The following is a 70,000-nucleotide window of genomic DNA, read 5'->3' as shown; positions in this document are numbered from 1 at the left end:
AAGGAAGGAAGAAAGAATTGATTGATGGCAAAAACCAGGATAAAATGGTCCTGCTGGCAGCCAACCACGTTCCTCCCCTCCTTGGGGAGACCCCGAGTAGCCTCACCCACCTGCCCGCCGTTGACCACCGCATGGAAAGCCGAGCAGTTGAAGATCGTCATGGTCAGGTACTTGATGAGTTCCGGGACGGAGTGGAGGGCGGAAGGGATTCCTGGAAAGAAAGAAAGGGGAAAGTTTGGCCCACCTGAAATTCCTCACGGGCCAAAGGGAAGGGAGACCAAGCGGCGATTCGGCATCTCAGGAATTGTTCTGCTTTATGGCGGTCGTTAAATGAGTCACACTGTCGTAAGTCCGCCAATGTGTTGGAGAAGGACGGCAAGAAAGATACGAATGCGCAGGAAGGAAATAGTGCACAGGGAGTCCTCGACTGAACGACCGTTTAGTGACCATTCCAATTCAACAGCACTAAAAAAAATGCGACTTATGACCAGCTTGGCAACTGGCTCGTACTTAGGATGGGGGGTGGGTGGGTGGGGGTGGGGTCACGTGATCCCCTTTGGACAAGCAAAGTCGAGAAGGAAGCCAGATTCACGTAACAACCAGGTGACTAACTTCACAAGTGCAGTGATTCACTTTACGACCGTGGTGAGAAAAGTCGTAAAATGGGCCAAAATTCACTTTTTTTTTCTCACTTAGCAAGAGAAATTGTGGATTCAGTTGTGGCCGGAAACCCAGGACTGCCCGTATTTCTTTAGCGCCCGTTCGAAGGTGCCACGACACTGAAAAAAGGGACTTACGACACTTAGTATCCTCAGAGAATCCTCACAGTTACGGTACTGGCATGTACCCTGTGTGGCATGATTGCCGTCTCCCGGATCATACTGTGGGAAGTCAGCCCCGCCCCCAGAGAACGTGAAATTATTATTATTAATTTTTATTTAATATTGCTAATAATTTTACTTAATATTATTAATATGTTGTCAATATTATTAAATATTAAAAGGGCAGAAAAATATGTTTCCTCAAAGGATCTTAAAAGAGGCAGGAAAGCGTGCCCAGTTTTTTCTGAACAGCCCCAAGTCTCCCTTCCCCCAAGCAGAAACCAGATCTGTAGAAATGCAGATGTGATCATCCATTCAGGAAGGTTGGAGGCCTCCAGCTAGAAGATTAAGAAGACAAAGGCACCTAAAAATCTACATAAAGGTAAAGGTTCCCCCACACGTGCGTGCTAGTCGTTTCCGACTCTAGGGGCCGGTGCTCATCTCCGTTTCAAAGCCGAAGAGCCGGCGCTTGTCCGAGGACGTCTCCGTGGTCATGTGGCCGGCATGACTAGACGCCAAAGGCGCACGGAACGCTGTTACCTTCCCACCGTAGTGGTCCCTATTTTTCTACTTGCATTTTTTACGTGCTTTCGAACTGCTAGGTTGGCAGAAGCTGGGACGCGTAACAGGCGCTCGCTCTGCTATGCGGCACTCGGGATTCGACCCGCCCAACTGCCGACCTTCTGATTGACAAGCTCAGCGTCCTAACCCACTGAGCCACCACGTCCCTGTAAAAATCTACATACCCCACCCAAACTCTAAGACAGGACATAATAGGATGCCAAAGGGGCACACTCAGACTCAGGTCCAAGTACATGAAACAGGAAATACGAAGCCTCAAACAGGAACAGGAAACAACTCCAAGCAAAAGGCTCCAGAGGGTATAAAAACCCACTCCCTACATGTGCTCACTCTCTCTTTTTTCAACCAGAGCCATCTTCCTATCCGGCTCTCCTCTTCAATAAACTGCAACCATCTTCCTAAAGCAGTCGCCATGTTGTTTATTCCCGGCTTGGACCGAAACCCCGATGGAGACTTTTCTTTCAACTATACGATCCCCATTTCCCGCCTGCCCAGCCAGCCTCTGACAAGCACAGTCAAGGGGGAAGCCTGCTTCGCTTAACGACGGGCTGATTCTCTTCATCGCTGCAGTGTTTTGGTTTAACAACCGGGGTGGGGGTGGGGGAAAGAAAAGTCACAAAAGGGCAGAAAAGTCACTGAATCCATTTTCCGGTGCTGCTGCAACTTCAAACGGTCAACTAAAGGGGACGGACGTAAGTCGAGGACTGCCTGCCTTCCACAGAGCGGAAAGGGCACCACCAGGAAAGGGGGAAGCCAAGCCGAGCGCCCACGAGCGGGATATACCTGAGGCCTCTTTGCTCAGGAAGCCTTTGGCGAAGATCTCGGCCACCCAGGCCTGCAGCTCGCCGTCTCCCTGCACGGCTGAATCGCTCTCGTAGTAGAGTCCGACGATGCCCGAGACAAAGCTGCGGGGAGGGAGGAGGGGAAAGGGGTCTGTCCCGGCAAAGGGGGCTTAGCCCCGGCTCCTTTCCCACACCCAAGCAGGAGGAAAGGTTAGGGTGGGGGGCTCCCTGGGGGCTCTCTGAGCTGGGTGGTTTCCTTGCAAACATTGCATGACCAAACTAGGGAACATCAACAGTGCTAGAAGGGAGTGTGGGAAGAGGAGGAGGAGGAGGAGGAGGAGGAGGAGGAGGAGGAGGAGGAGGACGACGACGACTGTGGGGTCTTGAGTGCTCTCTCACCTGGGTGGCTTTCTTGCAGATGTTTCGTGACCCAACTAGGGAACGTCATCAGTGCTAGAAAAGGAGGAGGAGGTGGAAGAGGTGGAGGAGGAGGAGGAGGAGGAGGAGGAGGAGGACTAATGGATCCTTGGTGGTCTCTGAGCTGGGTGGTTTCCTTGCAGATGTTTTATGACCCAACTAGAGCCTTGGTGGAGCAGTGGGCTAACGCCTCCTTAAGCAACACCAGCTGCCTGCCATTAGTGCAGGTTCGAGTCCCACCAGGCTCAAGGTTGACTCAGCCTTCCATCCTTCCGAGGTAGGTAAAATGAGGACCCAGATTGTTGGGGGCGATAAGCTGACTTTGTAATAATGCCGCTTGGGGTGTGTGTGCGAAAGCCCTACTAAGCAGGCATATACATAGGATGAAGGCTACTGCTAAGCACATTGATTTGTGCTTCTTAGATTGTAAGCCACCCTGAGTCTTCGGAGAAGGGCAGGATATAAATGGGATTAAAAAAAAAACCTAAGTAACATCATCAGTGCTAGAAGGGAATGGGGGGGAGTTGTGGAGTAGAGCAGAAGCAGAGGGTGGGGGGGTGGGGGTGGGGGGGCAGGAGGAGGACTGTGTATTGTGCTCTCTGAGATTAGTTGTTTTCCTGCAGTTGTTTCATATGTAAAAAGAGAGCAAACTCACTCTCTACTGATGACGTTCCCTAGTTGGGTCATGGAATATCTGCAAGAAAACCACCAAGGACCCTACAAGTCTTCTTCCTCTTCCTCCTCCTCCTCTTCCTCCTCCTCCTCCTCCTCCTCTCCACAAGCCACCCTTTCTTCTAGCGCTGATGACGTCCCCTAGTTGGGCAATGAAACGTCTGCAAGGAAACCACCCAGCTCAGAGACCGCCAAGGACTCCTCATTTCAACCTTCAGCTACGATATCTTCCCTTCTATCCAAGTTTATTATGACCCCATGAATTAGAACAGGGGTCTTCAAACTTGGCCCTTTGATGGCTGGTGGACTTCAACTCCCAGAATTCCTCAGCCAGCGTGAGAGAATGGTGACCCTCTTATGACTTGTGCACTTCAACTCCCAGAATTCCTCAGCCAGCGTGAGGGAACGATGACCCCTTTATGACTTGTGAGCTTCAACTCCCAGAATTCCTCAGCCAGCGTGGTCCACAAGCCATCAAAGGGCCGAGTTTGAAGACCCCCGCTTGCCTCATGCTGGCTGAGGAATTCTGGGAGTTGAAGTCCACAAGTCATCAAAGGAACATACTTCCCTCACGCTGGCTGAGGAATTCTGGGAGTTGAAGTCCACAAGTCATCAAAGGAACATACTTCCCTCACGCTGGCTGAGGAATTCTGGGAGTTGAAGTCCACAAGTCATCAAATGGTCACACTTCCCTCACGCTGGCTGAGGAATTCTGGGAGCTGAAGTCCACAAGTCATCAAAGGGTCATAGTTCCCTCACGCTGGCTGAGGAATTCTGGGAGCTGTAGTCCACAAGCCATCAAAGGGCCGAGTTTGAAGACCGCCCTGAATTAGACAAAGCCGAGCCTCCAGACGCAGCTATGGGGCTGAAATCCCTGGCTCCAAACCTCTTGCGCGAGACTTGAATCCACCACCCTTGTGGACCCCATTAATCAGGCTAAATTGCAATGGTGGAGGATCCCGGCTGTTTTGTAGCCCCTTCTCAGCAGCCTGTTCCCCACGGCTGTTCCCCAATTCAGGATGACCTGAAGGTGGAGAAGGTTGGAGGGCCCTACTCAACCCTCTGGCCAAGCTCTTTCACCTCTTGATGGCGTCCCAGATCTTCAGGCCATCGTCTCTGTAGTAATATTGGAGGAGGCCATCCACCCCCCGGGCTTCAATGTCATCCGGAAGGCAAAGCTGGGTGTAGGTCAGTTCATCTAGCCCTCTTTGGAGAAGCACCTCTAATCCCTGGCGCCCGGTGGCAGTGGCCTGTGAGAAGAAGGCAGAGTAACAGAGTTGGGAGGGACCCTGGAGGTCTTCTAGTCCAACCCCCTGCTCTGTGAGTGCAGACTAGGATCGTGTTGGCTTTTTTGGCTGCTGCCACACCTGGCTGGCTCATATTTCAGGATGATCACATTTTTTTTATTACATTTTGATATTTCCTATCAAAGAAGAAAGCCAAAAGTTTTCCCAGGTGGGTCAGGAAAAGGAAAATTAAGCTCTATCATCCAAACTCTGCTCTTTAAGAAAGCAGAAGTTAAGGAAACAGAAAAAGAGTGGGGTGTGTGTGTGTGTGTAGGCTTCGTGGTGGCCACCATCTTGACTTTTCTGACCTACTGCCTGTGGACCAGCTTTTGGAGGGTCTGGTCAAAAGAGACAGGTGATGTTCCCACAGACAGGCTGTCAATTTCCTCCCTTTCACCTCCCTTGCAGCTACTACAGGCAATTCTCATTTTTTTTACTGACCAACAGCATTAGTGAAAAGGGTGACTTATGACCGGTCCTCACACTTACGACCGTCAGAGTGCCCATCCACCCTGTTAATTTGTTTAACAGCCATGGCACAAGAAAGGGGTGAGTGCAACTGAGTGCAACTCACCGAACAACCGGCTCGCTTATCAAGGAGGACTTGCCGATGTTGGGTTACCCGGGTTCAACTAAATCCCTTTTTCCATCAAGCCCATCATGCTGAGCCCAGATGCCCCCCTGGATGCCCAGTTTTACCTTATCAAAGGTGCCTCCTCGGTTGATGAGAAACACCCTCGCCAACAGACTGGCGTGGATGGAATAACGCAAGTGGGGGATCAGGAGCTGGAGCAGGGAACGAGGAAGAAACCATGGTTACTCGAGCTAACCACCATCGGGGGGGCTGCTCTCCCACCCTTTGAACGCCCCCCCAACACCACCCAGCGCACCTTGTACAAAGGGTGACACATGGGGAGGTTCCTCAAGGTGGCCACCGAGAAGACGTCGGCGATCATGTGGCAGCGGAGCAGGTGGGCGATGACCTCGTGGGTGTGGAACTCGGCATTTCGCACCCAGGTCTTGGCTAAGGTCCACAGCCACTCCTCGTCGGTGGGCAGGAAGATGGGACTTTGAGGACCAGGATGCTGGCTGAGCTAAGAGGGAGACACGAAGGGAGAGGTTGGGAACCCCTGAGGGACAAAGCAGTGGTCGTAAATTGAGGACTGTGCCGTTGTAGCTTTGAACTAGGTTTAAGGAATAGAATAGAGCTGGAAGGGACCTTGGAGGTCTTCTAGTCCAGCCCCCCGCTTAAGCAGGAGAACCTACACTAGGGGAATTCAAACTTGGCCCTTTTACGACTTGTGGACTTCAACTCCCAGAATTCCTCAGTCAGCGTGAGGGAACTGTGACCCTTTGATGACTCGTGGACTTCAACTCCCAGAATTCCTCAGCCAGCGTGAGGGAATGGTGACCCTTGGATGACTTGTGGAGTTCAACCCCCCAGAATTCCTCAGCCAGCGTGAGGGAACGGTGACCCTTTGATGACTTGTGGACTTCAACTCCCAGAATTCCTCAGCCAGCGTGAGGGAACGGTGACCCTTTGATGACTTGTGGACTTCAACTCCCAGAATTCCTCAGCCAGCGTGAGGGAAGTATGACCCTTTGATGACGTGTGGACTTCAACTCCCAGAATCCCTCAGCCAGCATGGGGGAACTATGGCCCTTTTATGCCTTGTGGACTTCAACTCCCAGAGGAGGAATTCTGGGAGTTGAAGTCCACCGGTCATCAAAGGGCCACATTTGAAAAGCCCTGTCTTAAAGCACGCTGGCTGAGGAATTCTGGGAGTTGAAGTCCACGGGTCATCTAAGGGCCACGTTGGAAGAGGCCGGCCTTTACCTGGTGGGTTCTTCACAAATGATGGACTTACCTGGATAGCCAGAGGGAGAATTTCTCCGCTGGGCTTTTGGTGGAGCAAACAGATAGGAGCAGCGATATATTGCTGCTGGTTGTTTAATAAAGTAGTGGGGATGTTCTCCAGGACCTTGTAGTCCGCCAAGTAGATGGTCCCTTTCTATAAAAAAAATAAAAAATAAAAAAAATTAGCAGTATTCCAGTGTTTGAGGGGCTTCCCCAAAGAGGAGGGGGTCAGCTTATTCTCCAGAGCACCAGAGGGCAGGACGAGAAACAACGGATGGAAACTCATCAAGGAGAGAAGCAACCTGGAATTGAGGAGAAACTTCCTAATAGTGAGGACAATGAACCAGTGGAACAACCTGCCACCAGAAATCCTGGGTGCTCCACTCCTGGAGGTTTTTAAGAAGAGGCCGGACAGTCACTTGTCTGTGACAGTATAGGTTCTCCTGCTTGAGCAGGGGGCTGGACTAGAAGACCTCCAAGGTCCCTTCCAGCTTCTATTCTATTCTATTCTATTCTATTCTATTCTATTCTATTCTATTCTATTCCTTATTTCTAATTCTATTCTATTCTATTCTATTCTATTCTATTCTATTCTATTCTATTCTATTCTATTCTATTCTATTCTATTCTATTCTATTCTATTCTAATTCGTTCCGTTCCATTCCATTCCATTCTATTCTATTCTATTCCTTATTTCTAATTCTATTCTATTCTATTCTATTCTATTCTATTCCTTATTTCTATTCTATTCTATTCTATTCTATTCTATTCTATTCTATTCTATTCTATTCTATTCTATTCTATTCCTTATTTCTAATTCTATTCTATTCTATTCTATTCTATTCTATTCTATTCTATTCTATTCTATTCTATTCTATTCCTTATTTCTAATTCTAATCTATTCTATTCTATTCTATTCTATTCTATTCTATTCCTTATTTCTATTCTATTCTATTCTATTCCTTATTTCTATTCTATTCTATTCTATTCTATTCTATTCTATTCTATTCTATTCTATTCTATTCTATTCCTTATTTCTATTCTATTCTATTCTATTCTATTCTATTCTATTCTATTCTATTCTATTCTATTCTATTCTATTCCTTATTTCTAATTCTATTCTATTCTATTCTATTCTATTCTATTCTATTCTATTCTATTCTATTCCTTATTTCTAATTCTAATCTATTCTATTCTATTCTATTCTATTCTATTCTATTCCTTATTTCTATTCTATTCTATTCTATTCCTTATTTCTATTCTATTCTATTCTATTCTATTCTATTCTATTCTATTCTATTCCTTATTTCTATTCTATTCTATTCTATTCTATTCTATTCTATTCTATTCTATTCTATTCTATTCTATTCCTTATTTCTAATTCTATTCTATTCTATTCTATTCTATTCTATTCTATTCTATTCTATTCTATTCTATTCCTTATTTCTAATTCTAATCTATTCTATTCTATTCTATTCTATTCTATTCTATTCCTTATTTCTATTCTATTCTATTCTATTCTATTCTATTCTATTCTATTCTATTCTATTCTATTCTATTCTATTCTATTCTATTCTATTCTATTCCTTATTTCTAATTCTATTCTATTCTATTCTATTCTATTCTATTCTATTCTATTCTATTCTATTCTATTCTATTCTATTCCTTATTTCTAATTCTATTCTATTCTATTCTATTCTATTCTATTCTATTCTATTCTATTCTATTCCTTATTTCTAATTCTATTCTATTCTATTCTATTCTATTCTATTCTATTCTATTCTATTCTATTCTATTCTATTCCTTATTTCTATTCTATTCTATTCTATTCTATTCTATTCCTTATTTCTATTCTATTCTATTCTATTCCTTATTTCTATTCTATTCTATTCTATTCTATTCTATTCTATTCTATTCTATTCTATTCTATTCTATTCTATTCTATTCTATTCCTTATTTCTATTCTATTCTATTCTATTCTATTCTATTCTATTCTATTCTATTCTATTCTATTCTATTCCTTATTTCTAATTCTATTCTATTCTATTCTATTCTATTCTATTCTATTCTATTCTATTCTATTCCTTATTTCTAATTCTAATCTATTCTATTCTATTCTATTCTATTCTATTCTATTCTATTCTATTCTATTCTATTCTATTCTATTCTATTCTATTCTATTCTATTCTATTCCTTATTTCTATTCTATTCTATTCTATTCTATTCTATTCTATTCTATTCTATTCTATTCTATTCTATTCTATTCTATTCTATTCTATTCCTTATTTCTAATTCTATTCTATTCTATTCTATTCTATTCTATTCTATTCTATTCTATTCTATTCTATTCTATTCTATTCTATTCTATTCCTTATTTCTAATTCTATTCTATTCTATTCTATTCTATTCTATTCTATTCTATTCTATTCCTTATTTCTATTCTATTCTATTCTATTCCTTATTTCTATTCTATTCTATTCTATTCTATTCTATTCTATTCTATTCTATTCTATTCTATTCTATTCCTTATTTCTATTCTATTCTATTCTATTCTATTCTATTCTATTCTATTCTATTCTATTCTATTCTATTCTATTCCTTATTTCTAATTCTATTCTATTCTATTCTATTCTATTCTATTCTATTCTATTCTATTCTATTCCTTATTTCTAATTCTAATCTATTCTATTCTATTCTATTCTATTCTATTCTATTCCTTATTTCTATTCTATTCTATTCTATTCTATTCTATTCTATTCTATTCTATTCTATTCTATTCTATTCTATTCTATTCTATTCTATTCTATTCCTTATTTCTAATTCTATTCTATTCTATTCTATTCTATTCTATTCTATTCTATTCTATTCTATTCTATTCTATTCTATTCCTTATTTCTAATTCTATTCTATTCTATTCTATTCTATTCTATTCTATTCTATTCTATTCTATTCTATTCCTTATTTCTAATTCTATTCTATTCTATTCTATTCTATTCTATTCTATTCTATTCTATTCTATTCTATTCTATTCCTTATTTCTATTCTATTCTATTCTATTCTATTCTATTCCTTATTTCTATTCTATTCTATTCTATTCCTTATTTCTATTCTATTCTATTCTATTCTATTCTATTCTATTCTATTCTATTCTATTCTATTCCTTATTTCTATTCTATTCTATTCTATTCTATTCTATTCTATTCTATTCTATTCTATTCTATTCTATTCTATTCTATTCTATTCTATTCCTTATTTCTAATTCTATTCTATTCTATTCTATTCTATTCTATTCTATTCTATTCTATTCTATTCTATTCCTTATTTCTAATTCTAATCTATTCTATTCTATTCTATTCTATTCTATTCTATTCTATTCTATTCTATTCTATTCTATTCCTTATTTCTATTCTATTCTATTCTATTCTATTCTATTCTATTCTATTCTATTCTATTCTATTCTATTCTATTCTATTCCTTATTTCTAATTCTATTCTATTCTATTCTATTCTATTCTATTCTATTCTATTCTATTCTATTCTATTCTATTCTATTCTATTCCTTATTTCTAATTCTATTCTATTCTATTCTATTCTATTCTATTCTATTCTATTCTATTCTATTCTATTCTATTCTATTCTATTCTATTCTATTATTATTCTATTCTATTCTATTCGCAATTGGAGCAGGCTGTTCATGAAATCTCTCAGCTGGAACGGTAACAAATGGATTGATGGAGATTCTCTGTCATCCAGGTCATGGTCTTCCCAAAGCTGCTTTTTTCAGGAGGTAAATGTAAGAATGTCATTTTTATTTCCTTGATATAATAAGAATGGTATTAGTTTAAACAGGAGATAGCAAACGCTAAGGGCAAAAGAGAGGAAATATTTAATGTAGTTGCTGAGATACTTGTGTGTCATCGTAGCATCGCTTAACTTGGCCGCCACGTTGCTTTTTTAAATACTTAACTGTAAAACTAGAAAATCAATAAAATATGTTTTAAAAAAGCAATCACCTTCAGTTCTTCCTGCAGGGTTGTCGTTTCTCCCAAAGTCCCTGCCACCATTTCCTGGGTCACGGGGAAGTTTTCCGGGATAGCCGTGCACTTCCGGATTTTGATGGGGTTGATCCCGTTCAGAAACTGGTACCCAAAGAAAGCATCGTCCTTCCAGTGCTTAAAGACAAACTCTGGGTGGGGGGGAGAAGGGAGCCCAGGATGATGAAGGGTGTAGTACAACACGGCTAAATCCCCAACCAGATGGGTCTCCTCCAATGGAGCTCTTTCCACAGAATTAATTGGAACTGGCCATTCTCAAACTGGGCAGTAGGTGGGTGGGCTTCAGCACCCAGAATGCCCCAGCCAGCCATGCTTTAAGGCAGGGGCCCCCAACGCCCAGTTTGTGGACCAGCATGCAAAACCACTTTCTCCCCGGAACCGGTCCCTGGTGCCCCAAAGCTTGGGGGGGGGCAGGGTAATGCTTTAAGGTGTGGACTAACTCCCAGAATTCCCCAGCCAGGTATGCTTTAAGATGGTGGACTTCCACTCCCAGAATGCCCCAGCCTGCATATTTTCAGATGTGCAGACTTCACGCCTTTTGCCAGAGACAAGCTATGCCTGGTTTGAGCAAAGTTGTGCTACCGGTTCTGGGGAATGGAGTTGTGGGAGGTGTGAGTGTGTCGTTGTGAAATGAAGAGAAGTCCTTGGCCCACCACTGACCTGAGACCGGCGTGTGGTAGAACCAGAAGATTTTGCAGATGTCCTCCAGCCTCTCCCAGGAGTAAGGTTTGTAGAGGTAGTTATTCAATGCGCTGACAAGGGAGCAGGAGAAAAAGGAGGTTTGGAAGAAGCTCACAAGGGGTGGAAGGAGGGAGCAGGGCCCCTGGGGGCTCAGTCGGGAGACGTTTGTTGGTGGGTGGGTGGGTGGGTGGGTGGGTGGATGGATGGATGGATGGATGGATGGATGGATGGGTGGATGGGTGGATGGATGGATGGATGGATGGGTGGATGGGTGGATGGGTGGGTGGGTGGGTGGGTGGATGGATGGATGGATGGATGGATGGGTGGGTGGGTGGATGGGTGGATGGATGGATGGATGGGTGGGTGGGTGGGTGGGTGGGTGGGTGGATGGATGGATGGATGGATGGATGGGTGGATGGATGGATGGATGGATGGATGGATGGGTGGGTGGGTGGGTGGGTGGGTGGAAGGATGGGTGGGTGGGTGGATGGATGGGTGGGTGGGTGGGTGGGTGGATGGATGGATGGGTGGGTGGATGGATGGATGGATGGATGGATGGGTGGATGGATGGATGGGTGGGTGGGTGGGTGGAAGGAAGGAAGGAAGGAAGGATGGATGGATGGATGGATGGATGGATGGATGCGTGGGTGGGTGGGTGGGTGGAGGGAGGGAGGGAAGATGGAGGGGTGGATGGGTGGGTGGATCAGCGGAAGGAAGAAGGGATGGAGGGATGAAAGATAGGTGGATGGATGGGTGGGGGAATGGGTGGATGGATGGATGGGTGAAAGAATGGAGAGAGGGAAGGAAGGTGGATGGATGGATGGGTGGATGGAGGGATGAAGGGAGGGATGAATGGATGGATAAATTATCTATCTATCTATCTATCTATCTATCTATCTATCTATCTATCTTCTATCATCTATGTATCTATCTATATCTACTATCTATCTATCCATCCATCCATCCATCATCTATTCATCATGTATCTTCTATGAAACTATTTATATCAATCTATCATCTATCTCTATCTCTGTCTCTCTCTCTCTCTCTCTCTCTCTCTCTCCTTATCTATATCTCTATATCCATCCATCCTATTTATCCACTGATTTTCTCTCTCTCTCTCTCTTTCCATCTCTCTGATCTCTCGAGGGCCACAAGGAGGCTTCAATTCCTGGGGACCACATGGAGAAGAAACCCTGACGCGCTGGGCTTTTGCCTTCTCCAGGAGGCTGTTCCCCTCTCTCCAACCACCCCTGGCATCTCTTAGTGGTCTCCCCTCCAGCAGGCCTGACTCTGCGTGGCTTCCCAGCCCAGGGGACCCTTGCTGGGGGACTTGCTAGTAAAAACCTAACCCCCAACACTTACACAATCGTCAGGCCTTTGTAAAAGGCCGCTGACTTAGGGAAGGAGTACATAACGTTGTGATCAATCGTGACAATTGCGTCGATGTCGGCACACCAAGGTATATCGGGCAGGTATTCCTTCCACCTGTGTGCAGAAAAAGTGTCCCTGTTTTTGTATAAACTCCCAGAGTCCCCACCTCTTCAAATTGCCAACAAAATTGATAACGCACAGTTTGGTACATAAAGTTTGCAAGAACAATTGAGAAAGAATGAAGCGCTCTGTGCTTACTCCGGCAACCCTTTGGGGCAGTAAACAGTGATCCACTACTACACCATCTTGACCCAGTGGCTTAGGGTGATGGGACTTGTAGTCCCAGAACTTGGGACGGCACCATTTCTTACCTGAGCAGGGGGTTGGACTAGATGACCTCCAAGGTCCCTCCCATCATCATCATCATCATCATCATCATCATCATCATCATTTAAGAAAGGCAATATTATCTATATTCCTCTTGATCGGGAACAAGATCTTCGTAGATCTTCCTCTAAACTACAACTCCCAGCATCCTTTCTAATCGGCAGTTGTATGGCAGCCGGGAGTCGTAGGCATTAGAATCATAGAGAGGAAGAATCGGAAGGGACCTTGGAAATCATCTAGTCACGTTTTCACAACCTGGGCCTCTTTCAGATGGGGTTGGGGGACTTCAGCTCCCAGAATGCCCCAGACAGCAATACTGGCTGGGGCATTCTGGGAGTTGAAGTCCACCCAGCTTATAAGTGGCCCTAGTCGAGAATCTCTTTGCCTCAGTGGGACCAAACAGGGATGCTGGAGTTTAAAAACGTCGACTCTGAAGAGTCCACCGTTTTAAAATTAGACTTAAAAATTAGACTCAAAAGGGAGAGGAAACTTAAATATTAAATATCATGAATGTGTTTGATTTATGGATTAACCCAGGCAATATACATAATGGTTTTGATTTATTAACGGGGATATTGTATTATTAAGTAGATGATTTAATATGGTGGGAAATAGATAACTTTTAGGAAATAGAACAAGATTATATTCAAATAGATAAAATGTGTATTTTGGATATTCTAGTTAGTTATGAAGTGGGATAAGGGGAATCTTGGTTACCCAAAGTCTGAAGATTATAAATATCAAAGATTAAATTGTAATATTGACGAGAAACTAAAATCGAGTAAAAATTAACAGCAGGATGTGGATTGTTTATGAAGATTGAATGCAGTTAAGATAGGTATAAGCTAAAAAAGTTATTGATAAATGTAATAATGATGTTTTTATTGTTGATACAATTAGAAATGTACTAACTTGAACACGAGACAGTAAACGTTAAGGGAAAAAGAGAAGAACTATTTGATGTCATAACCTGACTTTGTTATTGAGTTATTGTTCAACCAACCCAGTTGCCGTGTTGCTTTTCAAATAGTCAAATGCAAAATTGGAAAATTAATAAAATATTATTTTTTAAAAAGAGTCCACCGGTTTTCTTCCAGACTCACCCATATTTGCGCTGTCGCAGCTGCAGCTCTTCCCGACGATGCATCTGCTGAATGGTGGGAGTGTCGTCCGAAGGTGTGTGAGCTGTGGGGTTGAAAAAGGAAGGGAATCAGGAAAAAAGACCCCACCTCGGTTGGCCTCCTTTGCCAGCCCACCCCTCCCGGCTCCTGCAATTCCCGCGGAGTTTTTTCTTTAAAAAACGTTTTATTGATTTTCTCATTTTACATTTAAGTATCTCAAAAGCAACGTGGCGGCTGAGTTAGCCGATAATTCAACGACGTACAAGTGTCTTTCGTGCAAGTCTCAAACTACCGCATTAAATATTTTCCCCTCTTCTCACAGCTGACTGCCTCACCTTTAAACTAATACAATTCTTATTAAGGTAAAGGTAAAGGTAAAGGTTCCCCCGCACAAGCGTGCTAGTCGTTTCCGACTCTAGGGGCCGGTACTCATCTCCGTTTCAAAGCCGAAGAGCCAGCGCTTGTCCGAGGATGTCTCCGTGGTCACGTGGCCGGCATGACTAGACGCCAAAGGCGCACGGAACGCTGTTACCTTCCCAGCGGAGTGGTCCCTATTTTTTCTACTTCCATTTTTACGTGCTTTCGAACTGCTAGGCTGGCAGAAGCTGGGACGAGTAACAGGCGCTCACTCTGTTACGCGGCGCTCAGTATTCGACCCGCCAAACTGCCGACCTTCTGATCGACAAGCTCAGCGTCCTAACCCACTGAGCCACCGCGTCCCTTACAATTCTTATTATATCAATGGAATAAACGTAACATAAAATAAAAAAAAAATAAAAATTCCCGCGGAGTTTTCTTCAGCAGGATTTGTCGAAAAGAAAAGGGAAGGGTGGAGGGGAATTCCAGCACCGGGACGGCTTCCCCTTGGGAAGGAATACGTCGGCACCTGTGCCAGGGTGGAGGCGTTGCTGGTTTTCTTCCTAACCATCTTCCGAGGAGTCGACAAAGAGGTTGGTCTTTTCCCTGATGAGGGAAGAGCGGGTGAAGGCTGGAGACGGAAGGACGTAGCTCGGGGTTGAATTGTGGGGCCCTTGGTGCTCTCTGAGCTGGGTGGTTTTCTGGCAGATGTTTCATGACCCAACTGGGGAACGTCATCAGTGCTAGAAGGGAAGGGAGATTGTGGAGACAGCAGGAGGAGGAGGAGGAGGAAGAGGAGGAGGAGGAGGAGGAGGAGGAGGAGGAGGAAGAGGAGGAGGAGGAGGAGGACTGTGGGGTCCTTGGGGCTCTCTGAGCTAGGCAGTTTCCTTGCAGATGTTTCATGACCCAACTAGGGAACATCATCAGTGCTACAAAGGCAGTAGGGTTTGCAGAGACGAGGAGGAGGAGGAGGAGGAGGAAGAGTAGGAGGAGGAGGAGGAGGAAATAACTGTGGGGTCCTTGGTGTTCTCTGAGCTGGGTGCTTTTCTTGAAGACGTTTCATGACCCAACTAGGGAACTTCATCTGTGCTGATGATCATCATCCCCATATACCGCATATAACCTGAGAACCAGCCCCCGTCGCTTCTAGCACTGATGATCTTCCGTAGTTGAGTCAACCTGTGGCAAGAAAGGTTGTAAAATGGGACAACACTCACTTAAGGACTGTCTCACTTAGCAACAGATACCTCGGGCTACACAGTGGTCGTAAGTCCAGTGCTACCTGCCTTTGGAGTCTGGGAGCGCCAAAGACCCACTAATCTTGCCTTGCAGGTCTCCTCCTCCAACCTGGCGTAGCTACTCACCCGTTCCTTCGCTGACGGAGACGGTGCAGTAACCCTCGATCCACTGGTAGCAGGGGAAGCGGAAGAGCTCTCCATGAGGACTGGTCACCTGGACAAAGCTGCAGTACCAGCTGCTCTGGGGGAAGTAGGAATAGGGCTCCTTCTGCAGGCGGATCAGCAAGATGGGTCCCAGGTCCCGATCGCACGGAATGTCCACCTCGGCCACCTGTCGGGGAAGCGAGGAGAAAGAGTCGGGGTCCCCAGAGGAGGAGAAATGGGGTGGTGTTGCAGGTGGCCCATGGTGCCCTGCCAGGTGTTCAGTCCGCCTTGTGGACTTCAACTCCCAGAATTCCCCAGCCAGCCTCTTCGCTTCTCCTTTCCCCAGTTCCCTTTGCTCTTCCTCCTCTTCCTCCTCCTCCTCCTCTCCTCTACCTCCTCCTCCCCAGCCCCTCCCGTCCCTGCCCCTCCCCCTCCTCCCCTTCCTCCTTTTCCCCTTCCCTTCTCCATCCCTCAACCTCTTCCATCCCTTCTCTTCCTCCCCCTCCCCTCCCCCACTTCCTCCCTCTTCTCCTCCCCCTCCTCCATTTCCATCCCTGTTTGCCCTCTCCCTGTTTCTCCTCCATTTCCATCCCCCCTCCTCCTCCTCTTCCTCCTCCTCTTCCTCCCCCTCTTCCTCCTCCTCCCCCTCCTTTCCCATCTAGCACTGATGAGGTTCCCTAGTTGGGTCATGAAACGTATGCAAGAAAACAAGCCAGCTCAGAGAGCGCCAAGGACCCCTCCCTTCAACCCTGAGCTACGAATGTCCTCCTTCTGATAATTCTCCTTACACCATGGCCTGGTCACCCTCCAACTAGGAGAGCTAATTGGCCTAACACAAGGGCTAGATCACCCTCAAACGGCCAGGCAATGTGGTCTCAGGAAGTTCTTCCAGACAAGGAGTCCCCAGTTGGCTTCGGGTGGATCCATCGGGGGAGGAACCTCAGGATCAGAGCTGGGGACCCAAAATCGGATGGCCCTTCAACTGGAGATCAGCGTCAAGTCATAAGCTGGGACACGCAGGTTTTTCTGGCTTATTGATGGATGGATGGGTTTGCCCATCAGAAGCTCCCGGCCGTGGGTGGTTCAGAAGTCAAAGAATAAAAGCAGGATGACTACTAGCCTGTCACAGCGAGGCTGAGATGTTTAAGACTATTAACCCAATTTAATCAGGCATGTTGGATTCTCCTAACTGGCACAGCCAGGTCTTCAGGGTCAGAATTCCTCAGCCAGGCACAGAAGCGACTGGGCAGCCATTTGTCTGGAATGGTCTAGGCTAGGGTCTCCTGCTTGAGCGGGGGGCTGGACTAGAAGACCTCCAAGGTCCCTTCCATCTCTCCTCCTCCTCCTCCCCTCTCCTCCTCTTTTTAAAGAAGAAACTGCACAGCCACTTATCTAGAATGGTATAGGGTAGGGTTCTTCAAATGTGGCCCTTTGATGACTTGTGGACTTCAACTCCCAAAATTCCTCAGCCAGCATGCCTGACTGAGGAATTCTGGGACTTGAAGTCCACAAGCAGGGGTCTTCAAACGTGGCCCTTTGATGACTTATGGACTTCAACTCCCAGAATTCCTCAGCAAGCATGCCTGACTGAGGAATTCTGGGAGTTGAAGTCCACAAGCAGGGGCCTTCAAACCTGGCCCTTTGATGACTTGTGGACTTCAACTCCCAGAATTCCTCAGCCAGCGTGCCTGTCTGAGGAATTCTGGGAGTTGAAGTCCACAAGTCATCAAAGGGCCACGTTGGAAGACCCCTGAACCAGAGCCATCTAAAGTTCTGCTTTAAGTAGAGATAGCTCTTGTCCCGTTCAGCCTCTGGAAAGCCTGCATCATCCTAAAATAAACTACATGTCCCATCCTCCTTAACTGTGGCTGGAGGGAAACTCTTTTTGAGATCTTGTCCAGATGTTGGAGCAGGGCCCAGAAATCCATTTTCGGCTCATTTTGAACTCCAGGTTTGCCAATGTTTTTTTTTCCAATTAGGCACACACCTACACAAAGACACACACAGAGAGACACAGCCCCTGTGTGCTGAAAAGGTTGGCCCCTTCCTCTTTCTGGAATCAAGCCTGGGGGGGGGGTCTTTGCTGCCAAGGGATTGTGTTGGTGCGTGTTGATGGGACAGCCTGTGATTCTCATTCCCTTTCAATAAAAGCTTGGGTCAGCTGCCACTTTGGACAATCCCTCATTTGAATCCTTTAATTAGTTAAAAGCCTGATGATTGACAGGCCGGAGAAAGGTTTTTCAGCTCTGAATTGCCAAAATATAAATCATGTCCATGGGGGGGGGGAATTCTAAAATAATAATAATAATACTGTTGGAAGGGACCTTGGAGGTCATCTAGTCCAACCCCCTGCTCAGGCAGGAAACCCCTATACCATTTCAGACAAATGACTGTCCAGTCTCTTCTTGAAAACTTCCAGTGTTGGAGCATTCACAGCTTCTGGAGGCAAGGAGTTCCACGGGTTAATTGTCCTGTCAGGAAGTTTCTCCTTAGTTCCAGGTTGCTTCTCTCCTTGATGAGTTTCCATCTGTTGCTTCTTGTCCTGCCTTCGGGCGCTTTGGAGAATAGCTTGACTGCCTTTTCTTTGGGGCAGCCCCTGAGATACAGGAAGGCTGCTATCATGTCCCCCCTCGTCCTTCTCTTCGTTAAACTAGACATCCCCAATTGCAGCAACCATCTCTTGTATGTTTTATCCTCAAGTCCCCTGATCCTCTTTGTTGCTCTTCTTTGCAGTCTTTCCAGACTCTCAACATCTTTTGAGGGGCTCCTACAAATTTGAGGGGCTCCTAAAAAGAAGAAGGGGGGGTCAACCTATTTTCCAAAGCACCCAAAGGCAGGACAAGAAGGAACGGGTGGAAACGAATCAAGGAGAGAAGCAACCTGGAACTAAGGAGAAACTTCCTGACAGGGAGAACAATGAACCAGTGGAACAACCTGCCACCAGAAGTTGTGGGTGCTCCAACACTGGAGTTTTTTGAGAAAAGATTGGAAAACCATTTGTCTGAAATGGTATAGGGCAGGGGTAGGCAACCTCGGCTCTTTTATGACTCGTGGACTTCAACTCCCAGAATTCTGGCTCAGAAATTCTGGGAGTCGAAGTCCACAAGTCATAAAAGAGCCGAGGTTGCCTACCCCTGGTATAGGGGGTTGTCTAGGGAATAAACAACCTCCAAGGTCCCTTCCAATTCTGTTATTCTGTTATTCTGTCTCTCTCTGGACCAAAATCCACTCCAGGAGCTAAGGTACCATCTCCCAACTTCCTTCTCAATGGAACTCGAACCCAAATCTTACCGATCCGTCAGAGCAGGGCATCCCAACCTGGTTCAGAAACTTCCTGGGGCTTTCTCCGTTGGCGCCCACCAAGGTGACGGAGATCAGATCTAAAGTCCCAGTTGAAAGACCTTGGCCCGTAGTCACTTCAACCTTGTAGATCAGCGCCTGGTTCTGAGAAGATCCGTCCTGGTCCATCCTGCTGCTGGTGGGATGGAGGAGAAGGAGGAAAGAACCACGTTCTCTCAAGCTTGAGGAGGGATTGAGGAGGAGAAGAGAACTCCTTCGGAACTGGCTCTTCTCCCCTTTTGAGTTACACCCAGATGCCTCCAAGCCAACTCAGAAGAAGGGCCGTCCTCCTCCTCTTCCTCCTCCTCCTCCTCCTCCTCCTCCTCCTCCTCCTCCTCCTCCTCTGCAGTTTCTCCTCCTCCCCTCTTCTTCTTCTTCCACAAACCTTGGCCCACTAGCCTAACTGTGGTCCTTCCTTTCATCCTTAGAGGAAAACCCTCTGCATGGCGGAAAGAAAACAACTTGAGGTCTCCATTGGTGGGTCAGGACATCACGGCTTGAGCAGAAGACATTCAAACTGATCCACCCACGAAAACCTACGGGGTCGAAGCCAAAGAAATAGATGGATAGGCGAGGAAAGGAATGCAAGCGGTCCTCAAGTTACAACGATCTGCTTAGTGACCGCTCCAAGTGACCACGGCACTGAAAACGTCACTCACACTTATATAATGACCCTTGCAGCATCCTCAGGGTCACGAGATCAAAAGGCGGTGAATTCTTCCTCCTTCCCACGTTGAGCAAATACAATTCTCGCGGCAGTTAATCCGTGTAACATTCAACGTGCCCATTTCCTACGGTCATACCTAACGCAAATAATTCTGGCTTCAAATCTATGGGGTTGGGTTTTTTTAGTCGTTTTCTTTAACCGTATATGTATTTTTTTGACCCAAAATCTTTTGGCTTTCGGGCACGTCCACCAAAGATGACAGCCTGGCTGGGCCTGGTTTACTGTCTACGTTTGCAGCAATTGCTTGGCACGTTTTCAAACATTTTTCACCAGCCTCGCAGGTTATACCAGTGGAGGAAGGGATAAGGAAGAAAATTTCAGAGGGTGCAGGAATGGGCAGACTGAGGTTCAAAATGAAAGAGGAAGAAGATGGCGAAGGCTTTATACAACACGGCACTCATTTTATCGATGGCTAGAAAAACACGAGGCAGAGAGAAAGGAGTTTAACGTGTATTCGTAAGCCAAACCTTGGAACCCAGACAATACGTTGCTGATAAAATATTCAGGATCTGTGAATGTTAAAAAAAATGAATAAAATATTGAACGACGACAACAACCAAAAATCACAGGCTCGGCAACGGGTTCAAATTTAACGACGGTTGCAGCTTCCCCGGGGGGTCCCGCGATCCACTTTTGTGACCGTCGGACCGGGAGATTCACGTAACGACCGTGTTGCTAACTCTACAGCGGCGATGATTCACTTAATGAAACTCACCTAGCAACTGCCTCACCCTAGCCACGGAAATGTGGGTTGTAAGTCAAGGACTACCTGTGTCCATCACTAAAAAAATAAAAATAAATCTGAGAGGGTGGAAATTTCGGGGAGGTTAAAAAAAAAGGGATGTCAAATCCCATTCAGCTTTGGCTGGTGGAGACGCTTCTTCTGCAACCTGGTAGTTCTCAGCCCTGTTTTGTTCTGTGTTTTGTTTTGTTCTGTTCTTTGTTTTGTTCTGCTTTGCTTTGCTTTGCTTTGCTTTAATTTGCTTTGTTGATTGATTGTATTTGCATGGCTGCCCATCACATCCAGAAAGGGACTCTGGGTGGGGGACCATGCTCGGTTTAAAAAAAAGCAATAAATACATTTTTAAAAAAACACCAGTCACAATTTTTTTAAAAAAATAACTCCAGAAAGACACAAAATAGATCAGGATGATACTAGCCACAGGAAGGGAGGCATCGCAAAATCTGCCTGGTGTCTTGGGGCCACCCAGGCCTGATAACACAGGAATTGAACTGAATCGAATCAAATCCAATTCATTTCAATTCAATTCAATTCAAGTCTATTCTATTCTGTAATTCTATTCCATTCCATATTTTCTATTCTATTCTCTTCTCTTCTCTTCTATTCTATATTCCAATATCTATTCTATTCTATTCTATTTTATATTCCAATATCTATTCTATTCTATTCTATTCTATTCTATTCTGTTTTCTTTATTCTATTCTATTCTATTCTATTCTGTTCTGTTGTGTTCTATTCTCTATTCTATTCTATTCTATTCTATTCTATTCCATATTTTCTCTTCTATTCTCTTCTATTCTATTCCATATTTTCTATTCTATTCTATATTCTATTCTATTTTCTATTCTATTCTATATTCTATACAATTCTATTCTATTCTATTCTATTCTATTCTATTCTATTCTATTCTATTCTATTCTATTCTATTCTATTCTATTCTATTCTATTCCATTCCATTCTATTCTATTGCAATATCTATTCTATTCTATTCTATTCTATTCTATTCTATTCTATTCTATTCTATTCTATTCTATTCTATTATTTTCTATTCTATATTCTATATTCTATTCCAGGGGTCAGCAACCTGAAACAGTGAAAGAGCCACTCGGAACCGGTTCCCTCACAAAAGGAAAAACTGGGAGCCGCAAAAACTGTGTGCACATGCGCATACATGCATGCATGCGCAGAACAGGGTTTGACTGAAGAGTGGAGCCAAGGCGAGATGTGCACCTGCCCTGCATATTTGAATTGATTGGTTGAACTTTTTTAGTCCCACTTATTTATTTTTGTTGGACTGCACATGGCAGAGGACTGGGAGCCGCATGAGACGGCTGAAAGAGCCGCATGCGGCTCCGGTGCCGCGGGTTGCAGACCTGTGTTCTATTCTATTCTATTCCTATTCTGTATTTTATTATTCTATTCTATTCTCTTAGCAACTGTCTTGCTTAGCAGCAAATACTTTGGGCTCACCTGTGCTTAAGTCAAGGACTCTGCATTGACTTCTGATAGTTTTGCAGGGTGTGTAAATACATCCTAATATTATTGGGGGACACTGTTCCTGTTAGAAGATAATAGACGATAATATAGTTTTATCTTATCTCAAGCTGCAAAGTGTGCAAGAGCTCTCGAAGAGAGTTGACTTAAAATTTATACCGGTGAAAGGAATAAATGATTAGGACGAATAAGCTGAGGATTTTTTTAAAAAATGTCCTGTAGGAAAATGACATTTTAAGCCATGACTGTTGTCCTATATAGTTGTATCTTTTATGGAGCCAGCCAACTGTTGTGTAGAGACTCAGAAGACCTTTGCACATAATAAAACATGCGGGAAATCTAATTTCTGCCCCTCTTCAAATGGATTTGCTTCCTGTAGAACGATTTCACGAGTTCTGTAAATGCAAATTGGACTGGACCTGGATTTTCATATGTATTGTACATCTTTGTAAGTGTGCCTTGATTCGTTTTAAAATTCAGATGTTTGTTTTTTCCTGTCCTCAATTTTTCACTGTTTTTGTGTGTGTGTGTGTGGTTGACCCCTTTGAGAATTCCTTTCCGAGTTCTTCAGTCACACCCTTGACAAGTTGATAGTCCTCATGGAGGAAAAGGGTTTTGGTTCATTTTCACCCAAGCCGGTAACCTTCCCATCACACAAGCTTCGTGGGGTTCTACGTGTGGTGGGGTCAAAACATAGCTTGTTTCACCCTGATTCCGGATTATCTTTAAAGTTTCTTCCTTGAAAAGCTGGGGTTTTTTTTATTTTTAGGAGTCGGACTCGAACTCAAGCTAGACAAATTCTTTAAAAAAAACTCACTCTCTTTCGGCGAGCCGCCGACCACCATTCGAGACATATAGCTTGTTCAGGAGAGACGCCAGTAAACAACCTTTAATTCTTCATTTATTGTGGTTTCCATCATCCTGTTTGGCTGGTTTATAGTTTGAGGCATGGGGCAAACCCCGGAAACGAGTTAGCTGGGCCTCGTGAAGCTGGAAAATTAACTTAAGATCATACATGAATTGTGCTGTGCAAATGCAACTGCAGATTCTTAAAAGGGCAGAAATAAATTATGCAGTAACGGAAATGCAGACGTTGAACCACAGATGAACCAAAAATTTTGGTGGCGAAGCAAGGCAGTGGCTAAGCGAGTTTGGCCCCATTTTGCGATCTTTCTTGCCACACTTGTTACGTGAGTCACTGCTGTTGTTAAGTTGGCAACACAACTCTTCAGCGAATCCGGCTTCCCTCGTTGACTTGGCTTGTGACAAGGTCGCAAAAGGGGGATCACGCGATCTCCCGGGGGGGGGGGAAGAGAACGCTGCAACCGTCCTAGTTACATGCCAGTTTCCAAGCGTTTGAATTTGAAATACAGGCAAGTCGTATTTTTTACACAATGCCCAGTGGATTAGTTTAGCAACTCGGTCATGTCTAGCTTTGTAATCAGTTTGCGCGATTTTGCTGCACTCACACATTAAATGTGAAACAGTTTCAGCTCTGTCGTTGCAAAGTCGGCAATTTGGGTTGTCAGTAGATTTTTGTCTCTTCGCTTTCACGGCGTCAGTTTGTAGTGCTTGTTCTTGAGCAGCCAGTATTAAGCCTTCCGTTTCTTTCTTGATGGTTCCCATCTTAAGCCATGCCCATGTCAGGTTGTTATCACATTTTCCTTCAACGTTTTTTAAATGCTGTCCATGCAAAGCTTTGGTTCTCCATCTATTTAATCTGTCACCCAGCCGTTTTTCCTTATATTCTGCCTTTCTTTCTGTTATTTTTATAATGCTCTCCGTTTTCACAGCCTGCAGCAATTTTTCTGTACTTTAATTTACATAGTCATTCAAACATTCAAAGTATTATTATTATTATTATATTATTATTATATTATTATTATTATTATTATTATTATTATTATTATTATTATTATTATTATTATTATTATTAATTATATGTCCCTTTTGTCAGTGTTGTTGTAACTTCCAATAGTCACTAAATGACTATTGTAGGGCGAGGACTACCTCTATAAGAGTAGCTGGGATGTTCCGTGGAAAAGATTTAAAAAAAAAATGTCAAGAAATCGGAGGAAGAAAGCGTGTCAGAGCTGTTCGTGGCCTTATGTTTTAAAAATAAACAAAAGGAGGATATAAATAACTGAAATGAAAAGCAATAAATGAATAACATGCCGGTGGTCACAGTGTGAACGAAACCCCCCCCCCCTTTTTCATGGACGTTACAAAAAGGAGATTCCCCTCTCCGGTCGTAGCTAACATATTTAAATTTTTGACTCATTGATGACTACTAATACTCATTTATTAAATTTATATATCGGCCAACTCCCAGCAGCTCTGAAAATAATACTAATACTAATACTAATAATAATAATATAGAGAAAGTCATAGAAAATGATAAAGTTAAACTGCTCTGGGACTTCGGAATTCAAACAGACGAGCACCTGCCACATAACACCCCGGACTTAACAATTGTCAATAAGAAACACAAAAAAAGTCTGGATAGCGGACGTGGCAGTGCCTGGAGACAGCAGAATAGACGAGAAAGAACTGGAGAAGATAACAAAATACAAAGACCTACAAATAGAGACAGAAAGACTGTGGAAAAGGCAAGCAAGGGTAGTACCAATAGTCATAGGCGCCTTGGGTGCAATCCCAAAGCAACTGGAGCACCACTTGGACACCATCATCGGCATTGACAAATTCGCCATCAGTCAATTGCAAAAGGCGGCCTTACTAGGAACTGCTTCCATCCTGCGATGAGATCTGTAAGACCATCAAACATCCATATCTGCCTATCCCGGGTCTTTGGTAAGGACTTGACAGGTAGACAAAGATGCCAAATCCAGTCTGAACATATAATAATAATAATAATAATAATAATAATAATAATAATAATAATAATAATAATAATAATAACGATGATGATGTTAGATGGGACCTTGGAGGTCATCTAGTCCAGGGCTTCTCAACCAGTTGTACAGGTACCACCTGTGGTACACTGGCACCTGGCAGGTGGTACGCAACCCTCCTAGAAATGTGGTAGCCTGAGCGAGAGACGGCTGGAGCTGCAGGGCTGTCAGGGCTCAGCGGAAGCGCCAGGATCAGCGCCAGGCTCCAGCTGGAGCTCGGCGCTGATTCTGGTCCTTCTGCTGGGCCCAGAAGTGCTGATCAACTGGAGAGTTGCAGCATCTCCAGGGTCTTGTGATTTACACAAGACTAAGGGAACTGTTGTAAGTCGAGGACTACCTGTACTTCATCACTTTTTTCCTTTTTTTTTTTTTTGGACATCAAGGTTTTGACACCTTGCTAGGCGACTGGTGGTACTGGGATGTTGCCATATCCTAAAATATGTTGCCATATCCAGCTGGCTCAGGAATTCTGGGAGTTGAAGTCCATGAGTCATAAAAGAGCCGAGGTTGCCTACCCCTGCCCTAGACCATTTCAGGCAAATGGCTGTCCAGTCTCTTCTTAGTATTCTTAAATTGGGCAGCCCCGAAACGGAGCAAACGAAGTTAAAATGGATCCAACGCTTGCAAAGATTCTAGTCCTCGTGAGCACTTGGCTTCAGTTCCAATCCCAGCGTAACCAGTGGCCCTTGCCCAGGCTAAACCCACCGAAAAGGCATACTGCTGTTTTGTTAAAGGATCCTTTTATTTTCCTAAAGGAAAGGAACACACAGGAACCTTCGCCTGAATCTGCGCTCCCTTCCATGGTTATTTTATTATTATTTATTACATTTATTTTGCCATCCGTCTCGGCGACGCTTGGGAGTTCTCTCAGCTGCAATGCCGGCTAGAGAAGACTTGCTAACCGGGTTTACGTGGGTGCAAGGCTGGGCTTGAGCGAGGACCCACATCAACAGGGAACCCACGGTGCAAATTTTGGCACAAGGCCCATGCATATATCCTCAATCCTCTAATATAAATTAAAAACTAAATGCAAGGGTGTGTTTCGTTTCCTCAACTCTCTGCGGAGGCAGATAAACGGTACTGGGGTGATTAATCAGCTTTGCAAAACAATTCTGAATGGTAATTTAATGAGTCACCTTACTTATGCAAAGGATGCACGTCCCCGTAAAGGCAGAGCTGCTCAAGCTCGTCAGCTTTAAGAGGGGTGGACTTCAACTCCCAGAATTCCTCAGCCAACACAGCGATCTCAGCCACTTTAAGAGGGGTGGATTTCAACAACTCCCAGAATTCCCCAGCCAGCATGGAGGTCAGCAAGCTCAGCAACTTGAAAATGGGGAAGACGTGAACTCCCAGAATTCCCCAGCCAATATGGAGGCCAGCAACCACAGCAACTATAAGAGGGGTGGACTTCAACTCCCACAATTCCTCAGCCAACATGGGCTCAGCAACTTTAAGACTGGTTGTGGGGGGGGGGACTTTACCTCCCAGAACTCCCCAACCTGATCCCTGATGGAGGTCAGCAACCTCAGCAACTTTACGAGGGGTGGACGTCAGCTCCCAGAATTCCTTAGCCAGCCATGCTGGCTGGGAAATTCCTGGAGTTGGAAGTTTATCCTCAAAGTTGCCACAATTGAGGAACACTAATCTATGGAGAGGGATGCGGTGGCTCAGTGGGTTAGGATGCTGAGCTTGTCGATCAGAAGGTCGGCAGTTTGGCGGGTCGAATCCCGAGTGCCGCGTAACAGAGTGAGCGCCTGTTACTGGTCCCAGCTTCTGCCAACCTAGCAGTTCGAAAGCATGTAAAAATGCAAGTAGAAAAATAGGGACCATTCTGGTGGGAAGGTAACAGCGTTCCGTGCGCCTTTGGCATCCAGTCATGCCAGCCACATGACCACGGAGACGTCCTCGGACAAGCGCCGGCTCTTCGGCTTTGAAACGGAGATGAGCACCGGCCCCTAGAGTTGGAAACGACTAGCACACATGTGCGGGCCTTTACCTTTTACTAATCTATGGAGTCTCTACCCTGGATTTCTAAATTCTTCACACCCAAACCAACTTCAAGAATATACGCCCGCTGTCTTAACGCTACCCAGAACTCTTGGTGCAGTTTTGGGGTGCAACTTGATCGCGCCCTGAGGGTGCAAAGTCTCAATTCAGGCCTGGTCTCCCCACCCACCCCCACTTCTTGCAGCACCGCCAGCCTCCTTCTTCTTGCTCCTCATATCTTGCTGGCAATGTGCGCGCAGAGCGCATCCCGGACCTTCTCGGACCGTGCGGCGGGTTTAATGCGCGTATCGGGGCGCTGCAGGGGCTGTTCGAAGGTGGCGGCCAGCTGCCTGGCCTCAGCTTCCCACTTCTCCTCGTAGGCCTCCCCTTTCTCCTCACAGATGTTGTGCAGGACGCAACAGGCCGAGATGAGGCGGGGAAGGTTCTCCACCGCGCAATCGTTGCGCCCGGTCAGGCAGCGCCACCGGCCCTTCAGACGGCTGAAGGCTTCTTCCAAAGGCTCCTGGCATCGGCTCAGTGCGGCGTTGAAGGATTCCTTGACCTCATCCAGATCTTCTGTGTAGGGCACCATCAACCACGGAAGGAGAGGGTAGGCCGCCCCCCCGAGGATGACGCGAGGGACCGAGACGCCGTTGATCTCCACGGGAGCAGGAGGGAAGAGGGTGCCTTCCTGCCCTTTGGTGAACAAGGTGGACCTGTTGAAGATCTTGGCCTCGTGCGTCTTGCCGGGCCACCCCGCGCTCAGATGGGTGAACTTCCCTCGATGGTCCACCAAAGCTTGCAAGGCCATGGAGTAGTAGCCCTTGGTGTTGACGTACTCCGACGCCTGGTGGGGAGGACACAAGATGGGCATGTGCGTGGTGCCCACCACGCCCAGACAATTGGGGAAACCCCTCGCCTCAAAGCCCCCGATGCTGTCCGCCAGGCTGTTCCCCACGTTCACCGTGGAACGCATCAACACCCTCTGGATGGCTCCGCAGACCTCCAGCACCACCGAGCCGGCGGTGGACCTGCCTACGCCAAACTGGTTGCCTACGTCGCGGTAACAGACGGAGGTGGCCAGCTTCCAGATGGCGATGGCCACCCGCTTCTCCACACTCAGCGGGATCCGCATCCGGGTCTTCTGGCGCTGCAAGGCCGGGGACAGCTGGGCGCAGAGATCCAAGAAGGTGGCCTTGCGCATCCTGAAGTTCTGTAGCCACTTGCTATCGTCCCAGGTCTCCAGGACCGTCCGGTCCCACCACTCGGTGCTGCGCGGCCGAGCCCAGAAGCGTCTCTCGACCGAACGCAGGCGTCCCCCGCGCCTGAAGCCGGCACTGCAGGTCTGTCTGGATGGGAAGACCTCGTCCTCTTCGGCGTCCTCCTCTTCTTCCCCTTCCTCCTCCTCCTCCTCTTCCTCCTCGTCTTCCTTCTCCTCCCCCAGCTCGTCTACTCCGTCCTCCTCTCCTCCTCGCCGCTGTAGGGAGTGCAGGAAGGCCCACCGGCGGCGGGAGGCGGCGGCCGAAGAGGCTTCCCCACGGGCTCGTAAGTACTCCATCATCAGCGTGCCGGATTGCACCACGTACAAAAGGGCAGCGTCCATGCTGGACATCGAGAGAAGAGAAACAGCGCTTTAAAAAAACGGTCCTCGGCTCCTGGACCTTCTAGGACCGTCCCTGGCTTTCGTAGGAAGACACGGCCCCCCCTCCCCTCCCCTGATTAAAATTTTTTCTTTAATACGAACAAAAGAGGTAGGAGCGAGTATTTCTCCTAAAGGGAGAAATGGAGAAAAACAAAGGCAGAACGCAGCCCCAGTCCTTGGGCTAGAGAAAACCAGCCTGGGGCGAAAAGGCCCATCGTTAGGAGATTTTGAATGGCTATTTAGAAAGACTGGGCCAATCTCTTCATAAAAAAAAAAAAAAAACCAACTTCAGCCCCCCCACAGCTGATGGGCTTAAGAATTTACATTTCCCTCCCCCAAATTCTAAGGGCAGGACATGACCTTTAGGATATAATTTATTTATTTATTTATTTATTTATTTATTTAGATTTATATACCGCCCTTTCCCGAAGGACTCAGGGCGGTTTACAGGGCATTTAAAAGGAAGTCAATACAAACGTTAAAACAAATTAAAAAAGATTAAATAGAACCCTGAGAAAATTAAAACCCAGTTAAAATTAAGATTAATATATATATATATATATATATATATATAATAGGATGAGCCCAATACCATTAAATAATTATTTAATGTTTTTTAACTTTTGTATAAGATTAATATATATATATATATATATATATATATATATAATAGGATGAGCCCAATACCATTAAATAATTATTTAATGTTTTTTAACTTTTGTATTTTGTAATTTTGATATTTATTGCCCTGTACACCGCCCTGAGTCCTTCGGGAGAAGGGCGGTATAAAAATTTAATAAATATAAATATAAATATCCCAATCAGGTGTAAAAAAAACAACCAACCCACTCTCAACTCCATTTGGTCAGCGGTCCCAGAACTGCCTGCTGTTGTCATGACACCTTCTTTCCCAAGCAGCTAGCCTCCATTTTATTTCCAGTGCTTTACTCCCGGCTTGGACCCGGGCCTGATTTTTCTTTCAACATTTTCGCCGAGGTCTTTTTCAACCGCTCCACCTAGGTTGCAGAGGGGGAGTTATTTTATCTTCTGATTTATTTATTTTATTTTTTAAATTATGTATATCCCATCTTTATTACTTGTATCCACCGCTCAAGGCGGCGAACGTAATTAACAGTCCTTCCTCTTCCTATCTAACCCACCACAACAACCCTGTGAGGTGGGTAGGGCTGAGAGGGAGGGACAAGAGCAAAGTCACTCAACCGGCTTTCGTGGCTAAAGCGAGACTAGAATTCATCGTCTCCTGGTAACTGGCTCAAGGTCACCCAACTGGCTTCCTTGCCTAAGGCAGGACTAGAACTCACTGTCTCCTGGTGATTGGCTCAAAGTCACCCTCCTAGTTTTCATGCCTAGGACGGAACTAGAACTCACCGTCTCCTTGTGATTGGCTCAAAGTCACCCTCCTAGTTTTCATGCCTAGGACGGAACTAGAACTCACCATCTCCTGGCGATTGGCTCAAAGTCACCCTCCTAGTTTTCATGCCTAGCACGGAACTAGAACTCACCATCTCCTGGTGATTGGCTCAAAGTCACCCTCCTAGTTTTCATGTCTAGGGCGGAACTAGAACTCACCATCTCCTGGTGATTGGCTCAAGGTCGCCCTCCTAGTTTTCATGCCTAGGGCGGAACTAGAACTCACTGTCTCCTGGTGATTGGCTCAAGGTCACCCTCCTAGTTTTCATGCCTAGGGCGGAACTAGAACTCACCTTCTCCTGGTGATTGGCTCAAGGTCGCCCTCCTAGTTTTCATGCCTAGGGCGGAACTATTTTTTTTTATTTTTATTACATTTATATCCCGCCCTTCTCCGAAGACTCAGGGTGGCTTACAAGCTTAGCAGTAGCCTTCATTCTATGTATCTGCCTGCTTATTAGGGCTTTCACACACACCCCAAGCGGCATTATTACAAAGTCAGCTTAATTGCCCCCAACAATCTGGGTTCTCATTTTACCTACCTGGGAAGGATGGAAGGCTGAGTCAACCTTGAGCCTGGTGGGATGCGAAGCTGCACTAATTGCAGGCAGCTGGTGTTACTTAAGGAGGCATTAGCCCACTGCTCCACCAAGGCTCATGCCTAGGGCGGAACTAGAACTCACCGTCTCCTGGTGATTGGCCCAAAGTCACCCTCCTAGTTTTCCTGCCTAGGACGGAACTAGAACTCACTGTCTCCTGGTGATTGGCCCAAAGTCACCCTCCTAGTTTTCCTGCCTAGGACGGAACTAGAACTCACTGTCTCCTGGTGATTGGCCCAAAGTCACCCTCCTAGTTTTCCTGTCTAGGGCAGAACTAGAACTCACCGTCTCCTGGTGACTGGCCGAAAGTCACCCACCTAGTTTACATGCCTAAGGCAGGACTAGAATTTACCATCTCCTGGTGATTGGCCCAAAGTCCCCCAGCCAGCTTTTGTGCTTCAGGTGGAACTAGAACTCCCCATCGCCCAGTTTCTAACCTGGTGTGAATTAACCACTAGATCAGACCGGCTCCCAAATACTAATCCACCGTCGCCATCTCCTCCTTGCATTTTTTTTTCCATTCCTCAGGGTTCTGCCAAGGTTGCAAACGTAGCCAGCATAATACAAACCTTTGGGGGGTTGCCACCGCCGCGTGGATGGAGGTTCCAGGACCTGGGAGAAAAAAGGAGAGAAGCGGAATAAAATAAAATAAAATAAATCTGAATTATTTCGCATAGAGGAGGAAAAACAAAGAAAACAAAAGCAACAGAGTCGAGCCTGGGAATTCAAGGGTTAACCCGACCCGGGAAAAGGGAGGGGTCGGAAAAGCTGGAGCGAGGCGGAAAGACTCCGCCCACTTCTCCTAAGCGACGGGCCTGGGCCCGCCCACCCGGAGAACCTCCCCTCTTGTTCCCTGAACTGGCCCGAGCGAGGAAAGCCCGGGAAATGCAAATGAGCAGCGACGCCATTGGCTGGGCGGCGTCTCCGCCTCCTTTTCGACGGCGGGGAGGGGGCAATGAATGGCGGTGAAGCCACAGCCTAGTCGCGGTTCAATGGTGTGATGGTCAGCCCTCTGGACTCTGAATTTAGCGAACCGAGTTCGAATCCCCGTGGGACCTTTTATTTATTATTATTATTATTATTATTATTATTATTATTATTATTATTATTATTATTATTATTATTATTATTATTATTATTATTATTATTATTATCGACACAAAATTCTTTATTATGGCCAGATCTCCTTTTTACGGCAAGAGTGTTTTTTAAATGTATGCAAAGATTACAACAATCATTTGCAGAAACCAGAAACTGCATGAAGATTTAGACTGAGGAAGAGCATGGATTTATTTATTTATTTATTTATTTATTTATTTATTTATTTATTTATTTATTTATATACAGCCCTTCTCCCGAAGGACTCAGGGCGGTGTACAGGGCAACAAAAATAAGAATACAGGATACAAGATTTAAAGTTAAATGATTGTGCCCAAAGTAGTAGGTTAGTTAAAATAATGTTAAAACCCCAAACCCAGGATAACCTACCTGCATGTGGATATTCAGAAGGGACACTGGGCAGACATTTAAAAGGGCTCTCTGCAAACTTTGATCTTAACGGATATTTTTAAGTTGCCTTTTTACAAGTAATAGCCGTTTTTTTCCAAGCCCGGGTGACTTGAAGGTGGGTGGACTTCAACTCCCAGAATTCCCTAGCTATCCCTCTTGGCTGGGGAACTCTGGGAGTTGAAGTCCACCCACCTTCAAGTTGCCCTGGTTGAAAAACAATGGTTTGCAGCAGTGTCTCTCAACCCTGGCAGCTTTTAAGAGGGTTGGACTTCATCTCCCAGAATTCCCTAGCTATCCCTCTTGGCTGGGGAACTCTGGGAGTTGAAGTCCACCCACCTTCAAGTTGCCCTGGTTGAAAAACAATGGTTTGCAGCAGTGTCTCTCAACCCTGGCAGCTTTTAAGAGGGTTGGACTTCATCTCCCAGAATTCCCTAGCTAGCCCTGTTGGCTGGGGAACTCTGGGAGTTGAAGTCCACCCATCTTCAAGCTGCCAAGGTTGAAAAACCATTTTTGGTGGTGTTTTTTTACAGTTTTAATTATTCTACAATTTCCAAAGCAAGCCAGCTCTGGAGCAATGCCCGCCCACCTCTTTGGGCAGATTCTGCCTTTCTTCCTAGCTGATGAGTCATGCCTTTTCTCCCCTCGGGAAAGGTGGCCACCAGGCGATCACGGCATGCTTCACGAGCCACCCAGCGACGAGAGGGCGGCACGCTCACAAGAGCAGGTGGACCTGGAGGAAATTCCAGGGAAAGACGGGAATGTTTTCACACGGCAAACGGGGTGAGTGTCTCATTCTCACAGGCAAGAAGAGTTGGGCTGGATCTGATGGGATCCCAGCCAATTGGCCTGGAGCAGGATCCAGGATCCCTTTGAAAGCCTAAAGCAAGAGTCTTCAAACTTGGCCCTTTGATGACTTGTGGACTTCAACTCCCAGAATTCCTCAGCCAGGCAGGAATTCTGGCAGTTGAAGTCCCCAAGTTACAAAGGGTTCATAGTTCCCTCACGCTGGCTGAGGAATTCTGGGAGTTGAAGTCCACAAGTCATCAAAGGGCCACGTTTGAAGACCCCTGGTCTAAAAGCTTCATTTTTGTGTTTTACAGATAGTCCTCGAGTTACAACTGTTTCTTTCGCCACCCTTCGAAGTTGTAACGGCACTGAAAAAGCAACTTTTGACCAGTCCTCGCACTTACGACCAGTGCAGCATTTACCCCAACCCCTGGTCACATGATCAAAATTCACGCCCTTGGCAATCCGGGTCATGTGACCTTCCCAGCCGGCTTCTGACAAGCACAGTCAAGGAGGACTCTGGATTTGCTTAATGACCGTGACAATGGCAGTGATTCATTTAACAACCGTGGCAAAAAAATAGGGTCGTAAAATGAAGTGGGACTCATTTAACCTTGCTTAAGCAATAGGAATTCTGCTCATAATCGTGATCCAGGATTCCCTGTATTTTGAAAATGGATTCCCCACCCACCCAGCCACCCCTCTCCTCCTCCGATGTGACTTTTCCAGATATGGCTGATCAATCCTGGAATTCCTGCAAGAGAGGTGGGCTGGCCAACAAACGGGACCCTCCCCTTAAAGCTTAGTTCAGCCTATCAGACGGCTGAGGGATGCGGGTTCGAGAATTCCCATTCAGGATGTCCAGCCACACAACTGGAGACCACCAGTTTGAGGAAGACCCCCTTAGATTCATTCTGTACCCAAGTCTAAATTAGAATAAAACAGCCGCAAATTCCTGAAGAAAATGTGAGAATGTGGGTTTGTTTTTTTTCTTGGCCGTTGTTAGAACGGATTGCATTTTTATCCGCGACGGTTCAAAAACAAAATCTGCTTTCCTTGCGCAAAAACACAACAGTTAATATATTTTTTTTGGTAAATTTTTGATTAATTCCCCCCCCATACAATTCAGTACTATTTATTCCACAAAACGTGTTGTCTGAGTTTATCATTCACTAATACAAATTTGATTCCTAATCCTTTATTCTTTTCTCCGGCGATTGATAAAATAAGTGCCAAGTTTGAAAGTATTCTGTTTCTGCTTTTTCTTTCAACCTCATAGTGAGTCTGTCCATTTCCGCACATTCTAGTCTTTTTTTAAAAAAATATTTCTTTCTCCGATGATATTTCTTCATTTTTTTCCAATATTGTGCGACGTTGACAATGTCAACTTCTTATAAAGAAAATTTACGGTACATGTTTTATAGGTGGCACTTGCCACCAGCAAGGTTAGCAAAAATGTTTTAAAAAATATGTCAGATAGATGTTGGAAATGTAAACATAAGTCAGGTATTTATCATCGTGTATGGTGGACGTGAGTTAAAGCAAAGGGGTACTAGACAAAAATACATACCTGGCTAGAAAAGATGTTGCAAAAGCATGTAGATTTTAAACCTGAACTTTTTTTTTAATAGGTATAATGCCAGAAATTAAGATTGCCGGAAGAAATATCAACCACCTAAGATATGCAGATGATACCACTCTAATGGCAGAAAGTGAAGAAGAACTAAAGAGCCTCGTGTTCCGGGTGAAGAAGGAGAGTACAAAACTTGGGTTGAAACTCAACATTAAGAAAACCAAGATCATGGCATCTGGCCTTCTCAATTCCTGGCAAATAGATGGGGAAGAAATGGAGGTAGTGACAGATTTTATTTTCCTGGGCTCCAAGATCACCGCAGATGGGGATTGCAGCCAAGAAATTAAAAGACGCTTGCTCCTCGGGAGGAAAGCCACGGCAAATCTAGACAGCACACTAAAAAGCAGAGACATCACCCTGTCAACAAAAGTGCGTATAGTCAAGGCTATGGTCTTCCCAGTTGCAATGTATGGCAGTGAAAGTTGGACCATAAGAAAGGCCGAGCGCCAAAGAATTGAGGCCTTTGAACTGTGGTGCTGGAGAAGACTCCTGCGAGTCCCTTGGACTGCAAGGCCATCAAACCGGTCAGTCCTAGAGGAGATTCACCCTGACTGCTCTTTAGAAGGCCAGATCCTGAAGCTCAAACTCAAACACTTTGGCCATCTAATGAGAAGGAAGGACTCGCTGGAGAAGAGCCTAATGCTGGGAAAGATTGAGGGCAAGAGAAGAAGGGGACGACAGAGAAGGAGGTGGCTGGATGGAGTCACTGAAGCAGTAAGTGTGAGCTTAAACGGACTCCAGAAGATGGTAGAGGACAGGAAAGCCTGGAGGAACGTTGTCCATGGGGTCGCGAGGGGTCGGACACGAGACTTCGCAGCTAACAACAACAATGCCAGAAAAGATTGATAAAGTCTATACCTGATTTTACATGTGATAACAGCGGCAAGAATCATATTCAAACAGTTAAACTTCTTAAAGGTGGCCCCCAAAACCAAAAAACCCCCACCTCCTCTTGTGACTTCTAGCCCCCCCCCATGAAAAATGGTTTTTTAACTCTAGGCTCCAGGAGTTGGAAAAGGCCCAGAGGTCATCTATCCCACCCACGTTCAGTTTAGGCTTTGCTGAAATGTTTTGCTTCTGTTTCAGGGCCTCCACTGAAGGAGAATTGGCTTCACTAAGCCTTTTATGAGTTGGCTGGTTTTGAATTATTTATTTCAAAATAATCCAAGTGAGTCACAGAAAGGATGACCGATGAACAGAACAGAAGCCGGAAGGGACCTTGGAGGTCTTCTAGTCCAGCCCCCTGCTCAAGCAGGAGAACCTACGCCATCTCAGACAGGTGATTGTCTAGCCTCTTCTTAAAAACCTCCAGTGATGGAGCGCCCACAATTTCTGGAGGCAGGTTGTTCCACTGGTTAATTGTCCTCACTGTCAGGAGGTTTCTCCTCAATTCCAGGTTGCTTCTCTTTTTGATCGGTTTCCAACTGTTGTTTCTCGTCCTGTCCTCTGGTGCTTTGGAGAATAACGTGACCCCCCCTCTTCTTTGTGGCAGGCCCCCAAATCGTGGGAATGCTGCTATCGTGTCTCGCCTATTTCTTCTTTTCTTTAGACTAGCCAGACCCAAATTCTGCAGCCGTCCTTCATACACTTTAGTCTCCAGGCCTTGGATCCTCTTAGTTGCTCTTCTCTGAATTTTTTTCCCCCAAACACCCAACATCTTTTTTGTGATGTGGTGGCCAAAATTGGCTGCAGTGTTCCAGGTGTGGCCTCAGTAGGGCTTTATAAAGCGATGCTAATAGTTCCCGTGATCTGGACTCTGTGCCTCTGTTTATGCAATCCAGGACTGTGTTGGCTTTTTTTTTGGCTGCTGCCGCCCACGGCTGGCTCAGGGTCAGGGTCCCTCTCACCGTTGCTGTTTCTGAGCCTGGTCTCGCCCAGTCTGTACCGACGCCTTCGATTTTTTCCTGCCTAAATGTAAAACTTTGCTTTTCTCTATTGCTTACTTCTAATTCTATTCTATTCTATTCTATTCTATTCTATTCTATTCTATTCTATTCTATTCTATTCTATTCTATTCTATTCTATTCTATTCTATTCTATTCCTTATTTCTATTCCTTATTTCTAATTCTATTCTATTCTATTCTATTCTATTCTATTCTATTCTATTCTATTCTATTCTATTCTATTCTATTAATTCTATTCTATTCTACTCTATTCTATTCTATTCCTTATTTCTAATTCTATTCTATTCCTTATTTCTAATTCTATTCTGTTCTATTCCTTATTTCTTATTCTATTCTATTCTATTCTATTCTATTCTATTCTATTCTATTCTATTCTATTCTATTCTATTCTATTCTATTCTATTAATTCTATTCTATTCTATTCTATTCCTTATTTCTAATTCTATTCTATTCCTTATTTCTAATTCTATTCTGTTCTATTCCTTATTTCTTATTCTATTCTATTCTATTCTATTCTATTCTATTCTATTCTATTCTATCCCTTATTTCTAATTCTATTCTATTCTATTCTATTCTATTCTATTCTATTCTATTCTATTCTATTCCTTATTTCTAATCCTTATTTTTAATTCTATTCTATTCTGTTCTGTTCTGTTCTGTTCTATTATTTCTAATTCTATTCTATTCTATTCTATTCTATTCTATTCTATTCTATTCTATTCTATTCTATTCTATTCTATTCTATTCTATTCTATTCTATTCTATTCTATTCCATTCTATTCTATTCCTTATTTCTATTCTATTCTATTCTATTCTATTCTATTCTATTCTATTCTATTCTATTCTATTCTATTCTATTCTATTCTATTCTATTCTATTCTATTCTATTCTATTCTACCTGGGGAACTCTGGGAGTTGAAGTCCACAACTCTTAAAGTGGCCAAGGTTGAGAAAGACACCTCTTCTTGTGAGGCACGTTATACAATCCTAACATGCTTCCTTCAGGCCAGCGCAGGTTTGCTGCAACCCAGCAAGTGTCACAACCGCGCTCAGCTCACCCAGCTGCCTGTAACGGTGAGACAATTGCACAACCTGTGTTGTCGCTAGGACCTTTCTTGATAAGTGAGCGTGGGATCACTTCCGGCCTCGCAACCCATTTGCATCAGGAATTTATCACCGCCTCCTCTGCAAGACTCGTGCTGTTTTTTACCTCACAGGGTTGGAGAAGCACCCCATGCTAGCTCTTCCTTCACAGGAAGTCCTCGACGTATGACCGTTCACTTGACGACCGTTTGAAGATACATCAGTCTTGGAAAAAAGTGACTGGTCCTCACACCTACGGCTGTCGCAGCATCCCCAGAATGCCGTCATCAAAACTCAGCGGCCTGTGTTTACGACGGTCGTCAACCTCCCAGGCTCACGTGATCGCCATTTGCTACCTTCCTGGACGGCTTCCGACAATGGGGATTTGCTTAATGGGCTGTAGGATTCAATTAATGACAACAGCGATCCACTTAATGACCATGGCAAAAAAGGTCATAAATCACTTAAGAACTGCCCTGCTTAGCGACAGAAATTCAACCTTCCCGGCCAGCTGAACAAAGTCAGTGGAAGGAGACAGTTTGTGATTTGATTAGTGTCCAAGGCAAAAACAGCCATAAAATTGTGCTCCTAGGTCAAGGACACCCAATACAGAATGTTTTTTCACCTAATTGCACTTCAGGCTGGTGTGCCATTAAAAGAAAACACACTTAACCCTTAAATAGACATTAAATCAGGTATGATTCTTTTAAGTGCCTCGCTTAGCAATAAAAACTTTTTTGCCCTGCCGTTGTAAGTTTGAACGGCCGCTAAACCAACGGTCATATGTCAAGGACTGTCTGAACAGAATCTTCTTCGCCCTAATTGCATTTCAGGTTGGTACGCCATTTGCTTAACGACCGTGGCGAAAACAGTCATTAAAAACAGCTGCAACCCATTTAATAACCAATACCATTCTCGGTACGTGTCCTTCTGTCTCTCACTTGAAAATCTCCTGTGTATCCCCATTAATTTCTCCCCCTCTGCACTTAAACGTGAGCCAGCTGTGTGCGGCGGCAGCCAAAAAAAGCTAATATAATCCTTGGCTGTAGAAACAGCGGCACGGAATCAAAATCACACCAAATATTAATCCCGCTCTATAAAGCCTTTAGTAAGGCCACACCTGGAATCTCGCATCCAGCTTGGGCCACCCCGTTACAAAAGAGATGTTGAAACTTTGGGAAAAGTTGGAAGAAGAGCAACTAAGATGATTACAGGCCTGGAGAGCAAAACAAATGGCTATTGTATTTAATATTTTTTTTTAATTTTTATATATTGTATTTTATTGTATTGCCCTGTACACCGCCCTGAGTCCTTCGGGAGAAGGGCGGTATAAAAATTAAATTAATTAAATAAAATAAATAAATAAATATGAAGAAAAGGTTGCAGGATATGGGAATGGCCAGTCCAGAGAAAAGAAGGAAATTATTTTTTTTTTGGGGGGGGGGAACAGTATTTGAGGGGCTGCCCCAAAGAAGAGGGGAGTCAACTTATTTTTCAACTTATTTTCTTTCTGTTGAAATAAAAATCTTCATCTGGGTCCAGTCCGAGCCGGGAATAATCAAAATGGAGGCTGCTTTAGAAAGAAGGTTGCAATTTATTGAAGAGGAGAGCCAGCCAGAAAGATGGCTCTGGGGAAAAAAAGTGACCACATGTAGCAGGGAGTGGTGGGTTTTTATACTTCCTTGGGCTTTTCTTTGGAGTTGTACCTGTGGTATGGACTTTTGACCTGAGTCTTGAGTGTGACTTTCTGGCATTCTGATGGCGGTGGGTTAATCCTATTGTGTCCCAAAGGTCGTATCCTGCTTCCCTGGGGCTGTGGCTGATGACTCTGTCCTGTGTTGGATTTTTTTGGTGTGAGGGATTGTTGATTCTAGGGATCTTTGTCTTTCTAATCCCACCAGCTTCCTGGCTCCAATCTTTCTGACAAGATGATCACACCTGCATTTCTGCAGACCCGGTTTCTGTTTGGGGCAGAGAGAGTCAGGGGTGGTGTGGTTGGTTTCTGCCTTTAAAATCCTTTGGGGAAATATAATATTCTGCCTTTTTAATATTCCCCAAAATATTTCTTTCTCTGGATTCTTCCCACAGCACCAGAAGGCAGGACAAGTAACAATGGATGGAAACTCATCAAGGAGAGAAGCAACCTGGAATTAAGGAGAAACTTCCTGACAGGGAGGACAATTAACCCGTGGAACAGCTTGCCACTAGAAATCGTGGGCACTTCATCACCGGAGGTTTTTAAGAAAAGACTGGGATGATTTGTCTGGAATGGTCTAGGTCAGACATGTCAAACACAAGGCCCGGGGGCCGGATCCGGCCCGCAAAGTGGTTTCATGCGGCCCGCGAAGCCATCCTGGAAACAGTGAGGGAACGGCCCCCACTGCCTTGGCCCTGGCCCAGAGACCCTCCTCCTGCCAGAGACCCTCAGATCCGTCCCACTCCTGCCCAGGCCCCCATAGGCACCCTTGATGCGAACGATGTAGAGCTGGCCACGCCCACCCAGTAGGCCATATGCACTCTAGCCATGCCCACCCAGTAGGCCACGCCCACCCTGGCCACACCCACCCGGCCCCCTGAGGGCAACCGCAATGCTGATGCGGCCCTCAATGAAATTGAGTTTGACACCCCTGGTCTAGGTCTTCTAGGATCTCCTGCTTGAGCACGGGCGTTGTAAGATATGATTACATATTTGTCTGAAATGGTCTAAGGTCTCCTGCTTGTGCAGGAGGTTGGAATAATAATAATAATAACAACAACAACAATAAAATAAAATAAAATAAAATAATAAAATAAAATAAAATAAAATAAAATAATAAAATAAATAAAATAAAATAAAATAAAATAAAATAAAATAAAATAAAATAAAATAAATAAAATAAAATAAATAAAATAATAAAATAAAATAAAATAAAATAATAAAATAAAATAAAATAAAATAAAATATAATATAAAATAAAATAAAATAAAATAAAATAAAATAAAATAAAATAATAAAAATAAAGTTGGAAGGGACCTTGGAGGTCTTCAAGTCCAACCCCCTGCTCAAGCAGGAGACCCCTAGACCAGGGGTCTTCAAACTTGGCCCTTTTAAAACTTGTGGGCTTCAACTCCCAGAATTCCTCAGTAGGCCATTTTGTTGAAACCGCGGGCTTGGATCCAGACCCAGGCGTCTTCAAACTTGGCCCTTTGATGACTTGTGGACTCCTCAGCCAGTGTGAGGGAACCAGAATTCCTCAGCAAGCGTGAGGGAACGATGACCCTTTTATGACTTGCCTGGCTGAGGAATTCTGGGAGTTGAAGCCCACAAGTCATCAAAAGGGCCAAGTTTGAAAACCCCAGCTTGTGGACTTCAACTCCCAGAATTCCTCAGACAGGCAGGCTGGCTGAGGAATTCTGGGAGTTGAAGTCCACAAGTCATCAAAGGGCCAAGTTTGAAGACCCCTGGTCTAGGATCTCCTGCTTGAGCAAGGGGTTGGACTAGGTGACCTCCAAGGTCCCTTCCAGCTCTCTTCTGATTGAGATACACACACACACACACCCTGCACACCAATCAGCACAGAATGCCCAATTTTAATTCCAGGTCTTGTTTTCGAGGAGGTCCCAGGCTTGGCCCGGGCTATCCAGATCCTGCCCTCAGGCTCATTGTAGGCGTGACTGCCATTTACTGCCTGAGCATCCAGCCCTTGAAGCCACTGGTACACCCGGGAGAAGCTTCTGAGGTAAAATATGCCAGCCATTCTGAGCAGCTCCCAAATGGAAGGAGAACTGAGTCACAGGAGTCAGCCTGGAGAGAATTTAACCCCGTCCTCACCACCATTTCCTGTCCTGTCCCAAAAGAAACTCTGCCGGCTTGACCAGTTGGACAACGACTACGACGACGGACGATGGGCTGAGGGAAGGGACCAGCCTTGTGTCTAAGATGCTATCAATTTATGACAAAAAATGGGGGAAACCGGGGTTTCCGTTGTAAAGCAAGGAGGTGGTTGAGTTGTGCCCGGTTTTGTGAGCTTTTTTTTTTTTGCCTCGGCTCTTCGGCCAATCCCTGCAGTCGTTAAGCGGATCCAGCTTCCCCCGTTGTCGGATTATCACAAACGGTGATCCCCGGACCACAGGATGCTGCAAACCAGGATAGATCGAGGCCGGTTGCCAAACACCCAGATTTTGACCCCCTGATTGCCGCAGCGGTGGTAAGTGTGAGGACTGGTCTATAAGTCGCCTTTTTCGTTGACGTTGTACCTTCAAATGGCCGCTAAGCGAGGGATTCCAAGTCGAGGACGGCCTGCCCAAAGGGGGTGCAGAGCAACAGAAAAGGGAAACCTAAGGTGGATCTTCCCAAGAGTGAGGACAATTAACCAGTGGAACAGCTTGCCACTAGAGGTGGATGCTCCAATGCTGGAGGTTTTTAAGAAGAGACTGGACAGCCACTTATCTGAAATGGGATAGGTTCTCCTGCTTGAGCAGGGGGCTGGACTAGAAGACCTCCAAGGTCCCTTCCAGTTCTATTCTATTCTATTCTATTCTATTCTATTCTATTCTATTCTATTCTATTCTATTCTATTCTATTCTATTCTATTCTATTCTATTCTAATTTTTATTCTATTCCATATTTTCTATTCTGTTCTGTTCCATTCCATCCTATTCCATTCCATCCTTTCTATTCTATTCTTATTCTGTTCTGTTCTGTTCTGTTCTCTTCCATCCTGTCCCGTCCCATCCCATCCCATCCCATCCCATCCCATCCCATTCCATTCCATATTTTCTGTTCTGTTCTGCTCTGTTCTGTTGTTCCGTTCCGTCCCGTCCTGTCCTGTCCCATCCCATTCCATATTTTCTATTCTATTCTATTCTATTCTATTCTATTCTATTCTATTCTATTCTATTCTATTCTATTCTATTCTATTCTATTCTACTCTACTCTACTCTACTCTACTCTACTCTACTCTACTCTACTCTACTCTACTCTACTCTACTTGATTCCATTCCATATGTTCTGTTCTGTTCTGTTGTGTTCTGTTCTACTCCATTCCACTCCACTCCATTCTAATTATTTATAGGGATTTTTTTGGGAAGGAAAGAGAGCAGGCTGAGGTTTTCACGTCAACATTTCCAGTCACGGTGCAATAACACGAGACTCGTGACTCGGACGTGCCCACGAAGCTCCTTCTTTCCTTGATATTACTTAATTAAAGAAATTAAATCACCGGACACTCAGCAGAACAGGCTGAGCCTGGCATCCGCGGACAATTAAATAAGATTATTTATGATTTGCCATGAACAAAGAAAAGGGCAACAATGCTTTGCGCCAGAAGTGAGCCAGCGAAGAGCACTTGCTCAAATCCACCTCAGCCAGCAATTAGTTCTCGACTTGCTACCGTTTGTTTAAATGATCGCTCCAAGTTACAACGGCACGGAAAAAAAGTGACTTCTGTCCGTTTTTTTCACACCTTACGATCCTTGCAGGTCAGGTGATCAAGATTCAGAGGCTTGGCAACTGGCATGTACTTAACGACGGTTGCAGCGTCCCGCAGTTAGGTCATCCCCTTTTTGGGACCTTCCAAGAAGCAAAGTCAATGGGGGAAAGCCGGTTTCACTTAACAACCGCTTAACAACGGTGGCAAGGGAGGTCGTAAAATGGGGCCAGACTCTCTTAACAATGGTCTTGCTTCGCAGTGGAAATTTGGGGCCCCATTGTGGTCATGAGGCGAGAATTATCCGCATCTGGAATTTCCCATTTCATTTGTCTGAAATCGTGTAGGACCTCCTGCTTGAGCAAGGGGCTGGACTAGAAGACCTCTAAGGCCCCTTCCAGCTCTGTTATTCTGCTATTTTGTCTTCCTTCCTTCCTTCCTTCCTTCCTTCCTTCCTTCCTTCCTTCCTTCCTTCCTTCCTTCCTTCCTTCCTTCCCTCCTTCCTGATTGGACAGCCACTTGTCTGAAAGGATTAAGGTTCTCCTGTTTGAGCAAGGGGCTGGACTAGAAGACCTCCAAGGTCCCTCCCAGCTGTATTCTGACTCAGAGTCAGAACAAAATAATGCTTCCCACCTCATTCCTATTTAGCTTCACATCAGTTGTCCACATCTATTTTTTTAGCTGTAAATTGGGCAAAAAGAATACGGTTATTGGGGGTGGGGGAAAATAAATAAATAAATCTAAGCCTGTTCGTCTTTATTGGGTAAATCTTACTCGTATTTAACCGACATCATCTGGAAGCTAGGACATCCCAGAAGATCGAAAGAATAATAGCGGGGGGGGGGGGGGAAATCAAGCTACCCAGACAGCTGATTTTTTTAAAATTTAAGCTTTTATCGGAATAAGCGAAAGGGACTTTAAAACGGAACAGTGAAGGCGGATGGAATCTTCCTGACGGGCCTTTATTGCGGGGGACATTTTGATTTTAATCGTTTCTCGTTTGCAAACTCAAAGGACCCCTGCGCACAGTGAAGCTGGGGATGTGAGAACGATGGGCATTGTAGTCCCATTCCAAAGGGCACCGCGCTGAAAAAGAGGAGAGGCAATGCTTAGCAGATAGGAGCAATTTAACACACACACACACACACACACACACACACACACGTTGAATCCTTAAAACGGGGAAGAAAAGAGATGGGCAAAAGTTTTAAGCAGCACATTTAAGTGCCGCTTCTATCCCATTTGCCTGGACAGAGGTATCAATCAATCAATCAATCAATCAATTAAAAAGGCACAATGAATATCGATGGATTCTTTGCAGCGCGAGGCTCCCAGCCAGGTCTCAGAGTGGCTTGTGATCAACGGGGGAAACAAATAAACCAGGATTAAAACAACCACCGAAAGACAAGGAAGAACATCGACATTTGCAAGGTTGATGGGCTTTTTCGTTTTTTAACCTGGTTGGTGAAAGTGGTAGATTCTAAGAGTACATAATACATAAATAATAAAATAAAATAAAATAGAAAACAAAATAATCAGAATAGAATAGAATAGAATAGAATAGAATAGAATAGAATAGAATAGAATAGAATAGAATAGAATAGAATAGAATAGAATAGAATAGAGCTGGAAGGGACCTTGGAGGTCTTCTAGTCCAGCCCCCTGCTCAAGCAGGATGACCTATACCATCTCAGACAGGTGGTTGTCTAGTGCCGTGGTGGCGAACCTATGGCACGCGTGCCACAGTTGGCACGCACAGCCCTCTCTGTGGGCACGCGCGCCATCGTCCCAGTCAACTGGGTTTTATAAAACCTTTTCACTTTAGGCCTCCGCCGCCATGTGCAAAAAACCCCAAAACGGTTTGATCAATCAATCAATTTCAACTTCTCGCCGGAAAAAAAAAAGCTCTCGCCAAGCTGAAATTGATTGATTGAACTTTTGAGTCCCACCCAGTCTGCCATTACCACCGCAGCCATGCCCACCCAATGGGCCAGGGCCCACCCGGCACCCGACGATACATAAGTGGGTTTTGGGTTGCTGTTTGGGCACTTGGTCTCTAAAAGGTTCACCATCACTGCTCCAGTCTCTTCTTTAAAACCTCCAGGGATGGAGCGCGCATGATTTCTGGTGGCAAGCTCTTCCACTGGTTAATTGTCCTCAGTGTCAGGAAATTTCTCCTCAATTCCAGGTTGCTTCTCTCCTTGGTCAGTTTCTAACCATTCTTTCTTGTCCTGCCCTCCGGTGCGTTGGAGAATAAATAATAATAATATAATAATAATAATAAACTTGGAAGGGACCTTGGAGGTCATCTAGTCCAACCCCCTGCTCAGGCAGGAAACCCTATACCATTTCAGGCAAATGGCTGTCCAGTCTCTTCTTAAAAACCTCCAGTGTTGGAGCATTCACCACCTCTGGAGGCAGGTTGTTCCACTGATTAATTATTCTAACTGTCAGAAAAATTCTTCTTAGTTCTAGGTTGCTTCTCTCCTTGACTAGTTTCCATCCGTTGCTTCTTGTCCTGCTTTCAGATGCCTTGGAGAATAGCTTGACTCCCTCTTCTTTGGGGCAGCCCCTGAGATACTGGAATGCTGCTATCATGTCACCCCCTAGTTCTTCTCTTCATTAAATTAGATATATCCAATTCCCTATATGTTTTAGCCTCCAGCCCCCTAATCATCTTTGTTGCTCTGTACCCTCTGACCCCCCTCTTCTTTGTGGCAGCCCCTCCAATACTGGAACGCTGCTATCGTGTCTCCCCTATTTCTTCTTTTCTTTAGACTAGCCAGACCCCAAGTCCCGCAGCCGTTCTTCGTACGTTTTAGCCTCCAGGCCTTGGATCCTCTGAGTTGCTCTTCTCTGATTTATTTTTTCCCCCAAACTCTCAACATCTTTTATGTGATATGGTGACCAAAACTGGCTGCAATATTCCAGGTGTGGCCTCACTAGGGCTTTATCAAGCGGTACTAGTACCAGGCTACTGGGCCAAGGTTTGTGGAAGACGAAGAAGAGGGGAGGAGGAGAAACTGGAGAGGAGGAGGAGCAGGAGGAGGAGGAGGAGGAGGAGGACGGCACTTCTTCTGAGTTGGCTTGGAGGCATCTGGGTGTAACTCAAAAGGAGAGAAGAGCCGGTTCCGAAGGAGTTCTCTTCTCCTCCTCAATCCCTCCTGAAGCTTGAGAGAACGTGGTTCTTTCCTCCTTCTCCTCCATCCCACCAGCAGCAGGATGGACCAGGACGGATCTTCTCAGAACCGGGCGCTGATCTACAAGGCTCAAGTGACTACGGGCCAAGGTCTTTTAACTGGGACTTTAGATCTGATCTCCATCACCTTGGTGGGCGCCAACGGAGAAAGCCCCAAGAGGTTTCTGGACAAGATTGGGATGACCTGCTCCGAAGGATCGGTAAGATTTGGGTTCGAGTTCCATTGAGAAGGAAGTTGGGAGATGGTACCTTAGCTCCTGGAGTGCATTTTGGTCCAGAGAGAGACAGAATAACAAAATAACAGAATTGGAAGGGACCTTGGAGGTTGTTTATTCCCTAGACAACCCCCTATACCATTTCAGACAAATGGTTTTCCAATCTTTTCTCAAAAAACTCCAGTGTTGGAGCACCCACAACTTCTGGTGGCAGGTTGTTCCACTGGTTAATTGTTCTCCCTGTCAGGAAGTTTCTCCTTAGTTCCAGGTTGCTTCTCTCCTTGATTCGTTTCCACCCGTTCCTTCTTGTCCTGACTTTGGGTGCTTTGGAGAATAAGTTGAAACCTCCACCCCTCTTCTTTGTAGGAGTCCCTCAAAAGATGTTGAGACTCTGGAAAGTGTGCAGAGAAGAGCAACAAAGAGGATCAGGGGACTGGAGGCTAAAACATATAAGGAACGGTTGCTGGAATTGGATATATCTAATTTAATGAAGAGAAGAACTAGGGGGTGACCTGATAGCGGTCTTCCAATATCTCAGGGGCTGCCCCAAAGAAGAGGGAGTCAAGCTATTCTCCCAAGCGCCCGAAGGCAGGAGAAGAAGCAACGGATGGAAACTCATCAAGGAGAGAAACAACCTAGAACTAAGGAGAAACTTCCTGACAGTTAGAACCAATTAATCAGTGGAACAACCTGACTCCAGAAGCGGTGAGTGCTCCAACACTGGAAGTTTTTAAGAAGAGACTGGACAGCCGTTTGTCCGAAATGTTATAGGGTTTCCTGCCTGAGCAGGGGATTGGACTAGATGACCTCCAAGGTCCCTTCCAACTTGTTATTGTTATTGTTCATTATTGTTATTGTTTGGTTGTTATCGTTATTGTTGTTATTGTTATTGCTATGTTGTTGTTGTTATGTTCCCTAGTTGGGTCATGAAAGGTCTGCAAGAAGACCACCAAGCTCAGAGAACACCATCAACCCCTCAGTTCTCCTCCTCCTTCTCCTCCTCCCAACATATTTCTGATACATTATTTACACTCTTAAGGGATCCATTTGGAGAGCCTATCCCACGGGTAGGCAACCTCGGCTCTTTTATGACTCATGGACTTCAACTCCCAGAATTCCTGAGCCAACATGAGGGAAACTTTGGCCCCTTTGTGACTCGTGGACTTCAACTCCCAGAATTCCTGAGCCACCATGAGGGAAACTTTGGCCCCTTCATAACTCGTAGACTTCAACTCCCAGAATTCCTGAGCCAGCATGGGGGAACTATGGCTCCCTTGATGACTTGTGGACTTCAACTCCCAGAATTCCTCAGCCAACATGGGGGAACTGTGGCTCCCTTCATGACTCATGAACTTCAACTCCCAGAATTCCTGAGCCAACATGGCTCAGTCTGGAAACCTCTCCCTTTCCCCTCAGCATAGCTGACTCAGGTAATTCTGGGAGTTGAAGTCCATGAGTCGTAAAAGAGCCGAGGTTGCCTACCCCTGGCCTATCCCAATTGGCCTTAGCTATAAATTTGTTTCATGGCGTGTCAGGAGATTTTCCTTTAACAAAAGTAGAATCCCCCCCCTCTCCATGGACATGATTTATATTTTGGCAATTCAGAGCTGAAAAACCTTTCTCCGGCCTGTCAATCATCAGGCTTTTAACTAATTAAAGGATTCAAATGAGGGATTGTCCAAAGTGGCAGCTGACCCAAGCTTTTATTGAAAGGGAATGAGAATCAAAGGCTGTCCCATCAACACGCACCAACACAATCCCTTGGCAGCAAAGACACCCCCCCCAGGCTTGATTCCGGAAAGAGGAAGGGGCCAACCTTTTCAGCACACAGGGGCTGTGTCTCTCTGGGTGTGTCTTTGTGTAGGTGTGTGCCTAATTGGGGGAAAAAAAAACATTGGCAAACCTGGAGTTGAAAATGAGCCGAAAATGGATTTCTGGGCCCTGCTCCAACATCTGGAGAAGATCTGAAAAAGAGTTTCCCTCCAGCCAGGGCTAGTTAAGGAGGATGGGAGATGTAGTTTATTTTAGGGTGATGCAGGCTTTCCAGAGGCTGAACGGGACAAGAGCTATCTCTACTTAAAGCAGAACTTTAGATGGCTCTAGTTCAGAGGTGTTCCAACCTGGCCCTTTGATGACTTGTGGACTTCAACTCCCAGAATTCCTCAGACAGGCACGCTGGCTGAGGAATTCTGGGAGTTGAAGTCCACAAGTCATCAAAGGGCCAGGTTTGAAGACCCCTGCTTGTTGACTTCAACTCCCAGAATTCCTCAGTCAGGCATGCTGGCTGAGGAATTCTGGGAGTTGAAGTCCACATCTCATCAAAGGGCCAAGTTTGAAGACCCCTGCTTGTGGACTTAAAGTCCCAGAATTCCTCAGTCAGGCATGCTGGCTGAGGAATTTTGGGAGTTGAAGTCCACAAGTCATCAAAGGGCCACGTTTGAAGAACCCTACCCTATACCATTCCAGATAAGTGGCTGTGCAGTTTCTTCTTTAAAAAGAGGAGGAGGGGGAAGGAGGAGGAGGAGGAGGAGGAGAGTTGGAAGGGACCTTGGAGGTCTTCTAGTCCACCCCCCCCGCTCAAGCAGGAGACCCTAGCCTAGACCATTCCAGACAAATGGCTGCCCAATCGCTTCTGTGCCTGGCTGAGGAATTCTGGGACTTGAAGTCCACAAGTCACAAAAGGGCCAGGTTTGAAGACCCCTGAGCTAGCAGGTCTACATCTTCAAAGGCCCCTTGAGGAAGCAGAAGATGTACACGGGTGTTCCTCAGCCCTGACGACTTGAAGATGGCTGGACTTCAACTCCCAGAATTCCACAGTCGGCGCGAAACATCACCTCCTTGAAACCAGGAAGTGTGCTTTCCCAAACTGGAGCACCAGTTTTATGGACCCGTCTCCGATCTGAGATCCGGGTGACCCCAACCTTATTAGCCTTCCATGAAACCCTGAAGACCTGGCTGTGCCAGTTAGGAGAATCCAACATGCCTGATTAAATTGGGTTAATAGTCTTAAACATCTCAGCCTCGCTGTGACAGGCTAGTAGTCATCCTGCTTTTATTCTTTGACTTCTGAACCACCCACGGCCGGAGCTTCTGATGGGCAAACCCATCCATCCATCAATAAGCCAGAAAAACCTGCGTGTCCCAGCTTATGACTTGACGCTGATCTCCAGTTGAAGGGCCATCCGATTTTGGATCCCCAGCTCTGATCCTGAGGTTCCTCCCCCGATGGATCCACCTGAAGCCAACTGGGGACTCCTTGTCTGGAAGAACTTCCTGAGACCACATTGCCTGGCCGTTTGAGGGTGATCTAGCCCTTGTGTTAGGCCAATTAGCTCTCCTAGTTGGAGGGTGACCAGGCCATGGTGTAAGGAGAATTATCATAAGGAGGACATTCGTAGCTCAGGGTTGAAGGGAGGGGTCCTTGGCGCTCTCTGAGCTGGCTTGTTTTCTTGCATACGTTTCATGACCCAACTAGGGAACGTCATCAGTGCTAGAAGGGAGGGGGAAGGGGAGGAGGAGGAGGAGGAGGAGGAGGAGGAGGAGGAGGAGGAGGAGGAGGAGGACGTCGACAACGACTGTGGCGTCCTTGGGGCTCTCTGAGTTTGGTAGGTTTTTTGCAGACGTTTCCTGACCCAACTAGGTAACATTATCAGTGCTAGAAAGGAATGGGATTTGTTTTCTGTTTGTATACAGGCGGCCTCTCTGCCAGTGTGGGTGGAAATGTTATTTTCTTCTTGGTCGCTTGACTGGGCTGTTGTTTCCTAAGAAAATGGTAGAAGACGGGGATGGTTTACTGGGAGACGGTGAGCCTCCTAGACCAAGCCAAGTCCCTAAAAGCTACAGAATTCCTGGCAGCTTGGCCTTGAGACAAATCAGCCATCACCTGGCACAGAGAGAGAAACAACATCTACACGCCATTGAAAAGAAAGAATCCAAAAGGCGAAAAGGAAGCAGACAGACCAAAACATCTCCTTGCCAGCAGTCAACACCCAGATGAGCCGAGATTGACACCAAGATTAATACTTGACCAACAAACAAGAAGTACAAAATGCACCAATTAAGGAACTGCCAACTCAGACAAACAACCAATCCATCAATAACAGCCTAGTCAAGAAACCCGCAAGAAAGCTCCCTCTGACAAACCCCTCTCCTTTTAGCAAGTATGGTGTTAGCTAGTTGGGTCAAGAAACATCTGCAAGAAAACAACCAAGCTCAGAGAGCACCAAGGACCCCACAGTCGCCTCCTCCTCCTCCTCTTCTCCACAAACCCTCCTCCTTCTAGCACTGATGATGTTGCCTAGTTGGGCCATGAAACATCTGCAAGGAAACCACCAAGCTCAGAGAGCACCAAGGACCCCACAGTCCTCCTCCTCCTCCTCCTCCTCCTCCTCCTCCTCCTCTTCCCACATTCCCTTCTAGCATTGATGACGTTCCCTAGTTGGGTCATGAAACATCTGCAAGAAAATCACCCAGCTCAGAGACCACCAAGGACCCCAGAGTCGTCATTGTCCTCTTCCTCTTCCTCTTCCTCCTCCTCTTCCTCCTCCTCCTCCTCCCACACCCCACTCCCCGCCAGCACTGATGTGACGTTCCCTAGTTGGGTCATGAAACGTCTGCAAGGAAACCACCCAGCTCAGAGAGCACCAAGGACCCCACAGTCCTCCTCCTCCTCCTCCTCCTCCTCCTCCTCCTCCTCCTCCTCCTCCTCCTCCTCCTCCTCCTGCTGTCTCCACAATCTCCCCTCCCTTCTAGCACGGATGACGTTCCCTAGTTGGGTCATGAAACGTCTGCAAGGAAACCACCCAGCTCAGAGAGCACCAAGGACCCCACAGTCCTCCTCCTCCTCCTCTTCCCACATTTCCTTCTAGCACTGATGATGTTCCTAGTTGGGTCATGAAACATCTGCAAGGCAACAACCAAGCACCAGAGACACACACACACAGACACACACACCAGTCCCGATTCCCGCTTAACTTTTCTTTATTGAACCTTCTCCTTTGCCTCAGCCTGCCCTCCTAAGCCAGGTCTACAAGTCCCCGGACCTGTCAATCTCGTCGGGTAAGGCGGTGTAGATATTGATCTGATGGGTGCAGCGGAAGATCAAAGCTGAAGCTGAGTCGGCATGAAAGAACGGGGTTGAGCGGGCATCCTTCGGCAAGGGAGCCCGTGCCAAGTTGAGAAGCAGGCCGCAAAGGGAACTGGGGAACGGAGAAAGGGGAAAGGAGAGGGGAAGAGGCTGGCTGGGGAACTCTGGGAGTTGAAGTCCACAAGGCGGTCTGAACACCTGGCAGGGCACCATGGGCCACCCGCAACACCGCCCCATTTCTCCTCCTCTGGGGACCCCGACTCTTTCTCCTCGCTTCCCCGACAGGTGGCCGAGGTGGACATTCCGTGCGATCGGGACCTGGGACCCATCTTGCTGATCCGCCTGCAGAAGGAGCCCTATTCCTACTTCCCCCAGAGCAGCTGGTACTGCAGCTTCGTCCAGGTGACCAGTCCTCATGGAGAGCTCTTCCGCTTCCCCTGCTACCAGTGGATCGAGGGTTACTGCACCGTCTCCGTCAGCGAAGGAACGGGTGAGTAGCTACGCCAGGTTGGAGGAGGAGACCTGCAAGGCAAGATTAGTGGGTCTTTGGCGCTCCAAAGGCAGGTAGCCCTGGATTTACGACCACCGTGTAGCCCGAGGTATCTGTTTCTAAGCGAGACAGTCCTTAAGTGAGTGTTGTCCCATTTTACGACCTTTCTGGCCACAGGTTGACTCAACTACGGAAGAACATCAGTGCTAGAAGCGACGGGGGCTGGCTCTCAGGTTATATGCGGTATATGGGGATGATGATCATCAGCACAGATGACGTTCCCTAGTTGGGTCATGAAACGTCTTCAAGAAAAGCACCCAGCTCAGAGAACACCAAGGACCCCACAGTTATTTCCTCCTCCTCCTCCTCCTCCTCCTTCTCCTCCTCCTTGTCTCTGCAAACCCTACTGCCTTTTTAGCACTGATGACGTTCCCTAGTTGGGTCATGAAACATCTGCAAGGAAACTGCCAAGCTCAGAGAGCACCAAGGACCCAACAGTCCTCCTCCTCCTCCTCCTCCTCCTCCTCCTCCTCCTCCTCCTCCTCCTCCTCTTCCTCCTCCTCCTCCTCCTCCTGCTGTCTCCACAATCTCCCTTCCCTTCTAGCACTGATGACGTTCCCCAGTTGGGTCATGAAATGTCTGCCAGAAAACCACCCAGCTCAGAGACCACCAAGGGCCCCACAATTCAACCCCGAGCTACGTCCTTCCGTCTCCAGCCTTCACATGCCCTTCCCTCATCAGGGAGAAGACCAACCTCTTTGTCGACTCCTCGGAAGATGGTTAGGAAGAAAACCAGCAACGCCTCCACCCTGGCACAGGTGCTGACGTACCGCTTCCCAAGGGGAAGCCGTCCTGGTGCTGGAATTCCCCTCCACCCTTCCCTTTTCTTTTCAACAAATCCTGCTAAAGAAAACTCTGCAGGAATTTTTATTTTTTTTTATTTTATGTTACGTTTATTCCATTGATATAATAAGAATTGTAAGGGACGCGGTGGCTCAGTGGGTTAGGACGCTGAGCTTGTCGATCGGAAGGTCGGCAGTTTGGCGGGTCGAATACTGAGCGCCGCGTAACAGAGTGAGCGCCTGTTACTCATCCCAGCTTCTGCCAGCCTAGCAGTTCGAAAGCACGTAAAAATGGAAGTAGAAAAAATAGGGACCACTATGGTGGGAAAGTAACAGTGTTCCGTGCGCCTTTGGCGTCTAGTCATGCTGGCCACATGACCACGGAGACATCCTCGGACAAGCGCCACCTCTTCGGCTTTGAAACGGAGATGAGCACCGGCCCCTAGAGTCGGAAACGACTAGCAGGCATGTGTGGGGGAACCTTTACCTTTACCTTAATAAGAATTGTATTAGTTTAAAGGTGAGGCAGTCAGCTGTGAGAAGAGGGGAAAATAATTAATGCGGTAGTTTGAGACTTGCACGAAAGACACTTGTACGTCGTTGAATTATCGGCTAACTCAGCCGCCACGTTGCTTTTGAGATACTTAAATGTAAAATTAGAAAATCAATAAAACGTTTTTTAAAGAAAAAACTCCGTGGGAATTGCAGGAGCCGGGAGGGGTGGGCTGGCAAAGGAGGCCAGCCGAGGTGGGGTCTTTGTTCCTGATTCCCTTCCTTTTTTAACCCCACAGCTCACACACCTTCGGACGACACTCCCACCATTCAGCGGAGGCATCGTCGGGAAGAGCTGCAGCTGCGACAGCGCAAATATGGGTGAGTCTGGAAGAAAACCGGTGGACTCTTTTTTTAAAATAATATTTTATTAATTTTCCAATTTTGCATTTGACTATTTGAAAAGCAACACAGCAACTGGGTTGGTTGAACAATAACTCAATAACAAAGTCAGGTTACGACATCAAATAGTTCTTCTCTTTTTCCCTTAACGTTTACTGTCTCGTGTTCAAGTTAGTACATTTCTAATTGTATCAACAATAAAAACATCATTATTACATTTATCAATAAATTTTTTTCAGCTTGTACCTATCTTAACTGCATTCAATCTTCATAAACAATCCATATCCTGCTGTTAATTTTTCCTCGATTTTTAATTTCTCGTCAATATTACAATTTAATCTTTGATATTTATAATCTTCAGACTTTGGGTAACCAAGATTCCCCTTATCCCACTTCATAACTAACTAGAATATCCAAAATACACATTTTATCTATTTGAATATAATCTTGTTCTATTTCCTAAAAGTTATCTATTTCCCACCATATTAAATCATCTACTTAATAATACAATATCCCCTTTAATAAATCAAAACCATTATGTAAATTGCCTGGGTAAATCCATAAATCAAACACATTCATAATATTTAATATTTAATTTTCCTCTCCCTTTTAAGTCTAATTTTTAAGTCTAATTTTAAAACGGTGGACTCTTCAGAGTCGACGTTTTTAAACTCCAGCATCCCTGTTTGGTCCCACTGAGGCAAAGAGATTCTCGACTAGGGTCACTGTTAAGCTGGGTGGACTTCAACTCCCAGAATGCCCCAGCCAGTATTGCTGGCTGGGGCATTCTGGGAGCTGAAGTCACTCAACCCCATCTGAAAGAGGCCCAGGTTGTGAAAACTTGACTAGATGATCTCCAAGGTCCCTTCCGATTCTTCCTCTCTATGATTCTAATGCCTACGACTCCCGGCTGCCATACAACTGCCGATTAGAGAGGATGCTGGGAGTTGTAGTTTAGAGGAAGATCTACGAAGATCTCGTTCCCGATCAAGAGGAATATATATAGTATTGCCTTTCTTAAATGATGATAATGGTGGTGGGAGGGACCTTGGAGGTCATCTAGTCCAACCCCCTGCTCAGGCAGGAGACGGTGCCTTCCCAAGTTCTGGGACTACAAGTCCCATCACCCTAAGCCACTGGGTCAAGATGGTGTAGTAGTGGATCACTGTTTACTGCCCCAAAGAGTTGCTGGAGTAAGCACAGAGCGCTTCATTCTTTCTCAATTGTTCTCGCAAACTTTATGTACCAAACTGTGCGTTATCAACTTTGCCAGCAATTTGAAGAGGTGGGGACTCTGGCAGTTTACAACTATAATGCAAAAATAAAAGCCAATATGTATAAAAACAGAGACAATTTCTCTGCACACAGGTGGAAGGAATACCTGCCCAATGTACCTTGGTGTGCCGACATCGACACAACGGCCACAATTGAATACAACATTAGGTACTCCTTCCCTAAGGCAACGGCCTTTTTCGGACGTGGGGCGACTGCGTAAGTGTTGGGGGCCGGGTTTTACTAGCAAGTCCCCCCTGGGCTGGGAAGCCACGCAGAGTCAGGCCTGCTGGAGAGCTGGAGGGGAGACCACTAAGAGATGCCAGGGGTGGTTGGAGAGAGGGGAACAGCCTCCTGGAGAAGGCAAAAGCCCAGCGCGTCAGGGTTTCTTCTCCATGTGGTCCCCAGGAATTGAAGCCTCCTTGTGGCCCTCGAGAGATTAGAGAGATGGAAAGACAGACAGACAGACAGATAGACAGAGACAGAGGCAGAGAGAAAATTGATGGATAAATAGGATGGATGGATAGAGAGAAAGAGAGAGAGGATAGATTGATATAGATAGTTTCATAGATGATAGATCATAATCTATCATCTATGGATGGATGGATGGATGGATGGATGGATGGATGGATGGATGGATGGATAGAGAGAGAGAGATGGATGGATGGATAGAGAGAGAGATGGATGGATGGATGGATAGATAGATAGATAGAGATAGATAGATAATATCAGATAGATATTATAAAATAATATAAGATAATGATAGATTGAGATGAATAGATAGATAGATGATAGATGATAGATAGATAGATAGATAGATAGATAGATAGATAGATAGATAGATAGATAGATAGATAATGATAGAGGTGGATAGACAGACAGATATAGCTAGATGGATGGATAAGATTATAGACAGACATGCAAAACCAAATGTTCCCTGAATATTTATCCATCCATTCATCCCTCCCTTCATCCCTCCATCCACCCATCCATCCACCCTCCTTCCCTCTCTCCATCCATCCATCCATCCCCCCACCTTCATCCTCCATCCCTCCATCCCACCCGACACCGAACATCTCCCGGGGGTCCTGTTCCTCCTTCCCCCTTTCTGAGCTTCTTGCCCAGTCTGACGCTCTGTCTCTCCTCCTCCTCCTCCTCGTCAGCCTCTTTGAGGCCAAAATGAAGGGCTTCCTCTACAAACCTTACTCCTGGGAGAGGCTGGAGGACATCCGCAAAATCTTCTGGTTCTACCACACGCCGGTCTCAGGTCAGTGGTGGGCCAAGGACTTCTCTTCATTTCACAACGACACACTCACACCTCCCACAACTCCATTCCCCAGAACCGGTAGCACAACTTTGCTCAAACCAGGCATAGCTTGTCTCTGGCAGAAGGCGTGATGTCTGAAAATATGCTGGCTGGGGAATTCTGGGAGAGGAAGTCCACCCATCTTAAAGAATGCTGGCTGGGGAATTCTGGGAGTGGAAATCCACCATCTTAAAGCATGCTGGCTGGGGCATTCTGGGAGTTGAAGGGCACCCATCTTAAAGCATGCTGGCCAGGGAATTCTGGGAGTGGAAGTCCACCATCTTAAAGCATACCTGGCTGGGGAATTCTGGGAGTTAGTCCACACCTTAAAGCATCACCCTGCCCCCCCAAGCTTTGGGGCACCAGGGACCGGTTCCGGGGAGAAAGTGGTTTTGCATGCTGGTCCACAAACTGGGCATTGGGGACCCCTGCCTTAAAGCATGGCTGGCTGGGGCATTCTGGGTGCTGAAGCCCACCCACCTATTGCCCAGTTTGAGAATGGCCAGTTCCAATTAATTCTGTGGAAAGAGCTCCATTGGAGGAGACCCATCTGGTTGGGGATTTAGCTGTGTTGTACTACACCCTTCATCATCCTGGGCTCCCTTCTCCCCCCCACCCAGAGTTTGTCTTTAAGCACTGGAAGGACGATGCTTTCTTTGGGTACCAGTTTCTGAACGGGATCAACCCCATCAAAATCCGGAAGTGCACCGCTATCCCGGAAAACTTCCCCGTGACCCAGGAAATGGTGGCAGGGACTTTGGGAGAAACGACAACCCTGCAGGAAGAACTGAAGGTGATTGCTTTTTTAAAAACATATTTTATTGATTTTCTAGTTTTACAGTTAAGTATTTAAAAAAGCAACATGGTGGCCAAGTTAAGCGATGCTACGATGACATACAAGTATCTCAGCAACTACATTAAATATTTCCTCTCTTTTGCCCTTAGCGTTTGCTGTCTCCTGTTTAAACTAATACCACTCTTATTATATCAAGGAAATAAAAATGACATTCTTACATTTACCAATAATTTCCGACTTATACATATCCTGGTTATTTAGGTCCTAATTAGTTTTCCCCAATTTTTAGTTTCCCCATTAATATGTAACTTTAACAATGAATATTTATAATCTCCAAGTTTTAAGTAAGCAAAGTTCCCTTTATCACAATTCATCACCGTCTAATATTCAGAACATACATTTTATCTAATTTGGATATATTCTATTTCTCACCATCTTACAGCAACTAATTGATAATACGGTATAACATTCTTATTTTCTATTAATTTCCAAATGTCTTAAATTTAATAACCAAAATTTTCTCTTGTTTCAACATCAAGAACTGTAGGTGATTCCTTTCCCACCTTTGTGGTCTTCTAAGGCTCAGGGATACACACACACACACACACACACAAAGAGAGAGAGGCTGTGCCTGTGTGTGTGTGTGTGTGTGTGTGTGTGTGTGTGGGCCTCTCATTGTCAACAAATCCATCTTTAAAATGCTGAGCAGCTCCTGAGCAAGCAGATCAACCAAGGCTGATGAAAATGGCTTATAAATACGACACGATACAGTTGGTCCTCAACTTATGACTGCAGTTGAGCCCAAACTTCTTGGCTGCAGGGACACAAGGCAGAAAAATATCCTGCAGCCAAGAAGGCTCCACACCCATTTGCACCACTCAGGTGACCCTGAGGAAACAGCCAAACCTCCAGGTGGCCTCAACGACTCGTTAAAAAAAAAAGGCAAATGACCAGCTGTCTGCAAGGAGTATAAATCCTTCCATTTCCCCTACCATCCAGGTAGAACTGAAGAAGCTTCTAGGGTGAGAAGTGAAAGCTCTTCAAAGAAAAAGAGGCAAATCCACTTGCCTCCTGAAAAAAGCACTTTTGGGACAATCGTGACATGGATGACAGAGAATCTCCATGAATCCATTTGTTACCGTTCCAGCTGAGAGATTTCATGAACAGCCTGCTCCAATTGCGAATAGAATAGAAGAGAACAAAATTAGAATAGAACAAAATTAGAATAGAATAGAATAGAATAGAATAGAATAGAATAGAATAGAATAGAATAGAATAGAATAGAATAATAATATACAGAATAGAATAGAATAGAATAGAATAGAATAGAATAGAATAATAATATACAGAATAGAATAGAATAGAATAGAATAGAATAGAATAATAATATACAGAATAGAATAGAATAGAATACGAAATGGAAAGAATAGAATAGAATAGAATAGAATAGAATAGAATAGAATAGAATAGAATAGAATAGAATAAGAATAGAATAGAATAGAATTAGAATAGAATAGAATAGAATAAGAATAGAATAGAATAGAATAGAATAGAATAGAATAGAATAGAATAGAATAGAATAGAAAATATGGAATAGAATAGAATAGAACAGACTAGAACAAAATTAGAATAGAACAAAATTAGAATAGAACAAAATTAGAATAGAATAGAATGGAATAGAATAGAATAGAATAGAATAGAATAGAATAGAATAGAATAGAATAGAATAGAATAGAATAGAATAGAATAGAATAGAATAGAATAGAATAGAAAATATGGAATGGAATAGAATGGAATAGAATAGAATAGAATAGAATAAAATAGAATAGAATGGAATGAAATGGAAGAGAACGGAACAGAATAGAGCAGAATAGATTATAGAAGCTGGAAGGGACTCTATACCGTCTCAGACAAGTGGCTGTCCAGTCTCTTCTTAAAAACCTCCAGTGATGGAGTGCCCACAACATCTGGTGGCCAGCTGGTTAATTGTCCTCACTGTCAGGAAGTTTCTCCTTAATCCCAGGTTGCTTCTCTCCTTGATGAGTTTCCATCTCGTCCTGCCCTCTGGTGCTCTGGAGAATAAGCTGACCCCCTCCTCTTTGGGGAAGCCCCTCAAACACTGGAATACTGCTAATTTTTTTTTATTTTTTATTTTTTTTATAGAAAGGGACCATCTACTTGGTGGACTACAAGATCCTGGAGAACATCCCCACTACTTTATTAAACAACCAGCAGCAATATATCGCTGCTCCAATCTGTTTGCTCCACCAAAAGCCCAGCGGAGAAATTCTCCCTCTGGCTATCCAGGTAAGTCCATCATTTGTGAAGAACCCACTAGGTAAAGGCCGGCCTCTTCCAACGTGGCCCTTAGATGACCCGTGGACTTCAACTCCCAGAATTCCTCAGCCCACCATTCCCCCCCCCCATTGATTTTGCTTGTCAGATGGATGCAGAAGAGGATCGTGTGAACCTGGGATGCTGCAACCATCATAAATTCAAGTAACCGGATTTTGATCACATAACTGTAGCGAAGCTTTGATGGTCGTAAGTGCAAGGACCGGTTGTAAGTGTGTGTGTGCGAGGACCGGTTGTAAGTGCGTGGACTGGTTGTAAGTGTGAGGATGGGTCATAAGTGTGAGGACCGGTTGTAAGTGTGTGTGTGAGGACCAGTCGTAAGTGCGTGCACTGGTCATAAGTGTGTGGACCGGTCATAAGTGTGAGGACTGGTCATAAGTGAGATGGCTGGCCATAAGTGCGAGGACCTCTCATGAGTGCGAGGACTGGTTGTAAGTGCCTGGACCGTTCGTGTGAGGACCGCTCATATGTTCGAGGACTGATTGTAAGTGCGAGGACTGATTATAAGTGTGTGGACCAGTCATAAATACGAGAACCAGTTGTGAGTTGACTGGTCGTAAGTGCGAGGACTGGTGATAAGTGCGAGGACCGGACATAAGTGCAAGGACTGGCCATAAGTGCGAGGACCAGTCATAAGTCACTTTCTTCCCAGTGTCGTGGCCACTTGGAACAGTCGCTAAGCGAAACGGACTCCCTCCAAGTCAGATCGGCTCTCCAAGGTGGATGTCCAACTTTGTCCCTCAGGGGTTCCCAACCTCTCCCTCTGTGTCTCCCCCTTAGCTCAGCCAGCATCCTGGTCCTCAAAGTCCCATCTTCTTGCCCACCGACGAGGAGTGGCTGTGGACCTTAGCCAAGACCTGGGTGCGAAACGCCGAGTTCCACACCCACGAGGTCATCGCCCACCTGCTCCGCGGGCACCTGATGTCCGAGGTCTTCTCGGTGGCCACCCTGAGGACCCTCCCCATGTGTCACCCCTTGTACAAGGTGGGCTGGGGGGGGCGTTCAAAGGGCGGGAGGGCAGGGACCCCCCCGATGGTGGTTAGCTTGAGTAACCATGGTTTCCCCCTCATTCCCTGCTCCAGCTCCTGATCCCCCACTTGCGTTATTCCATCCACATCAACGTGTTGGCGAGGACCTATCTCATCAGCCAAGGAGGCACCTTTGATAAGGTAAAAGTGGGCATCCAGGGGGGCATCTGGGCTCAGCATGATGGGCTTGATGGAAAAAAGGGCCTGATTTAATCCTGGATAACCCAACATAGGCAAGTCCTCGACTTACAAGCCAGGATTTCCCTTGATAAGCGAGCCAGTTGTTCGGTGAGTTACACTCAATTGGACACCCCTTTCTTGTGCCGTGGCTGTTAAACAAATTTTTGCCGTTGTTAAGTGAACCCTGCGGTTGTTAACTGAATCCAGCCCCCCTCCTGACTTTGTTGGCTGGGAAGCTCGCAATCTGTGATCACAGATCCCCGGCTTGCTACAGCCGTCATAAATGCATGCCGTTTACCAAACGTCCAAATTTTGGTCACCAGGCCGTGGGCAGGGTGGATGAGTGTTGTGACGGTCGTAAGTGTGAGGACCGGTCATAAGTCACCATTTTCACTAATGCTGTTGGTCACTAAAAAAAATGAGAATTACCTGTAGTCTGTGCGGAGGAGCTACAAGGAAGATGGAACAGTTAATCAGTGGAACCACCTGCCACCAGAAGTTGTGGGTGCTCCAGCACTGGAGGTTCTTCAAGAAGAGATTGGACAGCCGTTTGTCTGGAACTGACTAGGGTCACCTGCTTAAGCAGGGGGTTGGACTAGAGGACCTCCGAGGTCCCTCCCAACTCTGTTACTCTGCCTTCTTCTCACAGGCCATCGCCACCGGGCGCCAGGGATTAGCGGTGCTTCTCCAAAGAGCCCTGGATGAACTGACCTACACCCAGCTTTGCCTTCCGGATGACATTGAAGCCCGGGGGGTGGGCGGCCTCCTCCAGTACTACTACAGGGACGATGGCCTGAAGATCTGGGATGCCATCAAGAGGTGAAAGAGCTTGGCCAGAGAGTAGAGTAGGGCCCTCCAACCTTCTCCACCTCCACCTTACCAAACTGGGGAACAGCTGCTGGGAAGGTGTTACAAACCAGCCGTGATCCTCCACCATCGCAATTTAGCCTGGTTAATGGGGGTTGCAAGGGTGGTGGATTCGAGTCTCGCGCAAGAGGTTTGGAGCCAGGCATTTCAGCCCCATACAGTAGCTACGTCTGGAGGCTCGTCTCTGTTTAATTCAGGGGCATCTTCAAACTTGGCCCTTTGATAGCTTGTGGACTTCAACTTCACGCTGGCTGAGGAATTCTGGGAGTTGAAGTCCACCAGTCCTAAAGGGGTCATAGTTCCCTCAGGCTGGCTGAGGAATTCTGGGAGTTGAAGTCCACCAGTCCTAAAGGGGTCATAGTTCCCTCAGGCTGGCTGAGGAATTCTGGGAGTTGAAGTCCACCAGTCCTAAAGGGGTCATAGTTCCCTCAGGCTGGCTGAGGAATTCTGGGAGTTGAAGTCCACCAGTCCTAAAGGGGTCATAGTTCTCTCAGGCTGGCTGAGGAATTCTGGGAGTTGAAGTCCACCAGTCCAAAAGGGGTCATAGTTCCCTCACACTGGCTGAGGAATTCTGGGAGTTGAAGTCCATCAGTCATCAAAGGGTCATAGTTCCCTCACGCTGGCTGAGGAATTCTAGGAGTTGAAGTCCACCAGCCATCAAAGGGTCATAGTTCCCTCACGCTGGCTGAGGAATTCTAGGAGTTGAAGTCCACCAGCCATCAAAGGGCCAAGTTTGAAGGCCCCTGGTCTAATTCATGGGGTCATAATAAACTTGGATAGAAGGGAAGATATCATAGCTGAAGGTTGAAATGAGGAGTCCTTGGCGGTCTCTGAGCTGGGTGGTTTCCTTGCAGACGTTTCATTGCCCAACTAGGGGACGTCATCAGCGCTAGAAGAAAGGGTGGCTTGTGGAGAGGAGGAGGAGGAGGAGGAGGAAGAGGAGGAGGAGGAAGAGGAAGAAGACTTGTAGGGTCCTTGGTGGTTTTCTTGCAGATATTCCATGACCCAACTAGGGAACGTCATCAGTAGAGAGTGAGTTTGCTCTCTTTTTACATATGAAACAACTGCAAGAGAACAACTAATCTCAGAGAGCACAATAAACAGTCCTCCTCCTGCCCCCCCACCCCCACCCCCCCACCCTCTGCTTCTGCTCTACTCCACAACTCCCCCCCCATTCTCTTCTAGCACTGATGATGTTACTTAGTTTTTTTTAAAATCCCATTTATATCCCGCCCTTCTCCGAAGACTCAGGGCGGCTTACAATCTAAGAAGCACAAATCAAATGTGCTTAGCAGTAGCCTTCATTCTATGTATCTGCCTGCTTAGTAGGGCTTTCACACACACCCCAAGCGGCATTATTACAAAGTCAGCTTAATTGCCCCCCAACAATCTGGGTCCTCATTTTGCCTCCCTCGGAAGGATGGAAGGCTGAGTCAACCTTGAGCCTGGTGGGACTCGAACCTGCACTAATTGCAGGCAGCTGGTGTTACTTAAGGAGGCATTAGCCCACTGCTCCACCAAGGCTCTAGTTGGGTCATAAAACATCTGCAAGGAAACCACCCAGGTCAGAGAGCACCAAGGCCCCCTCAATTCTCCTCCTCCTCCTCCTCCTCCTCCTCCTCCTCCTCCTCCTCCTCCTCCTCCTCCTCTTCCCACACTCCCTTCTAGCACTGATGATGTTCCCTAGTTTGGTCATGCAATGTTTGCAAGGAAACCACCCAGCTCAGAGAGCCCCCAGGGAGCCCCCCACCCTAACCTTTCCTCCCGCTTGGGTGTGGGAAAGGAGCCGGGGCTAAGCCCCCTTTGCCGGGACAGACCCCTTTCCCCTCCTCCCTCCCCGCAGCTTTGTCTCGGGCATCGTCGGACTCTACTACAAGAGCGATTCAGCCGTGCAGGGAGACGGCGAGCTGCAGGCCTGGGTGGCCGAGATCTTCGCCAAAGGCTTCCTGAGCAAAGAGGCCTCAGGTATATCCCGCTCGTGGGCGCTCGGCTTGGTTCCCCCCTTTCCTGGTGGTGCCCTTTCCGCTCTGTGGAAGGCAGGCAGTCCTCGACTTACGTCCGTCCCCTTTATTTGACCGTTTGAAGTTGCAGCAGCACCATAAGTACGAGCCAGTGGCCAAACTGGTCGTCAGTCACGTTGTTGTTTTTTTAGTGCTGTTGAATTTGAACGGTCACTAAACAAAACGGTTGTTAAGTCGAGGACTCCCGGTGCGGTGTTTCCTGTCTTTCTCGTCATCCTTCTCCAACACATCATCAGACGTACGACGGTGTGATTTATCGACCGCCGTAAAACAGTTTCAAAATGGGAGGAAATCACGCAGGGCCTCGAGTGAGGAGCGGAACAATTCCTGAGATGCGCTGAGCAGTCAATGCACAGGGAACACGCGGGGTCTGTCCCTCCTTCCCTCCCTCTGAATCGCCGCTTGGTCTCCCTTCCCTTTGGCCCGTGGGGAATTTCAGGTGGGCCAAACTTTCCCCTTTCTTTCTTTCCAGGCATCCCTTCCGCCCTCCACTCCGTCCCGGAACTCATCAAGTACCTGACCATGATGATCTTCACCTGCTCGGCTCACCATGCGGCGGTCAACGGCGGGCAGGTGGGTGAGGCTACTCGGGGTCTCCCCAAGGAGGGGAGGAACGTGGTTGGCTGCCAGCAGGACCATTTCATCCTGGTTTTTGCCATCAATCAATTCTCCCTTCCTTCCTTCCTTCCTTCCTTCCTTCCTTCCTTCCTTCCTTCCTTCCTTCCTTCCTCCCTCCCTCCCTCCCTCCCTCCCTCCCTCCCCTTTCTCCCTCCCTCCCTATTCCAATCTCCTTCCTTCTTTCCTTCCCCTCCCATCTACTTCCCCCCTCCCATTTCCTTCCTTCCTCTGTTCCTCCCTCCATTTTTATTCCTTCCTTATTTCCTTCCTCCCTCCCTTCCTTTTCCATCTACTTCCTTTCTCCCTCCCTCCCTCCCATTTCTTTCCTTCCTTCCTTCCTTCCTCCTCCCCTTCCATGGCCCTCCGATGGCTGCCATCTTGACTTTTTTGACCCAACCCTGTGGAAACACCCCCACCCCCTTTTTCCCCCGCTTCCGTATAACCCAGCAGGCGGAAACGTCCGCTTCTCCGCAGCTATTTTGGGCCCTTGGAAGAAATGTTCCCTTTTTTTGCTTCCTCTTCCTGCCTTTCTTCTCCTTTCTCTCCGTCCCTTCCTCTTCCTCATTTGAATTCGCACATTAACGCTTTTGAGCTTTGGGACTCATTCCGAGGAAGGCCTGGTACAAAGCTGGCTTTCGTCCCCGTTCAGCTCGTTCCCCCATCTCACAACCGCAGCTGAGGCCAAAACCTTTAGTTAAAGTCATAATTTGAGTTCGCATATCCCAGAGTGCTATCTTGTTTTTTCCTGCTGCTTCTTCTTTCACCACCAGTTGTAAGGAGAGTTTGAACAATCGCTTTTAACATACCAAGAGTTTGTTCCTGTTCTTCCTCGGCAGGAAAAATCCACTCCTGTTCTTCTTCCATTATAATGATAGTGATAACTTTATTGTCACTTTGAATGTACACCAATCGGCATACATCAAAATGAAATTTCGTTGCATACAGCTCTCCAAGGGTCACCACCTCCGATATATACTCCTTGTTCGGGGCCCGCTCAAATTTCACATTGTCCATTTTAGTCTCTAGGGAGTGAACGATGGCACACAGGACAGATGGAAATGGGGCTCCATGTGGATTAGCCCTCAAATTCGCTTGTATTCTGACAACCTCGCCTTCTTTCCTTTTTCTGATCCTGACTCTTCCACCTTTTCCTTAAAGAGGCCTTGCTTCTTTTCGCCCCTGGAGCACGCTGCCACCGCCACCAACTCCTCCAAAAGTCTCTCTCTCTTCCTCTGGGCCTGCCGACAGCTTCATCCAGTTCCTTTGCTCCATAAGCTCCAGGTCCTCTCCTCCTCTGCCTCCTCTGGAAACGGCCCATGCCAGCAAAGATTGTCGGTCGTATGTCGTATGTTACCTTAGTTCCACCATGTTGCTCAAACACATTAAAATCTTTCTGATCATGTGGCCTATAGCCCTTACTATCCCTCCCAAAACTATTTGCCTTCAAGAGCCAATGCAGCCGCAGCCATTCTAGGCGCCGCCATCTTAGATCTTATAGTATATTAAACTAAACTATAGTATATTAAACTAAAATCTTACAGTCAGGGAGTCCACTAAGTGAGGAGCTGAGCTGAGTTCCTTGCAGCTGGTGTTTCAAAGTTGCTTATATCTTATCTATTTTCAAAGCTGTCAACAAGTCTCTCTTAAAGAATAACAGGTTACAATCTCACGTTTAGCCACCAGAGGTCACCCCAGAGTTATTTGGATCATTTCAGGCGTTTTTATTCTTCTATTTCAAGAGGGGGGAAAAACCCAGCTCTTCAATAAAAATAGAGAATAAAAATCAGAGAAAAATAAGGAGTAGAAAATTAGGTGAAGGTAAAGGTAAAGATTCCCCCGCACATGCGTGCTATTCGTTTCCGACTCTAGGGGCCGGTGCTCATCTCTATTTGAAAGCCAAAGAGCCAGAGTTTGTCCGAGGACGTCTCCGTGGTCATGTGGCCGGCATGACTAGACGCCAAAGGCGCATGGAACGCTGTTACCTTCCCACCAGAGTGGTCCCTATTTTTCTACTTGCCTTTTTACGTGCTTTCGAACTGCTAGGTTGGCAGAAGCTGGGACGAGTAACAGGCACTCACTCTGATACGCGGCACTCGGGATTCGACCCGCCAAACTGCCGACCATCTGATCGACAAGCTCAGCGTCCTAACCCACTGAGCCACCATGTAGAAAATTACAAATCTTATAATCCACCAATTTTAGGAAGTAGAGTTCCAATTAGGATCCCGGTATTTTTTCCAACGTTTTAAACTCCCCTGGGTAGTCAGTCGCCGCTGTTTCAGGTGGGAGGGATAAAATCACCTTTCCCTCGCCACAGGGGGGAAAGTACTTTAGCAGCTTATGCAGGTAAGTAAGTAATTAGGATGTAAGAGAGGTAGATCTCACCCAGTCTCTTCCACGCTGCTTCAGAGTTACCAGATGGTAGATGCGACTTCGGCTGTTAGCAGCCTCAGGACGAGCCATATTTCTTTGGCCGGTCCTTTCATCCGCTGGATTGGAGGGATTCGCCAGATCTAACGGGAAAGTTGCCACTCTCCCACGATCCAGCGAGGGTCCCTCTTGCTGGTCGCCTCGACGGGGCGACTTTCAACCCTTTTCAGGGTCCCCCAGCGGTGCAAAATTGGACGGGGAAGACGAGAGTCGTCTTCTGCACACCCACGGCGGCCACGCGACAAACCGGAAGTCACAGTATTTTCTTTCTGGGGGTTTTTTATTTTAATTTTTCTCCACGTCTAAAATCAACCGGGATTAAAAGCGGGGGGGGGGAAATCTTTTTCTCTTCCTTCTGGGTGGAGATGCCCCTTGTCTGATGCGTTTTTCCTCCTCCTTCTCTCTGGGCGGAAGTTTGAGATGGGGGCCTTCATGCCCAACCTGCCTTCGTCCATGAGGAAGCCCCCTCCCAAGGTGAAGGCCCCCGTCACCCTGCAGGAGTTCCTGGACACCATCCCGGAAATGAACGTGACCAGCCAGGTGCTCTCCGTCCTCTGGGTGCTGCGGAACGAGACCTTTGACATGGTGAGCCTCCCCTACACACCCCACCTCCTTCCCCTTCCCTCCCTCCCATTTTTCTCGCCCTTTGGTCTCGCAATGCGCCAGGCCAGCGGGAGGAAGCAGAATTAGGGCTGAGGGGTAGGAGCCAGGGCCCCGGATGGGGGTGGCTCCGAGGCAGGCAGGGATCCCGTCCCCCTGCTTTTCCTGGAAGGTTAATTGTAGACCCACTTTGTGCACTGGGAGTTGAAGTCCACAAGTCATGAAAGAGTCATAGTTCCCTCACGCTGGCTGAGGAATTCTGGGAGTTGAAGTCCACAAGTCATGAAAGGGTCATAGTTCCCTCACGCTGGCTGAGGAATTCTGGCAGTTGAAGTCCCCAAGTCATGAAAGGGTCATAGTTCCCTCACGCTGGCTGAGGAATTCTGGGAGTTGAAGTCCACAAGTCATGAAAGAGTCATAGTTCCCTCACGCTGGCTGAGGAATTCTGGCAGTTGAAGTCCCCAAGTCATGAAAGGGTCATAGTTCCCTCACGCTGGCTGAGGAATTCTGGGAGTTGAAGTCCACAAGTCATGAAAGAGTCATAGTTCCCTCAGACCAGTTGAGGAATTCTGGGAGTTGAAGTCCGCAAGTCATCAAAGGGCCATAGTTCCCTCACGCTGGCTGAGGAATTCTGGGAGTTGAAGTCCCCAAGCCATAAAAGGGTCATAATTCCCTCACGCTGGCTGAGGAATTCTGGGAATTTCATTTCATTTATTTCATTTCATTTATTTGATTTCTATACCGCCCTTCTCCCTAGGGACTCAGGGCATTTAACAGGGCATATATAAATAACAATACAAAAATTAAAAAGAAATTAAACAAATGCCCAATTAAAAATTACAATAACAATAAAAACAGTAAAAAAAAACCATTAAAAAACCCTAATGTTCCCCATCAGGCCAGACCAGCTAGTTCAAATAAATGGGTCTTCAGCCCGCGCCGGAAGGAGCGAAGGTCCGATGCCATCCGGAGCTCAACCGGCAGTTGGTTCCATAACGCCGGAGCGCCCACAGAGAAGGCCCTCCCCCTGGGGGCCACCAGTCGACATTCTCTGACCGGTGGCACCCTGAGGAGGCCCTCTCTGTGGGCACGCACAGGGCGGAGGGGAGTTGACGCCGGCAGCAGGTGGTCCTCGAGGTATCCCAGACCCATGCCATGTAAGGACTTAAAAACCATCACCAAGACCTTGAACCTCACCCGGAAGACAACTGGTAACCAATGCAGCTCGCGGAGCAAAGGTGTCACATGGGAGTACCGGGAAACTCCCAAGACAACTCTCGCGGCCGCATTCTGTACCAGTTGGAGCCTCCGAGTAGTCTTCAAGGGAAGCCCCATGTAGAGAGCATTACAATAGTCTAGGCGAGAGGTCACGAGCGCATGAGTGACCGTACACAGGAATTGAAGTCCATACGTCATAAAAGGGTCATAGTTCCCTCAGACCGGTTGAGGAATTCTGGGAGTTGAAGTCCACAAGTCATGAAAGAGTCATAGTTCCCTCACGCTGGCTGAGGAATTCTGGGAGTTGAAGTCCCCAAGCCATCAAAGGGTCATAGCTCCCTTACGCTGGCTGAGGAATTCTGGGAGTTGAAATCCACAAGCCATGAAAGGGCCAAGTTTGAAGACCCTTTGAAGATATGGACACACAGACAGACAGCCTTCCTTTATTGTCATTTTTTACCGAGGGCACAATGGCATACATTAAAAACCAAACCGAGTTCCTTCCCCTCAGATTTGACCCCCAGGGCTGCCCCTTCCCGCTGGGTTATTTGTGGTTCTGTGACCCTCTTCCGCTTCTGCAGAAACCGCTGGGCTACTACGACGAGGAACACTTTGTGGAATCGGCCCCCAAGCAGCTCATCGGCGCTTTCCAGGAGCACCTCAAGCACATCACCTTGGCCATCGAGAGCCGGAACAAGACCCTCACGCTGCCTTACACCTACCTCTACCCCCCCAGCATAGAAAACAGCACCACCATCTAGGAGCCTGGGGCGCTCAGCCTGAGCAGGTTGCTGGTCCTCAACGAGGGGAGCCCGCCCGTTTTCCTTGAGAGCAGGGTGGGCTGGGCAGATATGAAGAGCACCAAAGATCCAGAGAGGTACGAATTCCGCCTCCGGGAATCCTCCAGGCAACAGAAGAGGCAAACTATCTTATCGTTGTGTAGGCAGTCCTCGACGTACGACCGCAGTGGAGGCCCCAAAACCTCTGTTGTTAAGCGAGACGTTTGCTAAGCGAGCTTTGCCCCCTGTTCACGACCTTCCTTGCCTCGGCTGTTAAACGAATCACTGCAGTTGATTCGTTAGCAACCCGGTCCTTAAGTGAAACCGGCTTCCCCGTTGCCTGTGCTTCTCAGAAGGCCACAAAAGGGGATCACGGCAACCGTCGTAAGCATGAGCCAGCGACCAAGCGTCCGAATTTTGATCACGTGACCACGGGAGGGGCTGCAAAGTCTCGCAATTCTGACCAACGATCATAAGTCGCTTTTTCCCAGCCGTGTCGTAACTTCGAACGGTCGCTAAATGAACAGTCGTAAGTCGAGGACTACCTGGAGATCCCTTCTCCTGTGAACGCGAAGGAAGCTGATTGAGAAATAAATTATTTTGGGGACAAGAGGCCCCTTTGCAACCGAACACACCAAGGGTGGCCCATTTTTTCCCCACCCGTACCAAAATAAATCCTGTTTTAAGCAACGGGCGATGAGATTCCTCTTTAAAGAAATACTGAATTTCAAGTCGGTCCTTTGTGTTGACGTGTCTTTCCAGATGGTGACAAGACTTAAGAATTCAAAAACCGACAAATTACTTGGCAGTTGCATTATTTTTGATGAAATCTTTAGC

The 70,000-nt window shown here is 46.2% G+C and overlaps 2 protein-coding genes and 1 long non-coding RNA gene across 3 annotated transcripts in view; 2 read left to right on the top strand and 1 right to left on the bottom strand.

The window, feature by feature from the left end:
* LOC310649329 (hydroperoxide isomerase ALOXE3-like) overlaps window positions 1–19,242 on the bottom strand; it is a gene marked incomplete at its 5' end in the record, with an annotated part of 22,357 nt that extends 3,115 nt beyond the window's left edge. Inside the window, 12 exons of the mRNA XM_083377681.1 lie at window positions 111–211; window positions 2,187–2,308; window positions 4,355–4,524; window positions 5,260–5,346; window positions 5,451–5,654; window positions 6,429–6,572; window positions 10,431–10,603; window positions 11,133–11,224; window positions 12,519–12,641; window positions 14,018–14,099; window positions 15,757–15,961; window positions 19,066–19,242. Coding sequence (XP_083233807.1) covers window positions 111–211; window positions 2,187–2,308; window positions 4,355–4,524; window positions 5,260–5,346; window positions 5,451–5,654; window positions 6,429–6,572; window positions 10,431–10,603; window positions 11,133–11,224; window positions 12,519–12,641; window positions 14,018–14,099; window positions 15,757–15,961; window positions 19,066–19,242 — 1,680 coding nt within the window. The remainder of the gene's footprint in view (window positions 1–110; window positions 212–2,186; window positions 2,309–4,354; window positions 4,525–5,259; window positions 5,347–5,450; window positions 5,655–6,428; window positions 6,573–10,430; window positions 10,604–11,132; window positions 11,225–12,518; window positions 12,642–14,017; window positions 14,100–15,756; window positions 15,962–19,065) is intronic.
* Window positions 19,243–31,594: 12,352 nt separating this feature from the next.
* On the top strand, window positions 31,595–33,474 carry LOC310649520. Its single transcript, XR_014494253.1, has 3 exons — window positions 31,595–31,646; window positions 32,804–32,932; window positions 33,253–33,474. It is a non-coding gene; the product is annotated as an uncharacterized lncRNA (long non-coding RNA).
* A 12,715-nt stretch (window positions 33,475–46,189) lies between these two features.
* LOC310649919 (hydroperoxide isomerase ALOXE3-like) lies at window positions 46,190–69,145 on the top strand (the record flags this gene model as incomplete). The annotated part of the gene is made up of 14 exons (XM_083378749.1): window positions 46,190–46,366; window positions 51,753–51,957; window positions 53,591–53,672; window positions 55,062–55,184; window positions 56,129–56,232; window positions 56,892–57,064; window positions 59,231–59,374; window positions 60,203–60,406; window positions 60,505–60,591; window positions 61,280–61,449; window positions 63,341–63,462; window positions 63,991–64,091; window positions 66,981–67,151; window positions 68,966–69,145. 14 exons carry the CDS (start codon window positions 46,190–46,192, stop codon window positions 69,143–69,145), a joined length of 2,043 nt encoding a protein of 680 aa, XP_083234875.1.
* Between the last annotated feature and the right edge of the window lie 855 nt (window positions 69,146–70,000).

Source organism: Vipera ursinii, assembly GCF_947247035.1.
Source record: "Vipera ursinii genome assembly, chromosome: Z".
In the NCBI taxonomy this organism is placed as follows: Eukaryota; Metazoa; Chordata; class Lepidosauria; order Squamata; family Viperidae; genus Vipera; species Vipera ursinii.
The sequence above is the reverse complement of the archived record's forward strand: the minus strand, read 5'-3'. Positions and strand labels throughout refer to the sequence as shown.